Below are 70,132 nucleotides of genomic sequence, written 5' to 3'. Positions count from 1 at the left end.
AGTAAATTGTTTCGTTATTTTATTGATTATTACAAATCAATATTCAAAACGACCCGATTCATTTTCCCGAAAATTTGAGAATATAATAATTTTATTCTTAGTATTACACTACATCTATCCCAACTAATATACGTGTCCTTGCAAAAATGTTGATGACGTCATCGCAATTTTGTTTTAAATTCCCACTACAAAAATGTACTGAGAAAAAAAACACAATAGGCATGCAGTCGTCAAGTTTCCGACAGCGAGGGAAGTACTGTCTAAACTCTTTAGACCAATTTTTTGTTTTGTTTTTGCAAGCATTCCTTATCAGTAGTTTTTTAGTGTATTTTGTATAAAGGGATAAGTATTTTGCACTGATAATGTTTTCATCACAGGTAACTATTAGATAAGAATACTAATATACCTGCGAATATTTGTATTGATGCTTCGATTGTTCTAAAAATAGATAATGGATGGAAAGTTATTTAGGAAGGTTGAAAACTAAATTCCAGATAAAATTTTTTAACACGTGTCAGTAATTATGTTATCGATTATGAGGATCTTCTGGATTTCGAGACGTTTTACATTTTGACAGATCGATTATTTTATTATACCAAATTACATCAAATTCTTTCATCATTAACAAAAATTGGGGCAAGGAATTTAATGAAGATCAGATTTTTTCAAGTGGCATTCTACTTGTAATATCTGATAACAAACAATAAGATAAAATATACACGATCTTATACTTTGCTAGTTCATTATGGAATCCTTAACAATTATTTCCATTTTATTTTACTTGTCTACCGTCTTTGTTGGAAAAAGTTTTTCCACTGGGGTGCAAACATGTTATTACTGTTGGTGGAAATGTGAAGAGCCTTTGGAAATACGGGACTGTGCCAACGACTTCCAAGATTTCAGATGTTATGCATCTCATGCGATAACTCCAAGTAAAGCATCGTTAATTTATGACACGTTTAAATAATATTTTTTTTACAGATGGAACGTACCAAGAGTTTAAAGGGTGTGTTCTGAGTGATGATGAGTACTGGCACACCCGTTGTGACACACTAAATTATCAGCCGGACAGCGGATGTTACATGTGTGACGATGATTTATGTAACTGGTATTAAGATAATAAATATGTATGCATTTCTGTGAACTAAGTATTATTAATTATTAACAAAAAATTAACGCAATGAACGTAATTAAAGATCAGATTTTCCAAGTGGTATCCTACTTGTAGCATCTGATAACAAAAAATAAGATAAAATAGCCACGAGCCTATACTTTGTTAGTTCATTATGAAATTCTTGACAATAATTATTTCTATTTTAATTTCCTGGTCTACCGTCTTTGTTGGAAAAAGTTTTTCCACTGGTGTGCAAACATGTTATTACTGTTGGTGGCAATGTGAAGAGCCTTTGGAAATACGGGACAGTGTCAACGATTTCCAAGATTTCCGATGCTATGCATCTCATGGACCACTTCCAAGTAAAATATCTTTGATTTTTTATACTTGAAATAATATTTCAATTTTTTTAGATGGAACGTACCAAGAGTTTAAAGGGTGTGTTCTGAGCAGTAGGCGGGAATTTATCTTACGGATACAATTCCCCAGTTGAAGCAAGGTGTGTTTTACGGCGAGTAGCGGGGACGCTTTGATCTGGTCCACAAGGTCGTAGCCAGTGCGTCGCTTAGGAGTGTTTACAGCTTGTTAAAAAACTACTTCTATATTACTATATTACTTCAAAAAATAATACTCGATGTCCTTTTTAATTTTTCAAACACAGGACCACAGATTTGTGAACTTGAAATGTTATATTATGTTGATATAATCCAAAAGAAAAATACATTTGTAATCAAACTATCGCCGTGACAGCACTGGATCTAGCGTATGAAACACAATTCCGCCCGTTGGTTCTGAGTGATGATGAGTACTGGCACACCCGTTGTGACACCCTAAATTATCAACCAGATAGCGGATGTTACATGTGTGACGACGATTTATGTAACTCATATTAAGATAAATACAGTATCTTCAATATGTATTTCTCTGAATTATCATTAGGTTTAAGTACCATTACTACAAAAAATTTCTCAGTATTCCGACAATTGTTTGTTCACTTAAAATGAAAGCACTCATCGTTAACTGTTTTATATTTTGCGCAATATTGTGTTTCCAAGGTAAGAGATTTTCAACCTCGAACAAAATATATACAATTACCTACTAGGAATATCGGATGGGGGTAATACTATAGAATGTTACTATTGCATAAATGACTGCGAACCTCCACTAAATACACTTAACTGTGAAGCATTAGATAACAACGTCAGTTGCTATTCATCTATATCTACCAACGAAGGTAACATCACATCCATTTTGTTCCAATTTAATAATTTGTCGAGTTAGATGGTACCACTGAACACTTGAAAGGTTGCTCAATTGACGAAGATACAGATTTTCAAGACTTTTGCAATACTACGAACGTCGAAGGTGGTTCATGTTACACTTGCCAAGAGGATTTATGTAATGCAGCTAATTAAAAGTTGATTATTTACAATAAAGATTGTTTTTGCGTTCTTTTCTTGATATCTCCTTGTCGTCACACCTGTCAAGTCAGTTAACACTTATCTAGATCAAAAAACAACAGATGGGAGTATATAAAACACTATTGTTTGAGCAAAATTCCATTCAATATGAAGTTCATTTTGGAAAGTTTAACGCTGCTGCTTTTGTTTACAGTCTACCATCAAGGTAAATAACATCTGTTTTTTTTTTAATTTAAGGATTTTTTCCCAGTTGATGGTGCTGTATCTGAGTGCTATAAATGTACTGTAAGTTGCGAGTTTCCAACCATAGATGAATGCCCCACTTTTGTTGGTGAATTTAGGTGCTATTCAGCAGCAATTCTTCAACCACCGGGTATTTAAATATTATTCGGTAACGTTAATTTTAATGTTCGTACTTCGTTTTAGATGGACGACTAGAGTACTCCAAAGGTTGCGTTCTTGCTGATGACACAAACATGATAACGGAATGTAATATAATTAATAATACAGAGGGTGATTCGTGCTATTTCTGCGATACAAATCTTTGTAATGACCACGATTAGTGGGTTCCATTATTTTTAATATTAATATTGCCAAATAAACATTTTTTGCATCAGTTTTACTTGCAGTTTAATTCCAATTAATAAAATAAAAAAGACTTTAAACTTTGATCTTCCGCAAGTGACTACGACTTGCACTAATATCTACAATGAGTTGCTCCGTGATTATGTTCTTTAGATAATTCAATTTTTATGGTCATGAGTCATGACAATATTATTATTAAGTATTAAGCATGTTTATGGTGAGTTTTACAATTAAAAATTACGCACAATAGGTACTTGTAATAGTTCACACTTATCTTTAAATTTTGAAGTGCTGTCACTAGATAAATTTTTAGCATTGACGATGACATCATAAAATGCATAATAAGTCTAAAATTTTGAGTGACAGTGTGTATTGAATAGATTGTTTTCATGTTCTTCTGATAGTTCAGCTTCAGCTTACTTTGGTGATACATAAGAATTCACAAATGTGGACCATATTTTTCCGAATGCATCTAAACAGTTTTAAATAAGTTATTAATATGAGATAAAATATGGTAAAATTTGCATCAAAATACATGGGGAGCACCTCCAGTAGACTAAAAGCATTGTATTTTTGAAATTGTGACCAAGACGATCGAACCGTCCTCACTTTTCAGCGTTAGGTTGTGTTGCGAGATTCACGAGCCTGTTACATAATGAATTGCATCATCCACTACACCTCGCGGACTGCCAAGCCAGCGATCTACTCATTCCATGGAAGAGTAGGTACCCCACTCGCATTGGGATTAAAAACTAACTAAACTATACCTCCTGTGATGATATTAATTTAACTGATGATAATTTTCAAGGTCCTTTCTATAAATAAAATCGTGATAGAAAAGAAGCCGGAATAAATCAATATCCTGCCATTTGTTTTTAAAACAAAATAACACGTGTTGACGAATTCGCCAAAGTTTCACAACATCTTAGAATAGAAAATCTTGATTAACTGGTCTTACACCAATTACTATCGTTGGAGGAGAACCGTGGCGTCGAAGGCGATTCATTTTCTTGTTTAAACAATTTGTTGAAAAGCATTAGAAGAGTTAGATAAATAGGAAAATTACGTTAAGGAATATAATCTTTTAAATCAATATAAAATTAATCCTAATCCATTAAAGCTGTTTGATTTTATAAGTACACATAACTAGTCCTATAAAATTAATCTGAGTACGTGGTTTACCGACCTATGGTTCCCGTTAGTTAAAAGAAAAATATAATAATAACAAATGATCTTTTATGCTTTATACAATATGGAATTTCAGTATCCCACTGAATTTACGGATATTAAGAAAGATTTAAAGAAAATTTTAGAAAACTATAAAATAGAATACCAAATAATAAGTTATGATAAGATTAGGTAAAAATGAATTATCATATTATAAAAAAATAAGAAGAAAAGATATTATAAATGTTTCGCCAAATAATTTAAATAAAACAATATGGATTTTATTGAGTATTCGTAATTTTTCTTTTTTTCGATCAATGATTTTTGCATGCGCCAATTGGCTTGGTCCAAAAACGAAAAGCTATATTGGGTGTCTAAAAACAAGAGATTGTCGTAAAGTTTTTGCTTACTTTAAAGGTGTCTTTGTTTGATTTTGGGTAAATTTGAACTATTTTTTCGTGTGCCCAATTTCGGCAGTCTATGGATATTTGAGTATTTTTGGGGTGCATAAAAATTGATGTTTCTTTTTGAAGGATTTTGGGCGTTTTTGGTTGTTTTCATTGGTCTTTCTTTTGAGCGTTTTTCAATGGTTTTTTATTTGGTCCAGAAATAAAAAACCATTTTCGAATGTTTAAAAATAACGGATTTTGTAAGGCTTTTTTTAGATTCTTTTAATATAATTATGTTGGATTTTGGATTATTTTCAAAAGTTTTTCCAGGTTCTCATTTTTTGGTGGTCTATTGATTTTCGAGTATTTTTTGGTCGCATTAAAAATTATGATTTTTGAAGGATTTTATGTCTTTTTCGATCGTTAACTTTTGGGAAAACATAAATTTTTAGGATCCTGCCTTGTTTTGGCGCCAAATATACCTCTTTGATTGTTGTTTTTCCTTTTTTTTTTGCATGGTCCAGAAAAACAAAGCCGGATTCTGAAAGTTTTTCAGAGTGCGCTTGAGATAATTTTGCATGGTTTTTGGGTGATTTTCAACGGTTTTTTCGTGTGCCTAATTTTTGGTGGTCTACAGATATTTGGTATTTTTGGGGTGGATAAAAATTGGTGCTTTTTTAAAGCTTTTAGGTATTTTTCGGTTGTTTACTTTTGGGAGAACAGCTAAATTTTTAGTTCTGCCTTGTTTTTTGAAGACGCCAAATGTCCTGGTCCAGAAATAAAAAGCCATTTTGGGGTGCTTAAAAACAAGGCATTTTGTAAGTTTTTTATATCTTTTTCGGATGTTTACTTTTGAGAAAACACTAAATTTGTAGGACTTTTTCATGTGCTCAATTTTTAGTGGTCTACAGATATTTGGGTACTTTTGGAGTTAATAAAAATTAATGCTTTTTAAAGTGTTTTAGGCTTTTTTCGGTTGTTGACTTTTGGAAAAACAGCTGAATTTGTAAGATTCAACCTTGATTTTTAAGACGCCAAATCTCCTGGTCCAGAAGTAAAAAGCCATTTTGGGGTGTGTAAAAACAAGGTGTTTTGTATGTTTTTTAGGGCGTTCTTGTGGTAATTTTGCATTATTTTGGGAGATTTTAACGGTTTTTTCGTATCCCCAATTTTTGATTTTTGGTGTCACATATTTCGGTACTTTTGGGGTGGATAAAAGTTAATGCTTTTTGACAGGTTTTAGGCCTTTTTTGGTTGTTTGCTTTTGGGCTACTAAGATTAGTTGTCTAATAAAGACTGGACATACGACTGATAGAAAAACAGACAGATAGACAGGCGAAAATGAGAGACTTATTTTTTCGTACTATAAGTGTCATAAAACATCAAGAAATCATAAAAGGAGTCAATCACCAAAACTAGGCTACCTACCTCCTACTTGTTTTCAATTTGTTATCAACATTTATAATGGATTTCTTGTAAATTTCCTCCCTGGAACTTCCGTTTGACGGAATAGCCCTGGAAAATGTTTCAAACGGCTGCTGCCCGATGTTGAAATCACATGAAGCAGCTTTAATACAACAGTGTACAAGTCAAACAGCCTTGGAATCTGTCACATTCATAATCATCCACAACTGTGCAACAATAACGAAACCTTTCCAGTTTTAGCGCATCAAAATGCGAAACTTTTTATATGTAATAGACTAATAGTGTTGGTTACGATTTATACTGGTGGTAAGATTAACAGTAGGACGATTTTCCATTTACTATTTTATTCTGCTAGCATTGGCTGTACAAAAGTGTCACTATAGTCAACAATATATTGTGATGGCAAGTCTTGCAAAAGTGACAGTGTTCAACTCTGTCGTGAGGTACTACCAAATGTGAAGTATTACCTCTGTGAGCACCGAAGAAATAAAACTACCGGTAAATATAACAACTACCTATTGTTGATGATGCTACTGTTAGTTGATATTGTTTACATTTTCTTAAAAAGTTTTGTAGTGCCTCTCTCAGTCTACTATCAAGTTTAGCTGCTTTAGCTGCAGATGAAAGATGAACCTGTCTCGTTAAAATAGTAAAACACCTGCATTACAATAACAGTTCTAATAAGGATATTAATATATTTATCTATGACATCTATAACACTTTGCAATCAATTGCAGTTGTTCCAACTTGTGGACCAAAATCCTATTATTCATTATGTAATAACATTAATGATAGTAGTTTTGACATTTTGATATTATCAGTACATTATTTGTATTGATTTTTGTTTGTGTTCGATGTCAACACGATATACTTGCGTAACATCAGTGTTTAATGTTTACGAAAGATTCACAATGCACAAAATATGTAAATATGATAAGAAGATAAAAATTAGCCATTATGCGTCTTCATGCGTATTGTAAAAAACTGGTCTAATTATTATTTAAACAAAACTTCCTTTATCCCTTAACCACACTAACCGGCAAAAAAAACCGGCCACCCTGAAAAATTTCGCAAAATCACTTTAAAAATTGTTAATTTAACTAGTGATCGTTATTTTATTAAAGAATCATTCACTATTGACACATGATGTACAAATTAGCAAAAAAAGAAGACAAATAAAGGCAGAATTAAATTTAATTTAACAAAATAACAGAAACAGACCAAGTACGATATTTTCTTAATTAAAACAGTAAAGGAGGCTGTTGTTGTAAATAGTGTTTTTCATCATTTGATTATAAGTTTGACAGTTAATAAACGTTTTCAAGCGAAAACAATGTCGTTAACTCTTACAGACGTCTCTCAAATTGTCACTCTGTTTCTGTTATTTTAAAGTTTGATTTTGCGAAATTTTTCAGGGTTGCGGATTTTTTTTTGCCAGTTAGTGTATAATAATCAAACAAATCCAGTTTCTTAGATAAATTATATCTAAAATGTTGTTATACAATTTTTTACTATGCGAAATTTTGAGATGGCGTTATCGAATTGTTGATCAGCGTTTCATGATCTACAGGTATTCCTAAGTCTATATAAAATTTCGCAACAATCAGTGTAGTAGTTTCAGATAATATATGTCTAATAAAATCGGGAATAAACTCCAGACGACAGGCAGACGGAAGCGGGAGACTAATTTTTTCATATTTTAGGTGTCTTAAAACTTTAGGAAAACATGAAATTACCCATTTACTGGATATACTGTATTACAATACTTCCCTAGCTTACGTTTGGGGAATGAAAAGTACCGTTTTATCAAAAATACAGGTTTTTGGCAAATATCTACCACCGATTAAATATCTAAAAATTAGATTTGCAATATTTAAATAATAGAATAGAATAATACTGAGCATGAGCTCAAGACAAGTGGCCAATGTCTTATTTAATTCAGTGTAAAACTGGGTTTTAAAGTGGTTTACACTTTTTGACCAATCCTTCAAAGATTTCTTTGCAACCGAAAATTTAACTACGACAAAAAATTTAAAGAAAGCCGTTATCATGGATGTAATGTAAATACACTGGATGCATAAGAGGTTCGATTCTTATTTCATTCATGGATTCAAAGAGGTGAATTTAATATTTTATACATCTGAAAATTTAAATTCTGCCTAACAAATACTGTATTATCCTATTAGGCTTCAAAATTTCAATTATAGAAGTACAGTATAATTTAATATAATACTGTTTGATTTGGCCATATGTTTGTGTCATCCCCAGATCAGTACAAGAAATTGCAATATAATATGCACACAAATATTTATAATTATAATATCTAAATGAAAACACAAGATAAGCAACGCCAATGAGTAATAATGGCAGTTGGTAAATGACGTCATAACATAATAATGTGTAACTAAATGAGAACATTTATAATCAACAAGAATACAATATAAAATAATATTGTCTATACAGTGCAAGTTGGTTAGGATTGACTAGGAAGTGGTGTATTGCTGGTTGCCGTCCAGCTTAACGCATAAAGCATAAGGATGTCATAAGCATTAATGCATAAGAATTTGTGTTTAGTGCTCTATTCGTTCACAATGAGCATAGTGCTTAGGACATCCTTATGCTTTATACCCATTGTGAATGAGCACTTATGCTCATTGTGAACGAATACAACCATAGAGCACTAAACATAAATTCTTATGCATTAATGCTTATGACATCCTTATGCTTTATGCCCATTGTGAATGATCACTAATTGAGAGGCTTGGTGATGAGGGTGTGTTCTAAAACAATTAGCATGTTTTTGGTTAGGTTTTCAAAAATGTTGTTCTCTTATTTTCTGAATTTGTTTATTTCTGTCACTGGTGGAGTTTTTAAATTATTGACTATAACATCGAAAGTAATTTTTTTAGAAGTCTACTATGTCAGAACATCTGGTTATTTTGTTTTGAGACTACTTCGTTCCAGGCTACAACTCTGCCTCTCTATATACACATAAAGTAGTCCAAGAGCTATAAGGTTATATGACCATCATAAAAGTAGTTGACAGCAAATAAATACCCCCTTTGTGTGGTTCGCATTAAGCTTACCGGTTGGCAATAAATCGTCTTCTAAACATTTCTTGCTTAAATTTAGATATTTAGTGAAAGCCGCGCCTGAACGAAACGAGAACAGCCGGTCGAGCTGTAGTGGGACCCTAAAATCTTGTCTATTGTAAACAACGTAACTTCAATATAATGGGATAATTTTGTGATGGCCATATAACCTTATAGCTGTTGGACTACTATGCATGCTTATACTGGGCGTCTGGAAAATGGCGGATTAACTCTTCGCTACGCTCTTAACAATCAAGTGGAAAGTGGGAAAAGTAGTAAAAAAATTCCTTCTCACATTTTGCTAGAGTTGTAATGATTTTAAAAGTGGCTCTTTTGTTCCCTTTAACATCTAAACAACACATTTATTATCACAATAACTAGTAATAAAACTTTTAGTTACTATTTCTGTCGCCCATGATCATGTTTTATTATCATTACCATTTCATTTAGAATGTACAAAGATATGGTTGTATTGTTTTTGTAATAATTTCATAAAATTCCATTTTACAACAGTGTTTGCCTATATAGAGCGAAGGTACTGTGGTGACCGAATTTAAATCAAAATTTTCGCGCTGAAATTAATTCACAGCGGAGCGAAATCACATTTGAATAATTTGAATTTGAGAAAAAAAGAGAATTCAAGTCATAAATCGTTAAACATAGGCAACCATTTGCACGATAACGCTTGCTGGATAGTTGGACAGTTAGTAGCGCTAGGAGGATTTTATTTAGAGGGTTGGTTGGTAGACAGAGGGCAGCATGCTGAAAGCGTGAGTCATTATCTTTCGGGTCGGTGTAGTGGATGCATGGTGAAAGGACGCTGTAAGTAGCTAGGTTTAAATTATCTGCTTTGGTAGTTAATAAAAGGGAGGAAGCCTTTGTTTAACGACAATCAATCGTAACCGACGGCGCCCAGTTTCCCCAATCCGCGCGGCTAATTCTTGCGGCCTTTTAATAAAAAAAACATGCGATCTTTCAAGGCGGAACACGTGCTGTAAATTTGTTTTATTGTTTGTTAATTCACCAATCAAGTTAGTTTTTCTCAATCGTCAGCTAGTGCAAACACCATTTAACAATCAGGGGTATTTAAATAAACAATTTACTAGATTTCATGAAATTCATTTAGTCAGAATAATAATTCTTTGTTTAACAAATTATAAATGAGTTTCTGGATGCATATGCGTAAGTGTTACATTATAACACTCCATAATTCTTCACACAAGATTGCTAATAGTTCATTTATGGCAGTTAAAATAATTCATACCGCGAACTGGCGGGGGGTTAAAATAATGTCTTCTCTTAGGCGGTTATCACCGTTATTATCATCGTTATCATGATCACACCACTGGGGCATGTCCTCGCAACGCCAAAGATTGATTACATCACCGAGACGCTTTTTCCTCGCAACGATTATTGAATATTTTTGTGTTTATTATGTGTTTTGTTGTGGTAACCAGTTCGCGGTATTCTAAACTGTCAAAGTAAACTGATTTTTCTTTTTAAAGTAACGAATCACTTAGATCATGATATAATTTAACCTAATGTAAACTCTTTGTTTGAATCGTTGATAAAGTGTGGCAATTATTAATCTCTTGTAAATCTTGTTAACTTTGCAATTTTTCACCTCATACAATATAATTTTCCTTTGTTGTATAAGTTTCATTGGACGTAAATTTCACGCTCTCAAGGTTAGTTAATAGAGAAATCTATTAAATGACTTTGCACGCTCTGTAGTTTTAACCTCACATAATATTTTTATTTGCACAAGTTTATTTTACTCCAGATCTTTTGTTTTTATAAATCTTTGCTAGTTTTGTTTTGTAAATATTTTGTTGATGAATGTTTCCATCGTATAAATTATTTGATGTCCAATTTTATTCTCACATAAGGATTATTTGTTTGGTTAAGGTTAAATAACACAGAAAACATGGCAGAAGCGAAGTGCGGTTCCTAGTCGAGCTGGCGAGATTCATCGCGTCACCTGCACAAGTCCGCAGGTTTGTATAGATTCAGGGGCGGTCGCCGATATTGTAACGCTCTCGGCTTCGTGCTAGCTTAGATTGAACTGCGGGTCTGCTATCGTAATGGCCTAGTTTCGGACGGCATGTTGGTCATGGATATGTGCTGTGTGGGTAGGCTTTGCGATAGATAGAATCATCGTCGAGGTGGGAGAACAGCCCCGACCGATAGCCCCAAACTCCGCTTGTGTTAGAACGCCCCAGGGGTATTTTTGTTGTGCTCCTGTTAACTGCCGCCATACGTCCGTAATAACTTGTATATTTGCATCCAGTTACTTTAATTTAGATTTTGCTTTGTTTCTATTAAATTTGTGATCTTTAAATATTTGCATTGACTCAAAACATAAACGTAGGGTTTTTGTACTTGTTTGGTTCTCATATGTATATATCTGTCAATTCACGAGTGTATTTTCTTTCATATTTTTAAGGTGTTTCATTTGAATTGTAATATGTCGGTGAATATACGATATGGGCTTTTTGGGACTGAGGAGTGAATACTCGCAGCTTCTTTCCTCCTGAGAGTGGTACCATTTTAGCCCCTCGCAAAAATTTGATCTATTATTTCTTGCGCTCTCGACTCATACGCAGTGTATGCTCACTTGTATGAAAGAACGTCTTCATGCCACTTTGAAAAAAAAAAAAACGTAGGTTTCCATTTTGCTAGACGATCACAGCGAGCCAAGGCCAAACTTTGAATTTTTGAATGTTTCGCGGGCCTTTTCAAATTTTTGCAAGGTCAATTTAAGGCGGGAAGTTTGGGTTATCACAGTACAAATCAGCAAAAATCGAGTAAGCAGTTAAAATTCTCTATTACTGATGTCTTTGGCAGTATTTTGAATCTGAAAGTATCATGCAATCCTTGCCCATATGGTATTCCAAGCCTGTTCATAAAGAAGTGCATATTTACGTTGTCACTTTCCATATGTAACTTATTCAAGTTTCATTGATTGAATTATCGTGGGGTGTGTATTAATCAAATGACATTACCAAAAAGTTTTACACAGGAAACGATTATCTGGTTGAGATCGTTTTTATGTGATAGATGGCAACAAGTTTGGTTAGGCAATTTTCTATCTGAGCCTCTTCAAGTAACGTCAGGAGTGCCAAAATCAGTTTTATCTTAGCAGGTACTAGCCTTTCAGGCGCCCGGTATATAATACACAGAGAAAAAGCAAAATTATATCACAAAAAATATGTATAATTCAAGACATTCTTCTCGGTTTATTTTAAAATCTGACGTTTTTGATTTAATTTTGGGCTAAAAAAAATGTGGAAGTGGATGCTGCAGACATCAGTAATAAATTACTTTATACTTAAATCACAGTAGGAATGAAAAATATATCGAACATTGTCGAAAGTATGTAACCAATATTACACCAACTTAATGTAAAACGACTTATTTGAAATATGCATTATCATAAAATAAATTACAAAAATGTATATAAACAACCACGGACGCGTCGAGTATGGACACCAAACCAGAGCTAAAAAAGTTTATACAGCGTGTTATTGAAAAGTACATACAAAATAAAATCGGCAATTGGTCTCGAAGTATGAGTGCTAAAAGTTAAAAAAAGTTCAGGTGAGAGTGTTCTCCTTTTAGAGATAAAAATTATTAAAATTTATGTCCAAATTCGTTGTACGCCTGTGATAAAAAGATAATCTCTCGTTTCTATAGCAACATTTATTCTTGACAAAAGTTTTATTGTTACAATAACACCCTGTATTTTAACTAGAAAATAACTAAATATCTTATGCCATGCGGAACAAAATACAATGTCCTTAGAAAATCCTTGTTGTATTAAATCGGGTGTGTATTTCTGACGTAACATTGGCTGCATACTTCCATAGATTAAAACAAAAATAAAATAAAATACACGTCCTATTTTATTTTTTTTACTTTTGATTTCAGGTCTTATTAAAAAAGGGTGTGTACCAAACAGTGCCTCCACTACATCAGAATGCGATTTTGTAAATTTGGGACCAAAATCTTATTGTCGTTACTGTGATCGAGAATTATGTAATGTAACCACTTTGTCATCTGAACCCGTACTGATAATTTATGTTATTTCTTATTTATTTGTGAAGCATGTATAAATTTGATTACTCTTACTGGTATTCGTTACTTTCTGAAGGTTCCTCTCCAAATTCCGTTGTAAAGGTTTGTGTTTCGTCAAACAGTTTCTTGTTCTGTTAAATAGTTTACTCACATCACATGCCTGAGAAATAATGATTAGTGTTGTAAACCCTAATCATAACCGGTTAAGTTCCAATCAATGAAAGAGGGTGGTATCAGTACGAATTTGTCCAAATATGAGGGGACTTTCCAGTTTTAAAGCTTTCCGCTCAACATACCGGTGCCTACATTGACACCTCCTGAAATTTGATAAACTTGTCTTTGTCTATTTAAGGTCGAGATTCTGGAAGGACTAGAAATGTATATTCTAGCGGCTACACAACTAGTTCTATTCTGCTTTTCAAGCAACAATTTAGTTAGTTTTTCGTTTGTTCCAATAAAATACACAATCAAAGTAGTGACAACTGTGCTTTCACGAGAATTGGAGATGAATTAGAATCTACGTTATAAATATCTACATATAAGTATCATATTTGGTCTACAAAGACTGACATATAAATAAAATTGTGAAAATGTAAAAGATCATCTTAAGCAGATAACCCTACTAGTGGATGATAACCTAGACACATACGCGTAATTTCTTCCCAATTTCCCATACACTTATTTATCATCAAAATGAAACGTCTTTGCAGCGTAGTGCTCCTCCTTATAGCTTTTCGTTGTGGTAAGTTAAAAGTAAACTTTTTTCTTGTAATTTATCTTTCCATGTGTTCCAGTATTAACGGTCCACTGGTGTTATGTTTGCGACGGTAGTTCATGCCATGATTCACCGTTGAGTAACATTCGTCAAGACTGTCGAAAAGTACATAACAACAAACATCAACGTTACTTGTGTGAATCTAGACACAACAAAGATCAAAGTAAGCTTTATTTGGGACACTTGGCAAGGTTGCTTTACTAAATTTTACATTTTTAGATACTACTGTGAAAAGATGTATTGTAAATAATCCCACTACTATTACGGAATGCGACGAATTGAATCTTCACAGAGAAACATCCTGCTTTTATTGCGACCGAGAATTGTGTAACACTGGTGCAAAGACGATTGAAGGTTATTTGACAGAACTGAAGAGTTTCCGTGAAAGAACTGAAAATTAGTAGTACGAAGGTTTTAGACTCGTTTATACAGCGTCAAATAAAAGATTATTTCTTAAATTAATTATTTGTGATTCTTAATTTTCCTGTTCTCTAACCTGATTTAGTTCCGTTTCATTGTTGAATATTTTGTGGTTGATAATGGAATTTATTTCATTTTTCTGTGGACTGGTTCTGTATTTTAAATTTCCCGCTAAATAAAAAGAAATCAGATATATAACCCTAAAATCAAAAAACTAATAGCCCAGGTTATAGCCCCTAGAAAATACAAAATCTTGCACTAGATTTGATGTTTACCATTTATTATTTATCTTGGACAAATACTTATCATTATTATCACTTAAAACTTAAGCTAAGTTGTACACCAGTTTGCAAATTTTAAATTTAATACTCTAAAAACATAAGTAATTATGACGCTGTTAGTAAGATGACAAGTGAAAAGACTATTAGCACAACTACGTACATTATATATTTAGCTATATTAAAACTATTAATACAAGAATTTCAGCTAACTTTTATTCCTATTACAATCATGTAAGTAATATCAGAGAAGAGAATTATACGATTTTTTGTGACTTTAAACAAATTTTATCAGTAAATAAGCTATAATGGAAGCAATAACTATAGAACCTGACGACCCTGGTGCCGAGTTGCAAAGTTCTCTGTCGCAATGGTAGCATGCGACGGTTCCATTTAGATGAAGTTCATCACATACTTTTATGTCAGCAGCATTGTTTTTCATGCAACTCCTCGATAAAACACCTACATTAGTAAATATTAGCAACAGTGGAAATAGTTAAGTTAGTAATACTAATAACATATTTTACCTGCTGTTTTATCTTCCATCGACTGGCAAAGATAGTGTTCAGTGTCACCTTCCTTTTTACAGCTAGTTTGATTTTGTAAGGATTTACAGTCCTCGAGGCTTGAACATATATAACAAGTGTGGACGGCAAAAGCTAAGTAAAACAAAAGTTGTATATAGAATATAAAACGAATTAATACTTACTGGTCGAAAAAGAAATGAAGAGAATCGCAAGAAAAGTGAGATACCCCATTTTGTACATTTTAAAAGAATGAACGACTGTAAGCATGTGATTTCTTGTTATCTTATCGATCACGTCCACCTAGATTTAATACAGTTTTCATAATCTCGACAGAATGTGTACATACATTTTGACACAAATAATATATAATAATTTTAAATATAATACAAATTGTTGATAAATTAATTTGAGGATTAAAGCCAACCCGGAAAAAATACTGGGTTGAAATTTTTTACAAAAATACGTAACAAATGATAAAAAGAGATAACAGAAACTCCAAATAATTTAAAATGTTATCATTGTTCTATCATGAGCCTAACGTATTTCAGTTTTATATTACTCATAAGCATTCATTATGGTAAGTTTCTTGCGTTATATATTTTATTTAACTATTGCAACTCTTGTATTTAGCCAACAGTGAACGCAGTTGTTACTACGCATGCAATTGCGATGAGTGTGATGCCACCTTAACGACACAACAGTGTCTAAATGATGACGATTATTGTTACTCAGCGAAAGAAGAATCAGGTAAAAGTCGATTCACAACGAAGTGCATGTTATAAAATTGAAAAATTGTAGGAAATTTGAGTAAAGGATGCGTTAGCAGCGAACTAGGAGAAAGCTTTTGTAAAGAACTTAATAGTACTCAGTGTTGGTTGTGTGTTGGAGATTTTTGTAACTCTCTTGGTAGTCGGGCAACATCTTCGATATTTTTGTTGGCAACACTGTATATTTTCCTTAGGTATATGCTGTAATTATGATACCTCGTATACATGAATTATGGTAATAGATTTTAACTATTTACAGTTTAAGTTAATTTTTACCAATTATTTAACAACTAGTAAAAAACAAAACGTATGAGTAAACTGACAAGCTATTGAAGTATTTGGGGCCGTAATAATTAAAGCTTTTATGTATTCTGAGATAATTGAAGCATATATCATTACCACTTCAAGTGTATTTAATTTTTTTGTATATATTAGACACTGGTAGACAAATAATGCCGGTACCGTGAGTACGTTTAGTTCAGGAAAAATTGTCTTGTCGCTTGATAGTTCAAGTTTAGTATTACCCTGACCGCCTTTCTTTGTAATTTAAAAATTCTACAAAGATGCGCTGTGTGTCTCCATGGCGTAAGCATAATGACTTTCGAAAAGGCTGAAATCAACTAATTTAGTTATATTTATTGGCACTTGTCTCCAGCTGATCTTGCACAATAAATATATTGTTTTACTGCAAACAGCATCAGCGTGCGCGTCCCAGGATAACTTTGCATCTATTATTACTCCAAGAAATTTTATATTTTCAAGATTATCTGCAGCTATTGATTTTGTTGAGAAGATCATTGAGGCCGTTTTGTCTTTGTTTAAGAAGAGACCATTTTTCATCTAGTAACAAATAATTTTTAATTAGCGCTTTATAATAGTTACGGCAACCTTAAGCGTTTGCAGGATTTCATAACAGTCGTTTTTGTATTTTCTAAGATCAATTTTCAAGTTTTCTTGTAAAATTTTTATTTTTTTGTAACAATTTAGATGTCTGCTACAGAAAATGAGGTAATTACACAAGAATACTATATATATTTTATAAAATAGAATTCAAGAAACAAAGCTGCTAGAAATTTGGAGAATACATTGAAAAAACGTATAAAGTGACAACACAACATTTCGGTTGAGAATATGGAGATTGAAAGGAGCTAAAAGACAAGAAATAAGGGCAACTAAAAATAGACTAAACCAATTAGTGCCGGACCGGAACAGAAAATAGTCTAGAAACATATACTAGAAGTATGTGGAGAGGATAAAGAATAAAGGAGCTCCAGAGATGTTAAAATAAGAGAAATATATATATATATAATAATATGACAATATCAATTTAAAAGAAAAGAAAATAACGATTTGCGACAACTCTACAGCAGAAAATTTCACACTATTAAGTTATAAAATATATAGGTACCAACAAAGATTGAGAAAGTATATTGAACACAAAATAACTATAAGAGCGCAGACCAAACAGATAAACAAATAACAATATATACATAATAAGAAGACTATTAGAATACAAAACAGAAGGGAGAAGATTTATGCTTTACTCTTATTGACTTAAAAACTGAGTTTGAAACGGTAGATCTGCGGATAAGATGGAATTCCTGAAAGAAATTGATGTTTCAAAGATCCTTATTAAAATTAATAAACAGAGGCATAAAGCAAGGAAACAGTTTAAGTCTATTATTGTCCATAATAGTAATAATCAGAATAGTGAAAAGGAATTAAAAAAGGCCACCTGGACACAGCAATAGGATATAAAAACCTAGACCCATTTAATGGCCAACACTGAAAGAAGATGTAAAAGTTAGGTACTTGTTGGACTAGAAAAACAGAGTATATGAAAATGGAAATAAACATTGTGGTGACCAAATTTAAATAAATTTTCGCGCTGAAATTAATTAACAGCGGCGCGGAATCACATTTGAATAATTTGAGTTTAAAAGAAAAAAAAATTCAATCACAAAAAGGAAATCGTTAAACATAGGCAACCAAATATGCACGTAGCGCTTAGGGGTAGTTTTGCATGATTATTGAGTTAGATGACGGCTTGGTATCGCTAGGGAGTTTTTAGTTACGGGGTCAGAGGGTTGGTAGAGAAGCTGCATGGCGGAGGGTCATTCTGAATGTGCTTGTGTGAGTGTAAACACGTTGGTTTGGTAGTTAATAAAATGGGAGCCGGCCTTTGTTTAACGACAATCAATCGTAACTTTCATAATGACACAGTTGTCCCCAACCCGCGCGGTTAATTCTTGCCGCCTTTTAGTCGGAAAAATGCAGACTTCCCGTCAACGCAAAACACGTGCTGTAAATTTGTTTCATTGTTTGTAAATTCACCAATCAAGTTAGTTTTTCTTAATCGTCAGCTAGTGCAAACACAATTTAACAATCAGGATTATTTAAATAAACCACTTGCTAGAAGATTTCATGAAATTCACTTAGTCAGGAAAACAGCTTGTTGTTTAATTAGGAATAAGTGTCTGAATGCATATACGTAAGTGTTACATTATAACACTTCTCAATTCTTCACACAAGATTGCTAATAGTTCATTTACGGCAGTTAAACAAGTTCATGCGAACCGGCGGGGGTTATGATATTTTCTTCCCTTAGGTGATTATCATCGTTATCATAATTAATTCATCGGGGCATGCCTCACAACGCCACAGATTGATTAATTCATCAAGGCATGCCATCACAACGCTACAGATTGATAGAAGTCCGTCCTCGCGACGCTAGAGATTAATAACATCACCGAGATGCTTTTTCCTCGCAAAGATTTTAAAATTTACATCACCGAGACGCTTTTTCCCTCGGAGCGATGATTGGATATTTTTGTGTTTGTTTATTATGTGTTTTGTTGGGATAACCAGTTCGCGGTATTTTAAACTCTCAAAGTAAATTGTTTTATTTTTCAAGTAACCAATCACTTAGACCATGATATAATTTGACTTAATGTAAACGCTTTGTTTGAACCGTTGATAAAGTGTGGCAAATCTTAATCTCATGTAAATTTTGTTAACTCTGCAATTTTCCACCTCATACAATATTTCTCAATCTGACAGTTTTAACTTCAGTAGTTTTATTTGTTGTATAATTTTAATTGAACGTAAATTTTGGTCTAGGACAATTCGGCGCGGCCGACTTGGCGTGAGACACTTTGGCGCGGGCCATCTTGGCGCGAATGAACTCGCACCAAAAAAAAATAGATATAAATATACAAAAATTGCACCCGTTGTTAGCATAACCTACTTACTATAGTCTCCAACGTGTGGAGGGGTAATGTCGACTTTTTAATGGACACACAGGCGCTTCGCGCCCTGCACCCCATTGTAAACATAGTCCTAAACGTGGAACTTCTTGCTCCGTGGATCATTTATTTATTGGAATTTGTGCGAATGTAACTGTGTATTTGGTTGCCTATATTTAGCATAAATAACAGGGTGCCAACCACAGTACGAACAATAAATATTTTTTATATTATATACCAACGTACTCGCGCCAAGATGGCTTGCGCCAAAGTGTCCCTGAGCCAAGTTGGCTTTGCGCCAAATCGGCCGCGCCAAGTCGGCCAACTCAAATAGTCCCATTCTGTCAATTTCATGTTTTACAGTTTTAACCTCACATAATATTTCTATTTGTACAAGTTCATTTCACACCAGATCTCTTGTTTCATAAATCCTTGCTAAGTTTTGTTTTGTAAATATTTTGTTGATTAATGTTTCTATCATATAAATTATTTGATGTCCAATTTTAATCTCACACAAGAATTATTTATTGTTCAAAATTTCACAAGATTATATGGCGAATTTAAATGTTGTTTATTGCTTATTGAAACTTTAACACTTGTTCAGTTGTTGTAAATATCAAAGATTAAATATTTAAAAATGGAATTGAGGTTAAATGACACAGAAAACGTGGCAGAAGCGAAGTTCGGTTCCTAGTCGAGCTGGCGAGATTTATCGTGTCACCTGTACAAGCCCACAGGTTTGGATAGATTCAAGGCGGCCGCCGGTTTGTAGTGCTCTCGACTTGGACCAATAGTCGAGATCCACTTGCGGGTCTGGCGACCGTAATGGCTTAGTTCCGCAGGGCACGTTCGTAATGGAGATATGCGTGTGGGGTAGGCTTTGTGATAGATAGAATCACCGTCGTGGGGGGAGAACAGCCCCAGACCGGTATCCCCAAACTCCGCTTGTGCTACAACGCCCCAGGGGTACTTTTGTTGTGCTCCTGTTAAATGCCGTAACTTTAAAAATCAGCCGCCACACGCCCGTAATAACTTGTGTAATTGCATCCAGTTACTTAATTCAGGTTTTGCTTTGTTTTTATGAAATTTGTGATACTCAAATATTTACATTGATTCCAAACATCTGTATAGAATTTTCCGTTTGTTCGTTTTTCATATGTGTATGTCTGTCAATTTGGGAGTGTTTTTTTTCGTATATCTTAAGGTGTTTAAAATGTAATATTTCGATGAATAAAACCCTAAAGGATTTTTGGGAATGATGTCCGATGACGCCTTAACCTTGCGGAATCACTTTCGCTTTTCGTTTCTTTTCTTCCTAAGGAAGGGCGCCATTTCGACCCTTCCCTAATTTTGTCTATTATTTCTTGCGCTCTCAACTCACATGCAGTATATGCTCACTTGTATGAAAGAACGTCTTCCCGCCATTTTTCAAAAACAAAAAAAAACACAACGTAGGTTCCTATTTGTTTGACGATCACAGCCAAGGCCAAACTTTGAATTTTTAAATTTTTCGCGGGTCTTTCAAACTTTTTAAAGGCGGGAAGTTTGGATTATCACAACATTAATAAAACAAAGATGGCAACAATAAATGAAAGAAATAAGGATCAATTAGAGTGCCTTTATATGAATTGTTATAAAGACTAAAGACACACTTGCGGACTGGAAGTGACATTCATAGAGAAAGAGGCAAATATAACATTTCTTTTCTAACATTGCGAGAGAGAAACCCTATTGTCAAATCTTCCATTTGACCTATCAACGTTAGTCTGGGGCGGTACCATAAAACTAAAAGAAAAAACAATACAATTAGTAAATATTTAACGAACAAGTTTGTTAATCAAGGCGATTAATAATCGAGGTATTTTAACGCGCTCATTCCTCGCACGTTAATGGTCTAGATTACACTATGCAACACTAAAAAATTCACAGAAAGTTCAGATAGTGTTTGAGGTTGGGTATACTCCATATACTAAAGAAAAAAATGTTTTATAGTCATATCACATCACAAAACATAGATAACGGGTGTTTTGTTTTTCTTACTTAATGGGACACTTGATTGCATTTAATCGTAAAAATATCGCTTTTATGTATCCACCCATGTTTGGAGACTTCTGTTGGTGTCTTCAGAGGGATACTGCGAGATTTGGCTACAATAGGAATGCCAATCGTTCGAAAAAAAGACCTTTTTCAATGAAAAATGAAGTATTATTTTATTCATTTTGTATGATTTCAAAAAATTCAATAAACACTTTTCATTTTGAAACCTGATGTGATAGGTTGGGTAGCTATACTCCATATACTAAAGAAAAAAATGTTTTATCCTCATATCACATCACAAAATATAGATAACGGGTGTTTTGTTTTTCTTACTTTTTGGGACACTTGATTGCATTTAATCGTAAAAATATCGCTTTTATGTATTCACCCATGCTTGCAGACTTCTGTTGGTGTCTTCAGAGGGATACTGCGAGATCTGGCTACAATAGGAATGTCAATCGTTCGAAAAAAAGACCTTTTTCAAAGAAAAATGAAGTTTTGTTTTATTAATTTTGCATGATTTCAAAAAATTCAATAAACGCTTTTCATTTTGAAACCTGATGTGATACGATTCTTTCAAGTATAATCCTCAATTGAGTTTGAGGTAAGAAATTTTAACTACATACTGTGCATTCTGTGAATTTTATTTTTTTTTAATTTGTTGCACAGTGTTATTAATCGCCAATGAACAGTCGATTACTTACAATTCTTTTCCGGTGATCGTAATTTAAAAAAAAATACTGAAATTTCAAAATATGAGTTATGCAACCAAACATACAGTAAACATTTTTATGAATAAACATTAGTTGGATACTTGGATATGTCCTAATCATGACGGATGCATAAAGTGGATCGAAACATAGAATACTTTGGTCACAAGCATGCTATTGAGCCTTTTTGGGAAATTTCGGAGAAGGATGCAAGTAATACGGATTCAGGATACCTTACAACCAGCTTTCCAGTGCAGCAACCAAAAGACTCATCGTAGGTTTTTTGGTAAAGCATTTTGCTTCTTCCTGGAAGTAAATTTAGTGACCCCACATTTGCGTTTTCTACTTCCGGAAGAGTTAAAGAATCCATTTTTATGCAATTTCCCATTTTGAATCTTGATTTGGGAAATTTTTGACACTCAGAAATATGACATTTCATGCAAGGACGTGTATATCTGGTTGCCTAAAATCATGTATTAGTAGCCCTTATTATAGCCCCTAGAAAATACCATGGCCGACTAGTATAAAGATTATGGCCTGTCCAAAGGAATGCCAAAGCATGGCCGACTAGTATAAAGATTATGGCCTGTCCAAGAGGTACGATACGTGTTGCCATCTATTAATAATTACACTTAATAATTTAGCAAAATTTTAATTTGACTTGACATTATGGGACTTCAAAACGTGTAATGGTGGTTTGTTTCGGTATGAATGCCTTTGTGCCTTTCAAAAGGTGTTAATAATTCTTTTGTCGTTTTTGAATTATTAATAGATGGCAGCACGTAATGTACCTTTGACATTCCTTTGGACAGGCCATAATCTTTATACTAGTCGGCCATGGCCAAAGGTACCATACGTGCTGCCATCTATTAATAATTCAAAAGCGACAAAAGAATTATTAACACTTTTTGAAAGGCACAAAGGCATTCATACCGAAACAAACCACCATTACACGTTTTGAAGTCCCATAATGTCAAGTCAAATTAAAATTTGGCTAAATTATTAAGTGTAATTATTAATAGATGGCAGCACGTATCGTACCTCTTGGACAGGCCATAATCTTTATACTAGTCGGCCATGGAAAATACATAGTATCGTCACCGTGGAGCAAGCCTGGCGGAAACTTAGCAAAAATATAAATTATTGGCAACATTTGACAGACCGCGAAATTTAAAACGGTTTTATGTTGGATTTAAAGAGTTTGTAGTTTATATACAAAATTTGGATTGTTAATTTGAATAAAATTCAAAAAAATGTGTTGATTATATAAATATTAATTAAATATAATCAATAAAATTGTTATTTAATAATTATTAGTTATATTAATTGACTTTAGACAAGAATAACTTGCACGCTAAGACCACGTGACCATAACGATTTACGTGCTGTCAACCCTCTGCTGACAAAAGTTGGTTCCAAACTAGGAGAATTTTTTGCGTTACCAACTGCATTTGCTCCACTCGTACAACAATGGATGACGGTACCACAGAATATCATACAGTAATGACAGCTCGTCAAATATTGGAACAACGTGTCCTTACCCAACCGTTTTGATTAGGCGGGATTTTTGAAACGAAGTGGAATATTGGTTGCCTAAATTACAAATACAGCTCGTCCGTAAAACTATGTAAAAGGAACGGATATAAAGATCGGATGAATATTACTAAACTGAAACCAATTTTTGGAGTGTGGTATGAAGACTACGAAGAAAATACCACTTTGAACAATAAAAAAGAATTGCGCTTATATTTATTTTATTCATTAATAAAAGTCACTTTACCGAGTTAATTTCAACATAAACGTATCAACTACCTTCAATTTTCGCCAAGTGTGAACCGTTTGAAGAGTCAGAAAGTGAACGCTGTTGTTTTCATCTTCCTTGGGAAAAGTACTTTGATGTTTTTGGTTGAATTTTTCTTGTTAGTTAAATTAGTGAAGTGATTCTGAGAACCTTTTCATAGTAACATGGACTACAGTAGTAGACCACCTCGTGATTGCAGGCACAATGAAAAAACCTGCTTCAGGGGCTTCTTTAAATTTCCCTTGGAATCTGTAAGATAAGAAATATAAAGAAGTATATTATTCTATAATCAATAAAAAATTATTTGGTATGCAATTTTTACAACACAGTGAAAATTCCAATAGTTGTAATGATTTAGGATCTATTTTACTAGCAATTGAATCTAAAGAAAGTAACCAGTGTCAAATTATTAATACAGTTTTAAGCTGAACAGCTTTTGCACATAAATCTGTGGAAGTAAGTATGACAAACTACAGACATCTGGACATGGGGGAACAAAATTCTTTAAGTTATGTCTGTGGATACTTAATGAAGAAATGCTTGATGAAATATACCTGTGAAACATGTAGTTATTTTGCCGTTGCACGTAATGTCATCATATATGATAAACTTCTCTGTCACTTCAACGCCTTTGATAATGTATGATTGTATTGGATGCAACTGTTGTACAATTCTGTTAAAAAGCAGCAGTACACACACGTTACGACCTTGCAGTTAAAAATTTGCGATCGTGATGACAACATGTCTGACGAAATGACGAAAATGTACTTTTATAGCTGCTCTCATGGTTTGAATAACATACACTGTCGAGTCATGTCCACACATGATCAAATTTCCATCCAATACAACACGATTGCTGCTGCAGACAGACTTGTTCACCAACCGTCCACATCCAACCGAATTGCTTGATCGCGTACACAGACGTTCAAAAACACTCCAATTTCGTCATATCCAACACAATTGTTCTGCGGCGTTGAAACGTGAGTGGCGCGCTTAAGATGCTACATGAAGCATTCACCTTTTATGTTGCAGCCCTAGAAAAACGATTTGCTTCACTATTTTCTACCAACTCAATTTTACCTTCATGTGGCCGATATATAAAAGCATCCCTCGTAACTGTGTCCATACCAGCATACCGCACCCCTGTGCCCTGTGTACAGTTTCCACAAGATTATTTATTTTATTTATTTGTTCGAACGCGCATTTTCTATTCAGTAAAAATAATAAATCACCGTCACAATATTAAATACCAAACAACTAAAATGTCAAATTTGACGCACAATGTTGACATGGTGGTAAATTTTATTTAGTAACAAGGTTTGCCACTACAGTTTCTAGCCAAAATTCAAGGTCATGTCCTTACCCAACGGTCGATTATTGTTGTTCTAGTCCGTTACGTGTATTTCTTATGGGCGTTTCAAAAGCTGTCCTTACTGAATGATATGCTGTGACGGTACTATGTATTTCTAGAGGCTATAGCCCTTATTAATGAACGATTTTCGTACATAAATCATGCATTAATCGCCTCATTAATAAACGATTACCGGAAAAAATATTTAATCATTATTTTATAACATCAAAAATATCAAAATTATTTAACAACTTGTAGCTGCTATTAACTAGTTTGTAAACCAAAGATGTTACTTCTCAAGGTTCTGCTTGTGTTTTTGAAGGTTTCCGGGCTCCATGGGCCTAAAAATGTCAAGGAAATCATTAAACTTTAGCTGGAAGCTGGAACTCTTATTTTTGTCGAACTTTATGAGTTATGAAAATATTTCGACTTATTTAACGATTCTGATCACCATAACGCACTCACGATACACAGAATAGACTTATTTTGCGCAAAGGAGACGGTTGACTATATTTCCCACATCCTGGCATTGCAGATTGAAGAAATTCGTTAAAAAACTTCAGAAATGTTACTTTTGAATCGTTTTCTTGTGTTTTCTAACATTTCCGGCACCCAATACCAAGGTATTTAGTTTGATTTTAAGTGATAAATCAATCAGTTAATAATGTTAAGATTTTTTCGTTTCTTCTGTTAATAGACTGGTTCTGCATTTTAAATTTCCCGCCATATGATAAGACATATCTAAATTTGACTCGACAATACAAATTCGGCCCAAAAAAATAGGTCGTAAATCAAAACGAAGCACAATTTAGGTTAAGGAGGGTATACACATAACTGCAATCTTTTGCAGAAGTATGCTTGTCAAGCTTACAGTTACGTGTGTATCCTCCTTTATGTCAAAAGTCTAGAATGTCACAACACAAGTTGTATGTTATATGAGACGACCTACGTAATTTGGTGACGTAATGGGCAGCAAAACCTAGATCAGAAATTTAAAAAATCACCCGATACTAGCAATGTTTACTACTGGTAAGTTATTCCAAAAGAACATCTTTCTCGAGTTCTTATTTCCGTATGTCTTGCCCTCTAAATTACTCATTATTAAAGATGCGAAATATTTTATTAGACGTTTTATTACATGCTGTTCATTTTCAAAAGATATACTTTTCATTATTTGATAAGTTTTGAACACAATTTATGAATTCCAACGTCTGCCATTTAAGTTGGATAAATACCTACTATTTAAAGTAGAAAGTCGAGCTTACATCTATTTTACAAATTTTAAATTTAATATTCGCAAAAATACAAGTAATTAATTATAGAACGCTGTTAATAGATAATAAATGAAAAGACTATTTGAACAAACACATTACCAACCATTACTATTACCAACCTAATCTACAATTCCAGTTAAATTTTATTCTGTTACCGCTTTATTAACTAATATCAGACATGAGAATTAAACGATTATTTGCTATTTTAAACAAATTTTACCAGTAAATAAGCTATAGTAGAAGCAATAATTTTAGAACCTGATGATACTGGTGCCGAGTTGCAAAGTTCTCTGTCGCAATGATGGCATATGTTTGTTTTATTCGTATTTATATGAAGTTCGTCACAGTTTTTTATATTAGCAGCATTATTTATAATGCAACCTCTCCATGAAACATCTACATTAGAAAATATTAGTTATAGTGGAAATATCTAAGTTGCTAATAATATTTTACTTGCTGCATTTAGCTGCCACTTGCAAAGATAACGTTCAGTGGAAGTCTCATTTTTACATTTTTCTGTAGAAGTTAAGTTTTGACATTCGTCGACGCTTGTACAATTATAACAAGTATGGACGGCAAAAGCTAAAACAAAAGTTGTAGAGAAAGAATAAAGCTAATTAACACACTTACTGGCAGAAAAAGAAATAAAAAGAACCACAAGGAAAGTGAGATATACCATTTTGTACATTTTGGAAGAACGAGTGAGTGTAAGCATGTGAATTGTTGTTATCTTATCAGATATTATTTACTTAAGTTCACACAATAAAATTTTTATAAATCTGACAGAAGGCCATATACATTTTAACATAAATAATATACAAACATATTTATCTAATTATGTGAACTGAAAATTGATAAAATGCAACCAACAATACATTTACTTTTTTAAACTTCTTAAAAATTAAGTCCTGAAAATATTGCCCATTATTTGTTCCACAACAAGCTATTCAGTTCTATTTTAGAGGGAATATATTAATAATAATCATAATAATAATAATAGGTATATATTTGCCAAACAGCATAAGCCACAAGTAGGCAAAAGAAAAAAATACAAAATACATATATAAAAAACAATAAACAAATAAGTGTACAGATGCGCACAAAAATATATAGAAAACATATAAAAATTGAAAGCACAATAAAAACATAATAGAAACATCCAACAAGTAGTAAATATTTACAAGTAGTTGAACAAATTAAAAGTGTCTAATATAAACTAATTAGATAAAGATCAACTATTTTTTGCTAAACTCGAGAACAGCTTTACCTAGAATACATTTTAAGGAATCGAAGTTAAGGTCACAATCTTTCGCAAATATATTAAAGTTGGAGCAAGCAACCGTGATAGGCGATCTCTTTAGGGCATTACTTCTATTAAAGGTGCAATAAAACGTGCGACTACTTCTATTCGATAAACGAGGCACATAAAAATTAAGATAATCTAAAAGCAGGGGACAGTCAATATAAAAATTATTTAACTTATATACAAAATTAATGGATGATAGGACCCTCCTTGTTTCAAGTGACAATACTCCAAAGATAGACAAAAGGATGGAATGCTCAAAGTGTCTATGAGACACTTTGAGCATTCCATGTTGAAGAAATGTTGAAGACAAAATAGATGAGAATAGAACTAAACAGAAAACAAACAACATAGTATACATAATAAGAAGGCAATCAACACGCAAAGTGCATTTTATTAACTCCCAACGCAAGAAGAGGGGTGTTGTAACTTTGAAGCCTATAACTGTTTGTCTGTCTGTGGCACTGTAACTTCCGAAAAGATGAACCGATTTCAAGGCGTTGGTTTTTTGTTAACAGTTGGTTTAATCGGTATGGTTTTTAGCTATGTTTGATGATTATCACTTTTCAGTCATTGCAAGATAATATCAGTTCATAACACAGTTGGTGGTGTAGGAATAGCTCGGTTCGCACGAAGGTGAGTATAACGCGTCGACCGTCGCAACAAAGCTTAACCAATTTCTGTTTTTTAAGAACTAATTTTGTTGTGTCGAGTTTTTAACACTTGTTCTCTAAAAACCTAAGGACGAAAAATATTAAATGCGTCCAAAAATGGACAGTAAATGACATTTCTATGACGTCATTGGGGCTAGATATTTGACGAAAAATATTATTTCAACTTTTTCGTGAATATGACGCAATTGATGACCGTGAAAATGATGACACTATGCTGTCCGACCAACATTCACAATACAAAAACTTCACCCTAACATTTTTTAAGCAGGAAAAATCAAATTCTTTATCTTCTCATAACATATTTTGTATTTTTCTTATTTATCTATTTATAACAATCAATTTTAATAATAGGCATTCCTTATAAAACGTTATATGTATAGATTTTGGAGGTTATAATTCCATGAATCACCGTTTCCAAACTCAGAGAACTAATCAGTTGGAGAGACGAATTTTGACAAAGGCCATGCTTTGTTTCACCAAGTTTAACTCGAGCTTTTTTGGATATGGTGAGCACAAATTGTTGTGCCCATTTTAGGGTTTATTTTACAGACGAAATTAAAGGAAATAAGGTAACAATAAAAATTGATTCTCATGTCGCTATTTTTTTAGAAGAATATTGTAAATTGTAAATGGAATTAGCTTCTTTGTTTGTTATGTTGTGTCAAATTACGATAAATTATGCAGAATGTTAACTCTTTCACACTATTGGACTTTGCTGGTTGAGGAACAACTGTAATACCGTTCTCTGTATAGAGTAAATTCAACTCAAGTATACAGGGATACCTAAAACAATTTAGGAAACAATTTTTGCAGAGGTAAAAAATTGGATAGAATTTTTTTAATCGGTTACTAACTATACAGGTCTAGAAAAATGTTAAATATTCTTATTTACAATCATTTTACGTCCAAACATGTATTAAAAAAAATGCTGATATGAAAATAAATGCGGTAGAATATAACTTTTCCGCTCCAGACGAGCCAGATTCAGGGCCATTACAAAGGTCAGTATCACAAATAGTGCAATTCCCACCCGTTTGGTTGATGCGGTCGCATGTGCTTTGAAAGCTGCTATCAATTTCTGCACATCTTCTCTCAGTAGTTTGTTGTCCATCAGCTAAAAAATATGCTCCTAATAAGTAATTCTCTGTAATTTCCAAATACGACGTATCTTACCATCAAGATATTCCATTGCAATACATTTGCTTTGAGCGTTTTCACCAAGCAGTTCTTTACAATTTTGTATTTCCACAGAGTCACAAGTGCCTTCACAGTAGTAGCATTTATCTGCGAAAATTTCTTCGTTGTCTTCGTCTTTGTTACCATTGCAGAGATTAGTATCGCAAATAGTACAGTTACCACCTTGTTGGTTAATAATGTCACAGATGCTTTGGACAGTGCTGTTGATTTCTGCACATCCTCTTATAGTAGTTAGTTGTCCATCGTCTAAAAGTTCAACAATTTTCTACAATTTCCAAATGTTATGTATATTACTACCAATATATTCCATTGCAATACATTTGCTTTGAGCGTTTTCGCCAAGCAGTTCTTTACAATTTTGTACTTCCAAAGAGTCGCAAGTGCCTTCGCAGTAGTAGCATTCATCTACGAAATTTTCTTCGTCATCGTTCTTACCATTACAGAGATTTGTGTCACAAATGGTACAGTTGCCACCCTGTTGGTTAACAATGTCACACACGCTTTGAACAGTGTTGTTGATTTCTGCGCATCCTCTTGCAACAATTAGTTGTCCATCACCTAAAAAGTAGAATAATTTTCTGTAATTTCCAAATGTGACGTTTCTTACCGTCAACATGTTCTATTACAACACATTTGCTTTGCGCGTTTTCCCCAAGCAGTTCTTTACAATTTTGTACTTCCAGAGAGTCACAACTGCCTAAACAATAGTAGCATTCATCTACGAATTTTTCTTCATCTTCTTTGTCACCATTGCATAAGTCGGTATCACAGATTGAACACTTTATTTCGGGATACAAATTTGTTAAGCTACATGTCTGTCTAATGACGGTATCGTCAACGACACAACCCTTCGATATAACTGTTTCATCCTCCCTCTCGACTTGGTATGTCAGACAAGCTGCCTTTACGGGTTTACCTTCTATTTCTGTCAATATTTTGCAGTCGTGTTGTTCTGGTGGTGTGGCACATTCGTCAATGCAGACGTAGCACTTACTAACTCCTGTATCCTCTGCATTGATAGTAACATCGGTGTTACAAAAATCACCATCACAAGTGTAACATGATGTTACTTCGCCACTACTATCATCACATAGCGTTTCTAAAGTCATTTCCGTGCAGCCTCTAGTTTGAATGGTACTATTGTCAGCAACTTTAACAGTTTTAGAAAAACACTTATTAATTCCATAGCAGTTTGTAGTCGTAGGAAATGAACAATCGTCCTGACAGGTGTAGCATTTCCTCGAATCAACTTTGGATACAATTTCGTAAATCACATTTGACGAACAATTGTATGTTTTAAAACTATTAAAAACAAGAAAAACGAAGAAAAATAATTCTGACTTCATAGTGGTGAAGACTTGTCAAAACTAATTAAACGTTTACATTGAAGCATCATTTTAGTAGCTTTATCTTTTGGAATTTTCTTGTATCAAGTAATAAAATAGATAATTCGTGTATTATGTCTTATTAAATATCTTATTGTTTTTGATCTATTTATTGACAATAACTCTACGCAAAAGTGTAATGTGATGCCATTTTGTTCTAGAAAACTATTATTTCTATATACCAATAGTGTTCAAAATGATATAAATCTTGTCGTGTGTCGATGAGATATGTTTATTCTCTTTCTGCTTCACAGTATCCTAATCTAATCACTTTGAAAAATAAACTGATACCGAATGTAAAAAAGTAGAAAATCTTTATGAAAACGAAACGTGGATTTTTTTGTCCTTTAGAGAAATAACTTAAAGAATACTCCGTTAGTAAGTGCTAGGTATTCTGGATATTTAATACACAGTTGCTTACACTTATACCGGTGTCAACTGTTTGTTTTTCCGAAGACAAAGAATTAATAAGATCAGAAGTTACACAAATCTTCATATTACTGATCAGATTAGCTATTAATGATTATGTAGGATTATATTGATCCTTACAAGTGGAGAATTTGAATAAAAAATAGAACTATTAAATCTGTGTGATTAAAACTAATTCCACTCTAATTGACATCTTTTGTTGTAATTGTATTGTGAAATACTGAAAATATATAGTTATAAATTGTTTCAAACACTAAGCTTTATTTATGTAAACAGTATCACCATGAGAAACCTTTTGTATGTACAAATATTATTTTCTATTTCAATTACTGCTACAATATTTCCACAATAAAATTAATAACAAAAACATTTAAAGATGTACTTATTTATTTTTTGAACCGTCAATTAAATTTTTCCATTTATTTAATAATTTAAATATAACCATATATTATTACTTTTTTCTGTTTTATCAACATTTGTTTTTGTTTTTAGTTTTTTGATCATCTTATCTTTTTTTAATTTATTTGATGAAAATAGAGAAGGCATACAAAAAACATTTTTGGATCGTATTGTAGGTGATTCAAATTTGCATATACACTTATACAGTGTGGACCTGAAGCAAGAAACTCAAAAAATAAATTTCAAAAATCTAATTAAACAAGATAGAATTATTTTTCATTTTTGATATCTTCCTTTCAAGCCAGATTCATTCTGCTAATTTCATTTTAGGAAATGACAGGATGCCATTTTTTGTGATTACAATTTGTGTATTAATTGTGTAAATATATAAATTTTGGAGGGTTGTGAAATGTTCTATAATTTCTAGATTCTACATCTAATAAATAATAACAAATATCATGGTGATTCAAACAATTTCACACGAAAAATGAAAAGATAGGATGGTGTTAATCATATATATCTTGAAGCTTATCTTGTTTCTTTTCAATACATATAAACTTCATATCTGCTACCACCACGTGCGCTGATTATAACACTCCTTAATCGGATATTTTTTAATCATACTCATTACTCAATATGTGAGTGTATTTAGTATCAATTTTATTGCTTCCTTTTTGGTTTCCGCATATTTTGAATTCATATTTGTCAAGCTTTTTCCAGAGAAAAAAACAAACACTCATGAAAATTTCTGTTTCATTTAATTCATTAACTGATGAGTGATAAGCGAGGGAATAAAATCGAAGCAACGCTGAATAATATATGAATCTCAAAATTACATCCAGTTTGCCAAAATAAGTCAACATTTATTATTATTACCCTTGATCAATGTCTAAAGTGATAGTAATAATCCAGCATGTGTTGATAAATAGTCTTGTTAGAATAATTGCTAGGAAAAGATTATTCCGTACCACATTTTATTAACTAAATATATACTTACATAAGTTGATAACTATAAAATGATATTTATTGCATTTTAAAGGTTCTAAATGAATGGAATTAAAAAAATACTCTTTTGGCAGTTTAAACAACGGTTACTCTAAATACAAAAAAAAAGTTTAGCACGGATCCCCAAACCTAACGAGAATAGAAAAAAAACCAGTTTGATCTTAAAGTCAAGTTACGTTGGCTATCATCATTAAAATAAAAGTGACTACAAAGATATACAAAATAGGCTTTACGGTTCCACCTGAGTTGCAAAGGTCTTCATTGCAAAAGTAGCACGTTACGTATTCATATCCATTAAATTTTTCACAAAAATTTTCGGCCTGTTCGGAACTCATACATTGTTTTCGTGCTAACCTATCTACAAGGTAACACAAATAAGTGTTTCAGTTAAAACAATTCAAAACTTACCCGAGTCAGCTTGAACGGAAATACATTTTGTTTCTGTGTTTTCCCCATACCTAGTACTACAGGTCTCTACACCCCATCCAAGATCACATCGGTCGAAACACATGTAACATCGCTGAGCACTATAAACTAATTTTTGTCTCGTTATTAAAAAACAATGCTTAAAGCTATTTAATTTTATTCACTAACCTTCCTGAAAAGAAAAAAATAAAATAACGAAATATATGAACATAACAAAAATCTATTTTGCGATGCCTGTGGTGTAAACCTCTAGAAAAAAAGATAAGATAAAGCAGACGTCGTGATAAAGCTAGTTATTTGTATGACAATGCCATAAATTAAGTTTTTACGAGCCGATAGGCGATGCAAAAGACTTTTTGCACCGATTTTTATATGAATAAAATTGTCATTGAATTATATTGAATTTGATAGTACATAATCATGAAGATGAATGATTATAAACGGCCCTAGTAGCCTCCGGTCCTGGAAACGCGAGTTCGAATTCCGCTTGGTGCTGGACATTTTTACTTTCCGGGCGTAATCGAAGGAAGTATTGTAATAGGATTCATCTGTCGAGTGGTTACTTTCATGTTTTCTCGACGTTTCATGACCACAAGAGAACGGAAAATGCGGTCTTCCGTTTCCGTCTGCTTGTCGTCTGTCGTCTATCTGTCTGTCGTTTGTGAGGATTTTTATTAGACAAATCTCCGAAACTACTGGACCGATTTTCCAACCTTACCGAGTGTTTTTTTTACTGTGACTTATATTATGTATATTGTTGATTTATGCTTTATTCAGGAAACATGCAGCGACAATTTTTTGGTTTCTGATAATATCGATTCCTGGAAATGTCGTTTTCTGTTTCCACGTATTTTAAGTTGTTGATGAATTGCGAAATCACATTATCGGATGTTACCGCATGTCAAACAATTCGAAGCACTCACGATAATTATTTTAGCGGATTATTTTGCAGCCCATATTCAACAAGTATTAACATTTTATTTTAAATTATTGTGTAGATGGTAAAATATTAAACAAAATGTAGCTAATCACCTCAAAATTGTCTTAGTAAAATTCCATCCAAAATATGTGAAATATTATGAGCCTAGACTTGTGATTTATGATTGCATTCATATTTTTTTAGAATTATTTATACAAGATAACTCACATGAATGACGCAGTGTGCTCCGAAATCTAACTCAAAATGTGGGAGATATCGAGCGATTATAGCGAAATAAACTGAGGAGAAGAGAAGGCAGAAAAAATCGAAAGAAAGAACAACATTGTAATTAAAGGTGGGAAAATACAAGGAAACGAAACATCAAATGAGCAATACGTAGAGCAGCTTATAAAAGAAAAGATAGGAGGCCAGGCAAATATACAAGCGACTAGAGTAGTTAACGAGAAAAATAACATATTAATAGCTAAAGTTGAAACCTGGGATAGGAAACGAACCATTATGAAGCAAAAAAGCAAAATTAAAAGGAACAGAGCTATTCATAGATGACGATTATACGAAGAAAGAAAGCGAGATACAAAAAAAAGATAAGGGTGATAGCGGCCAGAGAAAAAGCGAAGGAGAGGGACACTAAAGTCGGATACAAAAAGCTGATACGCGCAGGGGAAGTTTGGCAATGGAACGGCAATCTCGATGCACTTGTAAAGAAACCTCTCCGACCTAAAGAGAACTCAAAAAACGAATATCCCAGAAAGTAACAAATAAACACCAGAAAAGGATGACGACTCATGCAAAGCATACGGAAAACGAATTAAGGAATAAAGACAAGAAAAACCAAAAGCCTAACATTGCATCATGGAATGTCCAAGGAACGTTCCAAGAAGGGGCACTAAGACAGCTTATATTAGAACTACAAAGGTATGAATAGCTATAGCAGCGATATGAGAGACTAAACAAAAAGGTAACAGCATAACAGAAATAGGGAATTACATATTCTTCAATAGTGAAAACGAGAATAGAATGTTAGGAACATGATTCCTCGTAAGAAAGAACTTTGAAGGAGTAGTAGCCACGGTCAAATCGATCTCCGAAAAATCGTGCGACTGCGAAGCAGGAAGTAGATATAGAGAAATTAGCATGATAAATATTCACGCACCCACGCAAGAAAAAAACCTAGGAACAAAAATGAGTACTATGAAGAATTAGAGAAAGAATACCAGAAAATACCAAAATATGACATCAAAATTGTTATAGGACACGCGAACGCCAAAATAGGTAAAGAACAGAGATATCGACATGTAATCGAGAAAGAAAGTAAACATGAAGAAACAAACGAAAATGGAGAAACGTTAATAGAATCCGCACAGGAAAACAGCATGACGGTAAGCACAGTTTTTGCACGCAAAGAAATACATAAAGGCACTTGCACATCTCCAGATGGCAATACGATCAACTAAATAGATCATGTATTAATAGACAAAAGAAATGCACCAACATAAGAAGCTATAGAGGGGCCGAATCAAGTACAGACCACATTCTAGTAGTAGGACCATTTTATTTAGATTATAGCCGGAAGGAGGTGAATCTCTGAAAAAGCATTTTATTTTAGAAGTTTATTGTTAGTGATACTGAGTGTCTTTGCCTGTTAGTGAGTGTGCTGGGGCCGGTTTTGATTTTTGTGCATACAGTAAAGAATCTTCAAAATGCCTAAGGTAAAATCATCCATGAAAGATAAAATCAAATTATGGTTAGGGAATAATTTGGACACGAATTTTCAATTTCCTTCTTCAACCAAAGACAACGAGTTATTCTGCAAAGTGTGTGGAAAAGTTGTAAGTAAACATTTAAAATACTGAAGCTTGAATTATGTTCACATTTTTGTTTCCTAGTTTAAGTGCAAAAAAAATCACACTTTGAACAACACTGCAGTGGCGATGCACATAAAAAGAACGAGAATAAATCCAGTAAACAGACTTTATTAAACATTAGTTCCGACAATGATTTTACGCAATTTTGCGCCGATTTATGTAAGGCATTGACTGCAGCAAATACTCCATGGAATAAAGTTAGTTGTCCTGAGTTTAAAAATTTTATGCATAAATATACAGGAAGGCATTTACCCTCAGAAAGCACTCTGAGAAAAAATTATTTACCAAAAGATTACAATATGGTGAGCACTAGAATTTTTATTTAAAAACTTTTTAACGTAAATTTTATAATTTACAGGTAATTACACAAATTAGCAATTCTATTGGCAATAATGATATATGGATTAGCGTCGATGAAATGACGGACAGATTAGGAAGATACATAGCCTATTTAGTAATTGGAAAGTTATCTTCTGAAGAAGCTGGCCGTCCATTTCTACTAGCTTTGAAGCAGCTTGATAAAACTAATAGCAACACAATCTCGACATTTATAAACGAATCATTGGGTGTGCTATTGATAATTTTAAGCATTGAAATTATTATAATTTATTTAATTGTTATTTTGTAGGTTTATTGTGGCCAAAAGGAACTGAACACAAAAAAGTTAAATGGTTTGTATCAGATGGTGCTTCATACATGATCAAAACTGGTACTAATTTGAAGGTGTTTTATGAAAATATAACTCACTTAACATGTACGACACATGGGTTACATTTAGACTGAATTATCCAGATGTCAATGGGATAATTAGCAATGTTAAGAGAATCTTTTTAAAAGCACCAGTAAGAGTAGAGTTTTATAAAAACAGTTTGCCAAATACACCTCTCCCACCTGTATTAACCAGGTGGGGCACTTGGATTCAAGCAGCATTATTTTATGCAGAACACTTTGATGTTTTAAAACAAGTCAGTAAATATATAATGTTTTTTTTTACTATCATTCTTATATTGAATATTTTTAGGTTGTAATGACATTTGAAACCACACAAAGCATTAAAAAAGCTCAAGAATTCCTGAATAAAGCAAACATTAAAAATGAACTATTGTACATTAAAACTCACTTTAAAATTATTGCTGATGCAATAGAACAATTAGAAGCTATAGGTTTAAAATTAAACCAAAGTATGGAAATTGTGGAAAAAGTGTTCCAAAAATTATGTTCTGTATTAAAAAAGAATCCAGGATACCATTTTATATGTTCAGTAAATAACGTAATTTGCGGTAATGGAAATGCTACCAACAATGCATACGTAAATGAAAACGTAGATTGGTCAATATTTAATTTTGCACCCATCACTTCTTGTGATGTGGAACGCACGTTTTCAAAACTTAAAAGTGTTTTAAGCGATCAAAGGTGTAAATTTACAATCGAAAATTTAGAGAAATACATAGTTTGCTCTTGTAACTCATTTTAAATATCTGAATTAATATTTTATTTTTTGTTAAATGCGACTTGCTTTAATTTGATCACCATTTTTTGCGATAAGTTAGAATTGGTGGACGTAACTATAGATTTATTTAATCATTTTTTTGTTTGTTACACAAAATATTTGTTTCTATAACGTTTTGTTTAATGTTTTTTTTAAATATATATTTTTTTGATGTATGCTTTTTCGTTGAGCAGATATTTTTTCCTCCAGGTTTTTAACCTAAACTAAGATTTTTTTAACCTAATTCGTCAATTTTGGGACCTAAAATCTCTCCTTTTGTTCATTTTTTAACGACCTAAAATCCGAACCCTACTTATCAGAGAAGCAAAACGGATGGGATAAACGAAGAGAAGACAAAACTAATGTAAATGACTAACAAAGAAGACTCACAAAAAACATTGAACATAACCGCGGAAGATGGTGGGAAGAAAAAGAAAGGACGACTAAAAATGTGATGGCTGGAAGACGTGAAAAAGGATCTATGGGAAATGGGTATCAAAGATTGGAAAAGCAAAGCAGCTGACGGCACCCAATGGAGAGCCATCGTCAGAAAAACTCAGGGCCTTCAAGGCCTGCAGGGCTAATACCAATATCTATAACTCACAAAATTAATGATTGAGGCAACCTATTTTATTCATTACTCACCCTATTTTCCCGAAAATTTGAGTACTGTTACGATTTTTTTTTGGAGTCGAGGGTGAAAGGGGCTTAGACGAAGTCTCGCTCGATGGTTTTAATCGGTCGTAGCGAACGCCTGTCACCGATCTCGACCTCTTTTTTTATTGCGGATTGTCGCCGGCAGCTCCGCCAAATTTTGAGTTTTTTTTGCCTCTACGAAGTAGTACTGGCGGGGACGGAGACGGCCAAGCGAGAGGTGGGGGTGCAAAGTGAGAGAGAGTGAGAGTTGGTGCCGTGAAGAGGTGATTTGAGTTTGGCGAGGTTTGACCTGATGGTTTCCTTTCTTTTTTGAGAGTACTCAGTTCCATAGATTGATAGTGAGGCGTATCCCTTGTATAAGGTAAATTTCGTGCCTTTTGCCGCATGTAGGCTTATTGCTCCACCTGTAGGGTCCACGCCAGGGGCGAAGTTTCGGAGCCGTACAGAGGCGACGTAGAGGGCAGCGAAACGAGGGAAATTTGCTGGGCGTAGCGCCAGCTAGGAGACCCGGAGTTTTTGGATGATCGCGACGTCGAAGACGCGGACCTGGTGAGTTGAACATCGGGGGATCCAGGCCGCGGCAGGACTTGGTCAGCGCGTCGCCGTCGTCCTGTGGGAAGACTCCTGTTTTTTTGAGCTACGAGTAAAAGAACACGCCTTATCGCGATCGGAAATTTTCTTATCGTTTGTCGCCAGACCCAACCGTTTTTTTTGCGTCTCTCTCTTTCACTCTTTACATGCTTTTCAACGTTTTTTCAAATTTTCACGTACCCGCATAAATTTGATGGCGCCCAATTTTTTTATTTGTGAAATAGTCAGCATTTCCTGTAACTAGCTAGTAGACCGTTGTTGCGTAGTAGTTCGTCAGTTCATTTGTTGTGGTAATTCGTTACTGACATTAGTTGTAGTTTTGTTACCTTTTACTAACCTAGATAATATTTTTTTTTGTACTAAAAGCCCTAAATATTTTAATTATTATACAGCTCGCCAAAATAATTAGCCTTTCATTCTGAATTAAAATCTCGGATCCACCTACCGGCTCTCCCGGAAGTGAGCACGGGCAAGTGTATCTTCCCTCGCTTTTATAGCAGAGACGACGTTTTAAGGTAACACAATTGGCGCTCAAACGTGGGGCGTTCTTAAAATTATTTTGGCTAGCTGGTGCGTTTTCGCGAATTGAAAGAGAGAGCAAACTATTGTTTGGCGATGGAAGCATTAGGAATTATTGTAGATTATCTGTCAGACTACGAGGTAGAATATGAGTTGCTTATTAGGCGTGTTAGGACTAGTAGGCCCGTGAAGGAAAAGCGGCGACTCTTAGAGCACGAGTTCCTCAAAGAAAAAAGTACTCCTCTTAATATCTGTGTGGAGAGTTTAGATTTTGAAACTGATCGGGGCGAAATTGAGACCACTTTGGAGTCAGTAACGACATTGATTTTGGAATTTGAGTCAGGATCCATCACCGACTCTCTTTGTCGGCGGATTGCGTCGCGATTGAACCATGTTCGTGGTCGTATTATGCGGATGCCTACTTCGGAGACAGACCTAGATACTACAAGGGGGGTGCGAGACGAGTTGTATGCGACATGTTTGACTTTGGAGGCGGATTTGCGAGATCGCATCGTCACTTCGCCCGGTTACAGTCCTTTATCTCTGCTTTGGGTTCCTAGCTCTCCTGGTTCTTCAAAGGAAAGCACATCGAAGGTAGTTCCGGTCTGCAAATGGGGCCTTACTTTTTCAGGGGAAGCTTCCGATGATTTGTGTGCGTTTCTTGAACGAGTTAAAGAATTAGCGGTTGCCAGGAACGTGTCTTCCCGTGATTTATTTCGTGATGCTGTAGATCTCTTTTCTGGTAATGCTCTTATATGGTACCGCTCTGTGCGTGATCGACTTTCGGACTGGAATTCCTTAGAAAAATCTCTCAAGAAAGACTTTCTACCTAGCGACTATGACGATGTGTTGTGGGCCCAGATTAGACAGCGGTTTCAGAGAAACGATGAACAGGTCGTTATTTATTTCGCGTTAATGGAATCCTACTTCGGTAGGTTGTCTGAGACCCCTCCTGAGGAAGTGAAAGTTCGGTGGCTACGACGTTTGATCCGGCCCGAGTACGTCACTCCGTTGGCGCTACACGATGTCGGGACGGTACAACAACTTCGTGACCTGTGTAAGAAGCTGGAATCATCCTCTCTTTCCCACCCCGTGTCGAGACAGATATCGAAAACCCCAATTTCTTCTGTAAGACCAGGGTTATCACTGGTGGATGCAGTAGGTCCTTCAGCGTCGCCTGAGAGTACGTCGTCAACTAGAGAGGAGTTAGATAAACCGAAGAATGAGGGCAAACATCGTTTCCGGAAAGCAGGTAGGCCTGCGAAAGTCAGTTCCCAGACTGAAGAACGAGTGAGGTGTTATAATTGCGGGGAACTTAATCATTTCCATGCGTATTGCACCCAGGAGCGTACGCGTTTTTGTTACAAGTGCGGGACTAAAGGTGTTATCACTGCGGACTGCACTAATTGTCAGCCAAAAAACTAGGTAGGGGCGCCGTTCCGGCTGGTCGTAACCACGCACCCCTTATCAAGACCAGCGAATCACCTCGACAGTGGACCCGTTGGCTCGATTTTGTCAGAGCTTTTTGTAGGTCGCCGACAATGACTCAACTTAATACGGTCTGCCTGGACAACAAGGACGATCATCGACCACGTATCGGGGTACGTCTCGGCCAGACAGCGTTGACCGCCCTTCTAGACTCGGGAGCTACTAAGTCTGTCATCGGTGCGAGATGTTCCTTCTTGTTAGACCACCCTCGCGTAGTAAAGCGCCAATCTAGGTATCGGTTTGTTCGCACTGCCGACAGACAACCACATGTTGTTGACTGTGAGTTGTCACTGGATGTTTTGTTTGATTCCGTCACCAGAAGTTTATCGGCTTTGTACGTTCCTTCCCTAGCGGTAGGATTGATCCTAGGGAATGATTTTTGTGATGAATTCGCGGTAAAAATAGATTATCTCACCCACACATGTAGTGCCCAGGTAAAATCGTTACCCCAAATATGCGCTCTTGGACCTGACACGGGGGTAGTAGATACCACTCATGAGGCCCGCATGATGAAGGTTATCACAATGTTTGGAGAAATTGGCGGCCCCGAATTAGGAAGAACAGATAAGCTGTCGTTGTCCATCGATACAGGCAACTCACCACCTTTTAAACAGTACCAATACCCTCTGTCACCCTATCTTCAAGGCATTTTGAACAAAGAGATTGACGAGATGATTAATCTTGGCGTCATTGAGCCGTCCCAGAGCCCATGGTGTTCGCCAGTGCTGCTAGTTAAGAAGAAGTCCGGGGAATATCGCTTTTGCTTTGACGGTCGGAAACTAAACAGCGTGACGAAGCACGACTCGTATCCGCTTCCCAGGATAGACCGGATCTTGAATCTTCTACGCGATGCGCGGTGGATCACTACTTTAGATTTGAAGAAGGCCTTCTGGCAGATTCCATTAGATGAAGCCTCAAAAGAGAAGACGGCTTTTGCGGTACACGGTCGAGGTCTTTTCCAATTTTGTGTTATGCCCTTTGGACTACGAAACTCCGCCCAGACCCAGCAGCGTTTGATGGATGCATTGTTTGGTCCACAGTTTGAACCAAACATCTTCGTTTACCTGGATGATCTCATTTTGGTCACCTCCACCTTTGAAGAACATTGTCGCCTGTTAGGGGAAATAAGAGGACGACTTAGAGAAGCCAAATTAACGATCAACGTTGAAAAAAGTAAATTTTTCCAAACCTCCCTCCGCTATCTTGGGTATGTCATTGACGCGGAAGGCCTGCGTACCGACCCCGAGAAGGTTTCCGCCATGTCCTCATATCCCCGTCCGAGGAATGCTACGGAGATCAAACGCTTCATGGGACTCTGTAGTTGGTATCGCCGCTTCATCCCCAATTTTTCGTCGCTGGTGTCTCCGATGAACGACCTGTTAAAAGGGAGGAAGAAGAAACAAGAAGTGTTGTGGGACGACCGAGCGGAGAAAGCTTTTACCGCCGTCAAGGAAGCTCTAATTGCAGCCCCAGTTTTGTCGCCTCCAGATTTTTCTCGGCCTTTTACAGTACAATGTGATGCTTCGGATACGGGTCTAGGTGGTGTGCTGACACAGGTAATAAACGGTGAGGAGAAGGTAATCTGCTTTGCGAGCCGATCGCTATCTAAAGCGGAGAGGAATTACTCGGTTACGGAGCGCGAGTGTTTAGCCGTCATTTTTAGCATAGAGAAGTTCCGGCCATATGTGGAGGGGTCGGAATTCACTGTCGTTACTGATCACCACTCGCTGCTATACTTATTTCGCATGAAAAACCCAACAGGTCGCCTCGCCAGATGGATCCTCAGATTACAACAATTCTCGTTTGAGATCGCACATCGTAAGGGACAATTTCATATCGTCCCCGACGCCCTGTCACGTAGTACACAGCCCCAGGAGGGAGGTCGATACCAAGAACCCGACGTCGCCCTTATCGACCTCGAACCGTGTGAGCGTGACCAGTGGTATCGTCGCATGCTACAGAGAGTAGTCGATCACGGCGACGTTTACTCGAACTGGGACGTCATCGATGGTAAACTGAGGAAGTTTATTCCGAGCAAAGCACCTTTGGAAGCCAACGAGAGGCAGTGGAAATTGGTGGTGCCGAAGTCTCGAAGAAGCGAAGTAATGAGGTCCTGTCATGACCCGCCAACGGCAGCACATTTTGGGGTCTACAAGACTCTTCAGAGAGCTCGAAGTGAGTATTATTGGCCCGGTATGCGCCGAGATGTGGGCAGGTATGTGAAAGGTTGCGGCCCGTGCGCGGCCCAGAAGATTCCCCGAGCTGCCCCGTTTGGTCTCCATGGCCGAGAAAAGATAGCGCGTTTTCCTTGGCAAATTATAGCCCTGGATTTCAAAGGTCCTTTCCCCCGTAGTCGTTCTGGCCATAAATACATTTTAGTGGTAGGTGATTGGTTTTCCAAATATACTCTTCTTCTGCCGATTAAGAGAGCCACTGCCCGTCCCGTCTTAAAGTTTCTAGAAGAAAAGGTTTTTCTCGTCTTCGGAGTACCGCAATGCATCATTGTGGACAATGGGAAACAATTCATTGGAAACGCTTTCAAGAATTTTGCGAAGTCCTACAACGTCCAGAAAATCTGGTATAACGCCAAATACCATCCACAGGCCAATTTTGTAGAGAAAACCAACGACACAGTGGGAACGGCTCTGCGTATGTATGTGAAAGAACATGATAATTGGGATCTAGAGATACCGAAGATCCAGTGTGCAATCAACACCTCTTGCCACGAAAGCACACGCTACACCCCGTCATTTTTGAATTTTGGAAGGCACGTTCCTTTGTCTGGAGACTATTATGGAGCCCTGTCGGCAGACGAAGGCGACGAAATCGATTTCACCGTGGCGGACCGTCGCGATTACGCGGATAACTTGGATCAGCTGAAGAACGTCTTCCAGGAAGTCCGAAGAAACCTCCACAGGGCCCATGTGAGACAGTCACTACGTTATAGTACTTCTCGGAAGGACATAACCTATGACGTGGGTGATAGGGTCTGGAGGAGAAACAAAGTGTTGTCGTCTGCAGGACAGCGTTTTATGGCGAAACTTGCGCCCAAGTACGTCTTAGCTACGGTTACGGCGAAGGTTTCCAATTTAGTGTATCGTGTGCGAAATGAGGACGGCTCGGATGCCGGAAATTGGCACGTGAAAGATCTGAAGCCTTTCTATGACCGTACCGATACAGAAGATGGATCTTCCTCTGAAGACGAGGAACGAGTTTCTACCTCCGGAAGCAGCGATTAGTACACGAGCACATGCAGCATTTTGTCTCGAACGTACGACTCCTTACAACTCGTTGTCGGTACTCTTGGTCCTGTTTATTAGTAATCAGAAAATCTCGAGAGTTGTTGATTGGGTTTGGCTTTGACAGTAAGTAATTTTAGAAGCCATTAATCTGTTCGCTTTTTACCCCAGGTAGGGATGCGCAGTAAAAGAAAAGCCGTCGTCTTTTCTTTCCTTTTCGGAGAGGGGCCGTGTTACGATTTTTTTTTGGAGTCGAGGGTGAAAGGGGCTTAGACGAAGTCTCGCTCGATGGTTTTAATCGGTCGTAGCGAACGCCTGTCACCGATCTCGACCTCTTTTTTTATTGCGGATTGTCGCCGGCAGCTCCGCCAAATTTTGAGTTTTTTTTGCCTCTACGAAGTAGTACTGGCGGGGACGGAGACGGCCAAGCGAGAGGTGGGGGTGCAAAGTGAGAGAGAGTGAGAGTTGGTGCCGTGAAGAGGTGATTTGAGTTTGGCGAGGTTTGACCTGATGGTTTCCTTTCTTTTTTGAGAGTACTCAGTTCCATAGATTGATAGTGAGGCGTATCCCTTGTATAAGGTAAATTTCGTGCCTTTTGCCGCATGTAGGCTTATTGCTCCACCTGTAGGGTCCACGCCAGGGGCGAAGTTTCGGAGCCGTACAGAGGCGACGTAAAGGGCAGCGAAACGAGGGAAATTTGCTGGGCGTAGCGCCAGCTAGGAGACCCGGAGTTTTTGGATGATCGCGACGTCGAAGACGCGGACCTGGTGAGTTGAACATCGGGGGATCCAGGCCGCGGCAGGACTTGGTCAGCGCGTCGCCGTCGTCCTGTGGGAAGACTCCTGTTTTTTTGAGCTACGAGTAAAAGAACACGCCTTATCGCGATCGGAAATTTTCTTATCGTTTGTCGCCAGACCCAACCGTTTTTTTTGCGTCTCTCTCTTTCACTCTTTACATGCTTTTCAACGTTTTTTCAAATTTTCACGTACCCGCATAAATTTGATGGCGCCCAATTTTTTTATTTGTGAAATAGTCAGCATTTCCTGTAACTAGCTAGTAGACCGTTGTTGCGTAGTAGTTCGTCAGTTCATTTGTTGTGGTAATTCGTTACTGACATTAGTTGTAGTTTTGTTACCTTTTACTAACCTAGATAATATTTTTTTTTGTACTAAAAGCCCTAAATATTTTAATTATTATACAGCTCGCCAAAATAATTAGCCTTTCATTCTGAATTAAAATCTCGGATCCACCTACCGGCTCTCCCGGAAGTGAGCACGGGCAAGTGTATCTTCCCTCGCTTTTATAGCAGAGACGACGTTTTAAGGTAACAGTACATATATAATGGTCAATTTCCGTCATGCTAATGCTACGCAAAATTGTCGAAAAGGGACCACAATCTTAGCTTACGCGTTACCGTGAAATAAATAACCTCTATACATATTCACAATATAGTTTTCGAAAGAATAAATCAGCATCTGTAGCAGTACCACAGATTGTTTTAAAAATTAATGAAGCTTTCGAAAAAAAAATGTTTTTTTTTTAAATAGTTCTAAAGCACTTGATTACATGTCACTTGATATTCCTAAAAAGAAGTTAATTTCATGTGACATTGACAAAACGTCACAAACTTAATAATGCTTATTTACTTCTCATTTTCTCTGTTACCTCCGGGATACCACATGGAACTGTGTTCGGTCCCATTATCTTCCTGTTGTATGTCAGTGATATTTAGAATGCGGTCAGTGATCGAGAGACTGTACTCTATGCCGATGATAAAACTGTGTTAAAATATGATTATTGTTATTTGGAGTTCTTAAATGATACTACCATGAGATCGAAAAAGAAATTAGTCAAAGTTGGCCATGCACGAAAAGCAGTTTGTCTTAGTTTAAAGTAATTTTTTATTACACGTCACGTTGACAAAAGTAATTTGCAATGAAATTAAAGCTTTTTTGTTGGAACATTATTATGTCAGAAATGGGACAAAAGTGGAAAACGGTGATTTTGATTCATTTTTATGTGTTTTAAAAGTAGTGCCAATTTGACATTTAATAAAAAAGTTTAAAATACCACAAACTGCTTGTCGTGCATGACCAACTTGAACTAATTTCTCTTTCGATCTCGCGGTATTTATATTACTATGTAAATGACGTGTGTGAACACACATATTTATGTGGCTAACACAAAAGTACCATTATTATTGCTATTATTGTTATTATGGTACAGTACTGTTAGTAGTGTTACTGTTATTATAGGTACTACACTGCACTTATTCAAACTGATATAAATGTCCTTGCTAAAATATTGATGACATCATTACAAATTTGTTGTTGTTGTAATGGAAAAAGTCACTCGAAACATTCACATAGCATGTTTCTTTAGCTGTACTCCAACAGTCCAATATATCCAAATTTTACCATTAGGGGTTATAAAAAGAGTCTGTATTTGTTGGCTTCTATACACTTTCGAGGCGAGCCGAGTTCTATCTAAATAACTTTAAATCAATTTTTATTACTATACTGCACCTATCCAGATTAATGCAGGTGTTCTTGCAAAAACTTTGACGTCATCATAAAGTTTTGTAACGGAAAAACTCACTTGAAACATAAATAAATAAATTCTCTTATTTGTTAGTATTTCATTAGGGGGAAACCCATGTATTCTGAAAAATCAGTCTCAACAATTTTGTGTTAAATTTATGGCGACTACACCGTCAATTCTCGTCTTTTTAGCGATTGTCAGTTTTATTGTAAGAATGTGAGTATCAAATTGTTATCTAAATTTTTATTACACTAATTAAATGACAGCTAATACTTTCATATTTTTATTACTTTACAAAAATAAAGCAAAAATGAAAGAGGTTGTCGTAGCACTAACAATTCTGGTGTTTCTTATTCAAGGTAAAAAAACAATTTAAAAATCGAATTGTCGTTATTTTTAACAGTTTTAGGTCTTGACGTGGAAGAGTGTTACGTTTGTTTAGAAAAATGTGATGTTCCTTTACAAAAGCAGAAATGTCAAGAAAATCAGAAAGTGAAATGTTATAGCATCGAAATCGTATCCAGTTAATAAAAAATGCTTGTTTACATAACACAAATTCTATAAACACCAGAACTGTCAAACTGTCTTTAACTACATATCACGTTAAAAACGTTTTAACGTTGTATTTATTTTTTATAACAAGTTTTTCAACGAAGCACATCCAACAAATTTCTAAAAATATTCTACCAGAGTTTTGGCGTTTTTGGAATTTTCTGTGGCGCATGATCATTTAATGTTGATTATTGTAGGCGATATGACGTGGGTTGAGAAAGGATGCCTTCCTGCACATGTTGCTGATACAGAGTGTTTTAAAGCTAATAAAAATTTTGGAACAACCTGTAGAATTTGTGATCAAAACTTGTGCAATGGTAACAAACACAATATTTTTGATGTAACATACAAATTATTAATTTCTGTATCAATTCTAATGTATTATGTCTAAGATCAATACACTATCTTATTTAAAACAGACCTTATACAATCTATGAAGAAACTGGTATCTAGGATTGACAACGCATTTCATAATTTTTTTTTTTTTAAACCAGACGAAACAAAATTCTACCCTACATATTTAAGTATAACGACAATGATAACAAAGTATCAAATGTTTACAAATTACTGCAAGATACGTGCAAGACACAACACATTTAAAATAACAACACCTATTGACAAGGAGAGTTCTGCAGCACCGTTACCATCATCGTTATTGGGATCTTCGTCGGTGTAAAGCAGGTTATCACTGTTGCATTTATCACTTGAACAAGAATCACACTTAACAATTCCATACTGTCGATACTGATCAGTTAAATACGTGCAAACTTCATTTCTCGATTCAACACATCCCCTGTAAGTTCCTAGAACACTACTCGTTAATATTTTCTTAATTTGAAGCAAACTAATTTACCATTTTCTGTAAGTAGTGTGAAGCATTCAAACTCTAAAGGTAACACAGTAGATATAGTTTGCTGCTCTTCCGCTTGGGTTTCACAATCTGTAGTTTTGATGTTGTTCTGGATCGGTGAAAGGCAATTACCGTAGTCTTCGGGACTGCAGTCATAACAAAATTTGCTTGAAAAAACTACAATAACGTCCTTTATTACATGTTGAAAAATAAAACATCATATTGGTACTTACCACACGAGAAACAAGAAAAAATCACAAAGAGTAGGAGCATAATGTTGACACAAGTGTCCACCCAGATAAGGATTATATAACTATGGGATAATACACAGAATTTGTGCACAATTAATGAGACGAGTTTCTTGAAATTTTAGAATTTCACTTATTGAATAAATTGTAAATAAATTTACGCAAATTTGTAAAGAAGTTTGAAGCAACTTCCACTTTTACATAAACTGTAGTACAATTCGTGTCAACTAAGTACTTTATCTGTTTCAGTAGAGATAAACGATTTCAAGGAAAACTTCAATTTCGTATTGATAACATTATTATCTCTGTTAGGTATTACTTCCCGACTCTAATTTTAGGAAATATTCTGACAGAGCCCGTTAATTTCATGTTCTATCACCATTTTTTAGCTTCCACGAAAACTAAGTAAATCCTATTGAAATGTTTGTATCTTTGTAATTTATTAATATGGCCCTATTTTGAATTTAGTGCATGCACGTGTTTAAAAAAAATTAAATAAAATTCTCCAACAAAATTTTGCTGTTTAACCTGCTTTGTTGACGACGATTTCCAGATTTTAAAATCTTAAAAGTTTATACTGTATCATGCTACTATATTTGTGTGTTGTATTTTTAATAACATGTTTACGGTTTATTTAAATAGTGTATTAAAAAACATGTTTTATAAGTTCCATTATTATCACACGAGTTCAAGTTTGTAAACGAGCTGTTTGCGGCGAGTTTTTACAAAAAATGACTGCACCCTCTAAAACAAGTTTTTTAATATTATTTTTCTACTAAGGAAATTTAACATCCTTATTTTAAAAAATCATCAAAATAAATTTAGTTACACAGTTGACAGCTTTAGTTGGCATCCATGCAAGTTACTGTCGAATGTTGCACACCGACTTCCAACAAATGCCAAGTTTGACGTTAAATTGAAAAAACAAAATTTGTGCCCCCCGAATGCCTTGACATCTTCCAGATGTTTTAAAGTTATGTAAAGCATAATAAATGTTTAGTCAAAATATCCAAAATAGTTATCCACAAAATTGATTACGTCAGCTCAAAATTTTGCTGAATAAATCCCAACTAAAATGCGCAAAATATGACGAGTTTTTACTTGTGACTTATCAATCCATTAATATTTTTTGGATTTGCTTACACAAAGTGACTCAAAACAATTATTATTGAATGCGTGAATTTATTTTATTGGTTTGATCAGGAACTGCAAAACCGAATGCTTTGAAATCTTGGAGACGTTTTAAAGTTATCATTAGCATGGTAAATTTTTGATCAAAATGGTTTTGCTCATCGCCCCTAAAAATGATGACGTCACCTTAAAATATTGCTGAATAAATCCTATCTTAAATGTGCAAGATATGATGAGTGGATACTTGTGATTTATCACTGCATTAATTTTTTTAGGTTCGGTTATACAGGGTGTCTCAAAAAATTAATGACTGAGTCAATGTATTTTATTGATTAAATCAAGAATTACAAAACTGAATACTTGGAAATATTGCAGACGTTTTGAAGTTGTTGTAAGGATGGTAAATTTTTAATCAAAATGTATTTGTTTATCATCCCCAAAAATTGATGACGTCATCTCAAAATTTTGCCGGATAAATCCTACCTAAAATGTGCAAGCATATTTAATTTGGTTATTACAAAAATACGATTTCTTCTTCGACTAACCGTTTGTTGACACGTTTCAATAATTTACGACTTGCATCCAAGCAGCCACCTGCACAAAGAGTTGCCGTCTGATTTTTGTTTGCAGTATCGTTTCTCATTCTTATTTTGCTTTTTTTTATCGTTCAATAATATATAAGTAAACCGCACACTTTTGAAATTACTACATTTGCATTCACATGTTTTCGATTTGCTTATACAGGGTGATGCAAAAGAAATAATTAATGACTCAATTTATTTTATTGATTAAATTAAGAATTTGCAAAACCGAATGCCTTGAAATCTTGCAGACGTTTTGAAGTTATTGCAGGTATGGTAGATTTTTAACCAAAATATATCTCTTTATCCCCCAAAAAACTGATGACGTCATGTCAAAATTTTGCCGAATAATTCCTATCTAAATTGTACAAAATATGATGATTTAATCAAGAACGGCTCACTGTATTTTTCCCAAAATTTTTTGGGGGGGGGGGATATAATACGTTATTAATAGTATTACTGCATCAACCTAAGTTGAAATACGTGTTCTTGCAAAAATGATGATTGACGTCATCACAAAATTTTGTAAAGTAAAAACTGGCTTCTCATAAAAATATCGGGTGTCCCAAGTAACAATTTCGGGCGCAATAACTCAGGTATTTTTGAACGTCATCAGGATATTTACCAGTTTATTTATAATTGATCATAACTAAGTATATCAAGTTAACTTTGCAACTATGAAATATAGTAGGCTCTACTCTTTTCTATTTTGTATTACAAATGTCATTGTACTCTTAAAGCATGGCTTACAAAATCGAATTACGAAAAGCAATATATGAGTTGGTTGGCCAAATGCCAAACGTGAAATTGTAACCATTTTTGAAAATTAAAATATTTCAAAAACAACTATTTATCGGACTATAAAAGAATGCGAGGAAGGAATACCAGTGTTAATTTGCAAAAAAGTGGTCGACCACGAATATTTAATAGGAGAAGGCAGCCGTTAAAGATAAGATAGGAAAGTATACAAAAAGATTAAGTCGACAATTCAGCACGGACCCCTGTTTGTAATACAGGGTGTTATTGAAAGGTACGTACAACAAAATTGACAGTTCTTCGTAAAGTCTAAGAAGTCTGAAAATCTTATTTTGTGTTATCAAAATTATAAGGGGAAAATTAACCCTTCCTTATCCAACCTTTTTAGACGCTACTGAAAGATAAATAGGTAAAATTAATTTATTTCAGTAAATCCTAGCAACTGTAACAATAAAACTTTTGTTAAGACTAAATGTCGCTATAGAAACGAGAAGTAATTTTTTTATCAACGAATTTGGACATAAATTTAAATAATTTTTATCTTTAAAAGGAAAACACTTTTACCTGAACTTTTTTTAACTTTTAGCACCCATACTTCGATACCAATTGCCGATTTTATTTTGTACGTACCTTTCAATAACACGCTGTATAATGTAATCATAGTCATAAGAAAATATGCACGTTACTTCTTCTGTTTGAAAATTCAGTTAAATTTTGTTTTAAGTTTTTGTTACAGTGTTAATTTTTTCCCAAAACTTTTGTTACATACGTTATTGTATTACTCTACGTGACGCTTACAGACATCTCAATCAAAATTCGTTTCAAAATAATACAAATCGACCCCTGTTCACCGTTTGTCGCCCGACAAGTTTCTATCGAGAATCCGTAATTTATGGTTTTATGGGATAATTTTTACGTAGTAAAATTTTATTATTAAATAAAAATATTATTCTGGCTATACAACTTCTTTTTGTGCAAAAATTTATCTAAGAGAATTTACTGATTTTTTATAAACGTTAGATAGTGAAATAAATGATATCATAGCCAACGAGAGGTGACTTTCCTTAAAAAAAAAAATTGGTCTAAAGAGTTTAGACAGTACTTCCCTCGCTGTCGGAAACTTGACGACTGCATGCCTATTGTGTTTTTTTTCTCATTACATTTTTGTAGTGGGAATTTAAAAAAAAATTGTGATGACGTCATCAACATTTTTGCAAGGACACGTATATCAGTTGGGATAGATGTAGTGTAATACTAAGAATAAAATTATTATATTCTCAAATTTTCGGGAAAATGAATTGGGTCGTTTTGAATATTAATTTGTAATAATCGATAAAATAACGAAACAATTTACTCACGTGTACGTATCAGAGGCAACTGAAAATCGTGTGTGTATAAACATTCTTAATTTAAGATGACAGGCGTAACAGCATACGTGAGAGTCAAACAGAGAAACTGTAAACAAAACGACCATCGGTTTTATTGCTTCGACTTCCGCTTATTATATAAAACATTGGGTTTTATTTTAATTCTTGACGGTGAAATTCACAATTGGTTGATTATAAACATGTCTATTTCACATTCGCGGAACCAAGTGAGCACATAAAACAAATGCAGGTCTGTAATGTTACAGTCGATGTAAATAAGCGTGCTACCCTTATGTTTCAACCGAGTTTTTCCTTTAACAAATTTTGTGTCTACCAAATTGGGTTGGTTGGGGTGTAATACTAATAAGTGTTGCCTTTAATTTAATCAATAAAATAAATTGACTTCATTAATTTTTTTGAACCACCTCTTAAGAAAATCTAAAAAATATGAATGGAATGATAAAAAACAAGTACAAACTCATCATATTTTTTGCATTTTAGATAGGATTTATTCAGCAAAATTTAAGGGTGACGTCATCAATTTTTTTAGGAGGGATGAACAAATACATTTTGAACAAAAGTTTACCATGCTTATAATAACTTTAAAATATTCCCAAGATTTCAAAGCATTCGGTTTTGTAATTCCTGATTAAATCGATAAAATAAAATAAATTCACGCCTTCATTAATTTTTTTGAGTCACCCTGCATATGCAAATCCAAAAATATGAATGGAATGATAAATCACAAGTACAGACTCATCATATTTTGTACATTTTAGATACGATTTATTCGGCAAACTTTTGAGCTGACGTCATCAGTTTTTTGTAGAAGATAACCAAATATATTTTGACTAAAAATTTATTATGCTCTTTATAACCTTAAAACATCTGCAAGATTTCAAAGCATTCGGTTTTGTAGTTCCTGATTAAATCAATAAAATAAATTTACGCATTCATTAATTTTTTTGAGTCACCCTGTATATGCAAATCGAAAAAATTTGAATGGAATGATAAATCACAAGAAGAGACTCACCATATTTTGTACATTTTAGATAGGATTTATTCAGCAAAATTTTGTGGTGACGTCATAAATTTTTTAGGGGGGACGACCAAATACATTTTGATCAAAAATTTACCATGCTTATGATAATTTTAAAATATTTTCAAGATTTCGAAGCATTCGGTTTTGTAGTTCCTGAGTAAATCAGTAAAATAAATTTACGCTTTAATTTATTTTCTTGAATCACCCTGTATATGCAAATCCAAAAAATATGAATGGAGTGATAGATCACAAGTACAGACTGATCATATTTTGTACATTTTAGATATGATTTATTCGGCAAATTTTCGAGCTGACGTCATCAAGTTTTTGGAGGGGATAAGCAAATATATTTTGACTAAACATTTATTATGCTCTTTATAACCTTAAAACATCTGCAAGATGTCAGAGCATTCGGTTTTGGAGTTCCTGATTAAATCAATAAAATATATTTACGCATTCATTAATTTTTTTGAGTCACTCTGTATATGCAAATCCAAAAAATATGAATGGAGTGATAAATGACAAGTACAGGCTCATCATATTTTGTACATTTTAGATATGATTTATTCGGCAAACTTTTGAGCTGACGTCATCAGTTTTTTGTAGAAGATAACCAAATATATTTTGACTAAAAATTTATTATGCTCTTTATAACCTTAAAACATCTGCAAGATTTCAAAGCATTCGGTTTTGTAGTTCCTGATTAAATCAATAAAATAAATTTACGCATTCATTAATTTTTTTGAGTCACCCTGTATATGCAAATCGAAAAAATTTGAATGGAATGATAAATCACAAGAAGAGACTCACCATATTTTGTACATTTTAGATAGGATTTATTCAGCAAAATTTTGTGGTGACGTCATAAATTTTTTAGGGGGGACGACCAAATACATTTTGATCAAAAATTTACCATGCTTATGATAATTTTAAAATATTTTCAAGATTTCGAAGCATTCGGTTTTGTAGTTCCTGAGTAAATCAGTAAAATAAATGTACGCTTTAATTTATTTTCTTGAATCACCCTGTATATGCAAATCCAAAAAATATGAATGGAGTGATAGATCACAAGTACAGACTGATCATATTTTGTACATTTTAGATATGATTTATTCGGCAAATTTTCGAGCTGACGTCATCAAGTTTTTGGAGGGGATAAGCAAATATATTTTGACTAAACATTTATTATGCTCTTTATGACCTTAAAACATCTGCAAGATTTCAGAGCATTCGGTTTTGTAGTTCCTGATTAAGTCAATAAAATATATTTATGCATTCATTAATTTTTTTGAGTCACCCTGTATATGCAAATCCAAAAAATATGAATGGAGTGATAGATCACAAGTACAGACTCATCATATTTTGTACATTTTAGATATGATTTATTCCACAAACTTTTGAGCTGACGTCATCAAGTTTTTGGAGGGGATAAGCAAATATTTTTTGACTAAAGATTTATGATGCTCTTTATAGCCTTAAAACATCTGCAACATTCCAAAGCATTCTGGTTAGCAGATTAAAAATTAAATTTCAAAATGTTGTTTCATAATTTTGATTTTTTTTCCAAAAATCTGGACGTTTCGGGTGAAAAGTCGATTCAGAGTTGTAAACTACATGTGTAGGACTATGTTATTTTACACAATTGAAAACCCATTTACTATGTACAATTTTGAAGTGACGTCATCGCATTAGTGGTGGGGATGGTTAGACAAATTTTGGTTAGCGTTTTACCATCTATATGATATTCTTAATATAAGTACAAAATTTCACAACAATCGGTCGATTACTTTCGGAGATCATCTGTCTAATAAAAATCCGGGACGGCAGACGGACAGACGGACGGACAGACGGACGGACAGACGGACGGACAGACGGACAGACGGACAGACAGACGGAAATGGGAGACCTATTTCTTCGTCTTCTAGGGGTCATGAAAGATAGAGAAAACGTAAAAGTAGAGAGTCGGCCGACGGACTCGATTACAATACTTCCTTTGCTTACGCTCGGGAAGTAAAAATAATAAATTCTTGCTTGTAATTAGATTTTGTCAAATATTAATATTTTAACAAGTAGCTAACAATTTTCACTTATTTTTTGAATTTTACCTAGCAACAATTCCAAAAAATAAAAATTATGGCGACGACAAATATAACATAGCAAAAAGTATTTCGATGGCTGTATATCTTGTACACTTACTTTGAACAAGATAAGATAATTTAAACATAATGATAAGTGTGTATTTCTGAAGGTAACATCTGTTTCTGAAAGTGTTGGTCTGTTTTGGAAAATTTCGAAGTGATTTGACAATATGAGAATTTGGCATGTCATGTTTTAATTCTACCACAAATGAAAAATGAAATTCAAAGATAAGGTAAAAACATTGTTTGTGTATAGTTGTGTACATCTACTAGCAAAATTTATTTCAAAAGAAATTCCATTTGTAATGATGTTTTTGTCTTTGAACTGAAGAATATGTGAATTTTCTTCTTTGGGTGTCTATTCTCGAAAGTGTATAATTTAAAAAACTTTTACAGAGCCGTCAGCTAGGAGTCTTGTTTCTAATAACTTTTTTATGTCTTCTTGTGAATGGTAAATACGTGAATTTTTATTTTTATTAATAACTAACCAAAAGTGAAGTTTTTAGCTCTCAGATGTGTTATTTCTGTTTATCAAAATGTGATTCGCCGATTGAGATAGAAAAATGTAATACAAGATATGGCAAACAAGCCGACACAAAATGCATTGCAGCTGAAACGACAATTTGTAAATAGGTAAGTTCTTATATTAACAAATTCTTAAAAAAAAAATCTTAGCTGGTGGTTTGTTGGTGAGGAAACAATGTATTCTGACAAATCAATCTCAGCAATTTTGTGACAAGTTTGCAGACTTAGAAGATGTTAATTGCTATATTTGTGATGAAGACTTGTGCAACTCTTCAAAGGAGACGTCATCGTCAGTTGTCATGATTTTAACAATTGTTATTGCTTTTGTTCTAAATAAATAAAATATAAAAATGGATATCTAAATTTTTACTAAAATGACTAAATTTTGATGGCACCTACTGAGAAAAGAAAAATGTATATCTGTGTAAACAATCCTTATGCTGAATTTTCAGGGCACAAAAAGATTCAAAAGATTCATAACGCGAATTTTAGAATTATATTCTGTTCAATTCCTGATGTTAATTTTTACAAAAATTCTATACAATAACAAAAATGTGAAAAAAATTAATTCAATAATTAATTAATGTTTAAATATGTTAGAATTAGTTAAGTGCAATCCAAAAATTGGGAAAAACAATCTCCTTTTTCTAAATTTCTTTTTATTATATAAGTGTTTCCATTACAAGTTAGTGCAGCAAAAGCTTATAAAACGTCACTTAAATATATTTATAACTCACTACCAAGTGGCTAAAATTGATTCAAAAAAATACATGCCAAAAATACCATATTTAAGAGGAATACGCTTATGGATACGGAATGTCCTGTAACACCATTACCATCATTATTATTTGTATTTTCAGTAGCTTTAATTGCTAGGTTTCCAGTATTGCAATTGTCATTTAAACAGGACATGCAATTGAGAATATTCGTTTGATTATACTTATAAGTCTTCAGATGACTACAAACATCTGAACTCGGATCAGCACATCCTCTCTGAGTTCCTAAAAATCACACAATAACTTTCTTTGCTTACTCACATGCAATAACTTGCCATTTGCTGTAAGGACAGTGAAGCACTGATACTCTGAAGATTGTTGTGTAGATGTAATTACTTGTTGTAATTTCTCTGCACAATTTACAGTCGTGATATTGTTCTGATCTGGGGACAAACACTTGCCACTGTCTTCAGGTTTACATTCATAACAAGTCTTACTTGAAAAAACTAAAATAATGGTCTTCATTATGCATTCTTACAAAAAGCAGTAAAATTATGTAGTGGTACTCACCACATGCAAAAGAGCTCAAAATGATGAAAATTAGAAAATTCATGCTTGTTGAAGGTTTGAAAGGGGCGAACAAACTGATATGTTTATGTGGAATACCTATGTAGTGATAAAGAGGTGGGTACATGAAGCACACCCGGATATATTTTTTGCTAAATATGAATACATTAGTATATGTCTATACGACTTATCAGTGTATGACGATCAAATGCCAGCCCTTTGTCTTATCTGTACCTACGCATAATTAGGGTCCCGTATTGATCCACAACAAATTGTTTGTTACATAATGTTTGTTAAAAACACTTATCTTGAGCCAAAAATAAAATATTAGGCGCGGGTTCGAGTATTAGAACTGAGTTCTGAAAACGTTCTAAAGTTGATTTTTCTTGAGAATGCACAACAAAAATATTAAAAACAGTAAAGTAATATATGCTTGTATATCCGTCTTAAGTATAATTTTAAGGGCTGTATTATCTTGTTATAAATAAGTAAGTTGTAATGTACGAATATTTAACAAATTCAAATAAGCGAATCAAGAAAAAATTTTAAGATCCATTTTGAAATTTCAAAAAATGTTTGTAATATTTTCAAGATCCTTCAATAACCAAAGTTTTTTCAAGATTTTGTAAGATTTCTCAAAAATGTTCAGGATTTGTGAAGTTCAAAATCCTTTCTGAAAATTTCAAGATTTAAAACTTTTTTCCAGTTTCGATATTTTTCTTTAAAAAGCCACGATCTTCAAAAGATTTTTTGAAAAATTTTGTTCAAAGCTTTCTTAAAACCATTTCTAGATCCATATTTACGTTCTTCAAAATTTTCTTCAAAAACTTTAAGATGGTTGAGATGTATTGGTTTAAGATTTCCAAGATCTCTATAGAAATTTCAAATATTTGTTGTCAACATTCTTGAAATTGTCTAGGATTTTTTCAATTTTTTAATTTGGAGGACTTTTTGTAGACTCATTTCAAAAATTTTGAAAATTTGTGTAGATAATTTTGAAGAATTTTTAATTATTTTAAAACATGTTCGAATGTTTTTTTAAGAAGTACAGAGTCATCAAAATTGATTGAGAGAGTTGGTAAACCTGAACTTGAATAATTTGGTTTATTAAGTTGTATAAAAATATTAGCTGTCAGATTTGAAGTTTCAAGTTTCAAATTTCAAAACTCAGTGGCGTCTTTTTTCGATTTTTTTTTTGGTAAAAAATATTAGTTGTCAGATTTGAAGTTTCGAATTTTAGATCCACTCATTTCTGGAATTTGTTCTCAAAGATGCAAGTAGCAATAAGGTATAGGGTGCGCATCGACCAAGGCGATTCGTACAAACGTTAAAACCCTTCGCAACTTTGCAAGAAGGTAACTTTCCTATTAGCAACTGATTCAGGTGAGTTCGACAATCAACCCCCAGTTCTCTTGTCACGCCACTGAATTCATTGCCATATAACCTTAAACAAATCTGTCATAAGGTTGACAAACTTCACGACAAAAGCAGGGAGTACCAACTTTCTCAATCAATTTTGATGACTCTGTATATAAAAATATGTTTACTTTTATTTTTAAGGTGTTTTTCTAGTCCCTTTTTGATATATACAAAAAATTTCAATATTTTCAGAATTTTTCAATAAATAATTAAAGTTTTTTTAAGAAGTAACAATTTTTTTTAATTCTTAAAGTTTTTTCAATTTTTTGTTAAGATTTTCAAAATTCCTTCTGAGAATTCCAAGATTTTTTCAAGATTGTCAATATCCTTTGAAGATTAAAAATTCAAGATTTGTTAAAAGAAGAAAAAAAAGTTTTCCGGAATCCATATTTAAATTTTCCAAGTGTTTTCAAAATCTTGAACATTGTTTTTGAAACTTTAAAGATTTTTCTTGAAATTTTCAGGATTTGACTTTTTTAATTTTAAAGAGCCTTTTTAAGATTCACTTTATAGATTTTTTCCAAAAAAATTTTTAGAAGATCTTATTTGAAGATTTAAATATCTTTCATAAAATTTTTCAAGAACTTTCTAAAAAAAATGGTCGAAAGTCGTTTCGACAGAACTTCCCTCGCTTCTGAAATACAATTATAATTTTTTGAGTCACCCTGTATATGCAAATTAAAAAAATATTAATGGAATGATAAATTACAAGTACAGACTCATCATATTTTGTACATTTTAGATAGGATTTATTCGCCAAACTTTTGAGCTGACGTCATCGATTTTTTGGAGGAGATAAGCAAATATATTTTGACTAAAAATTTATTTGTTCTTTATCACCTTAAAACATCTGCAACATTTGAACGCATTCGATTTTGTAGATTCCAAATTAAATGTCAAAATGTTGTTTCCTAATTTGAATTTTTCTGTACAAAATATGATGAGTCTGTACTTGTAATTTATCACTCCATTCATATTTTTTTGATTTGCATATACAGGATGACTCAAAAATTTAATGAATGCGTAAATTTATTTTATTGATTTACTCAGGAACTACAAAACCGAATGCTTTGAAATCTTGAAGGTGTTTCAAAGTTATCATAAGCATGGTAAGTTTTTGATCAAAATGTATTTGCTCATCCCCTCTAAAAAATTTATGACGTCACCACAAAATTTTGCTAAATAAATCCTATCTAAAATGTACAAAATATGATGACTCTTTTCTTGTGATTTATCATTCCATTCATAGTTCTTGGATTTGCATATACAGGGTGACCCAAAAAAATTAATGAATGGGTAAATGTATTTTATTGATTTAATCAGGAATTGAAATCTTGCAAATGTTTTAAGGTTATAAAGAGCATAATAAATTTTTAGTCAAAATATATTTGGTTATCTTCTACAAAAAACTGATGACGTCAGCTCAAAAGTTTGCCGAATAAATCCTATCTAGAATACACAAAATATGATGAGTCTGTACTTGTAATTTATCATTCCATTCATATTTTTTGAATTTGCATATACCGGGTGACTCAAAAAAAAATGAAATCTACTGCGAAAAAAAAACATAATAGATATGCAGTCGTCACGTTTCCGACAGCGAGGGAAGTACTGTCTAAACTCTTTAGACCAATTTTTTCATTTAAAGATGTTTTTGGATTCATCTTGAAATAAAAAAACAATATTTTGGAAATTTTTTTTCAATTATCATTTTTTAAGATGTAAGATTTTCAAAATTTTTTGAAGACATTTTTAAAATTTTGCAAGACCCCGTCTGAAATTTTCAAAATTCTGCAAGAATATCAAGATAATTTTTACAAATTTAACGATGTTGAAAATTTCGACATTTTTTTTTAATCCGACATTTTTTAAAAGATTTTTGTGAGCTCTTTGAGCATTTTGAAAATTCATTTTTAAATTATCAACGTTTTTCAAGATTTTTTCAAAATCTTCAAGATTGTTCTAAGAGATATTCAAAATCACTCATGGCATTTCCAGGATTACAGTTTTTTAATTTTGAAGAACCTTTTCTAAGATTCACTTTAAAAATCCCTTACAAAGAATGAATTGTTTGAGGAACTTTTTTAATGATTTAAAATCTTTTCCAAAATTTTATCATAATCTTTATTAATTTGTTTATAAAGACGTTTCTCAGTATACTTCTTGACCTAAAAAAATCAAATTATTTCAAAATACTTCATCAATAATGGACTTTTTTAAGATTTTTTTAAATTTTTTACGATTTTTCCAAGATGGTTAAGATCCTTCTTAAAATTTTAAAAGCTTTTCCAAAATTTGTAAATTTGTTTTTAAAATTTAAAGATTTTTTTCGAACTTTTTTTAACATTTTTAAGATCTATATTTAAAGTTTCAAAATTGTTCACAAATTTGTGAAACTTTTTAGGTGGCTTGTTGAAATTTCCATAGCATTTATTTGGTGAAGTCTGAACGAACAAGACCGTCACCTCTACCATGACCGACGGATTCAGATCTTGAAATTCGAAGACCTCCCTTGAAAAGTAAGATTTTTTGAGCAGTCAGTTCAAAAAAATAGAGACAAACCATTTTTTGTATTTCTGAATGTCAGTGTCAAGGAAATATAGAGAAGCTCTGATACTTCTAGTCCTTATAAGTCGTTGTATCCAAATTTGATTAAAAGACCTTCTAGGTAGATAAATAGCGTCTACTTTGAGTGTTAAAAATTTGAGAAAATACGTGTATATTTTGCACTGAATTGAAAATTGAGCTAAAGGAGTCCATACAATTGAAAGCACTCAAAGACCTTATTGTGATAAACTCAAGAGATTTAAACGTTTCTGCAGATATTACCAATCTGTGAGGAACGTTAAGTTTGGAATAAAACGTTATACTTATTATTCCCAGACTTCTAAAGGAATCCACTCTTGATACGATATTCAAGTTAATAGTGTAACTGAAACTAAGTTTAGAAGTTTTATTTGTCTGATACATAATGTAGTATTTGTCAAAATTAATGGGTAACATATCTTTAGCCAAATACTTCTAGATAGTAAGACCGACACCTAAAAATAAAAATAAAAATAAATATATCACCTGATTCTTTTATTTTGGTTTTAGAACTTATTGGAAAAGTAACAGTCACGACACAATTCAGCAATATACGGCACAAAGTGTGACGATGACGGTGAGGAACATAACACATCTCGAAACTGTAGTTCCAATTACACCACCCTTGGTATTTGTAGTATCACCGAGAAAAGATTTTCCTTGTGGAGTTATTTTTGTTGAAGTTATTCCTTCCAAATCCAAATTTGCAACATTGCACGCGTTATTGCTACACGTTTTGCAATCAATCATTTTACCGTTAATTTCTCTTTTTTCCACTGTCATTCTCAAAGCTGTGCAAAATTGTGCACTTCCTTCGCTTGTAGAACAACCTCTGTAGTATCCAGTGTGCTCTGTAACTCCTACGAAGCTTTTAAATTTTGATTTATACATATTGAAAAACATTACCTGCGTCAAAGTACAGATAAAAACAAAAAAGAGGTTCTGTGGAATTGAGACTCATATCTTTTATCGTTTTAGTCATTGGCATTTCGTCTGTATTGTTGGTGGTTGTAACATTTCCCGTGCAAATGGTGGTCGCGATATTGTTTTTATCTGGTGATTCACAACTTCCGGGGGATTTTGGGTCACACTGGTAACATGTTAAATTGGCCGAATTTGCTAAAATATACATAACTGTTATGATTAAAAAAAAACAATTACATACATACCTGAGTAAAAAATACACACGAAAAGAACGATTTGGGACAACATTGTGGCTAAAACCAAAAACCGATTGAACGTTAAACCTGAAAGAAGAGTTATCTCTTTAAGTAAATAAGTTTGGCGGCTATATTTGTTGAAGTTTGGGAAAAACAGTAGATACGCGGTACCCTTACGTGTGTGACTAGTTTAAACCGATATTAAATTTTTTTCTTTAGGAAAAATATTTTATGTATTCTACCCACATACTTTTTGTACAAAGGATATGCTGCCTCTTCAGACACTCTGGAAGTGTAACTAATAAACCAACAATAGTCACAACAAATAAATACCAGAACCACTGACTGAATGCATTATTTTGTAAAATGACGCAGTCGATGTGGGCTTTTCGCGCACTATCTTCAACCACAATACCATGTCTTTTGTCGGTGCTATAGTGAGTGGTTAAATAAATTTCAAAGTGAGGTAGGCCGCGGTTGTGATACCAAAAACACATTTGTATCGTTAAATAGCTATTTATACAATAAGAGGCAAAAATGCTACATTTTACTACGCGACGTGAAATTGCCCATCGAGGCGTTAGCCGTCAAGTAATAAAAGACACTTTTGCCTCGCATAACATACAAGATTTTTTGTAATTTAGTGTTCATTCGTAGATATTTTTTCAAAAAAATTTGATTTAACTGTCAATCGTAATAAGGATCGTAGATTGCAGTGTTCCGTTGATACGGAAATCAAAGCGTTGCTATTTACATATTTCTGCAAAAACGCAAAAAACAAATTATTATCCGTTCACGATCTTTATATAGTAGGGTTGGCCATAAAAATCTAGTGAGTTTGTTGGTATTCCATGCAGAAGAATAAAAATTCCCTGAACTTTTTTCGTTAGATTATGTTTTATTAAATTAAAGGTTAAAAAATATGCCAGAAATATAAACATTGTTGCCGATACTTTCAGTTTTCAGTAGCAATGACCAAGTTAACGGTATTTATTTCTTAGAAAGCATGAAACTTTACGCTATTTAAAATAGTTATTCGGCTTTTTGTAAGTGTTTATTTCATATGTAAGGAACAAACACTAAAATTTCACTTAAACATTGTTTTTATATGAATGGGGGTTGTACATACGACTATTGTCGTATGCCACATTTAGCATCTCATCTTTAATTCTCAATCATCAGTTCGTTCTGCTCGCCCACTCTTCTTAGGAATGAAATTTCGATTTTTGTGAACAGCCCATTTCCATATCTTCCAACTTCTTTTGACACTTTTCTAAGATTACTAAAAGGGTTGGTAAAAAAGACAACAACCTTGCTCTAGTGCTTTGATGGGTTTAGCTCTTCTGAAACATTTTTCCGGCTTTAAATTGAATGATTTATCTATATAGCTATTACTAATGCTTACGTAAGTGCTCTTTATTTGCTTTTACAAAGTACTTCCAAACGCTTATTAATAAGAACGTTACTATACGCCTTCTCCAGGTCCATGAAGAGTTACAAAAAAAAAAAATGCTTAAAATTTGGTGCAAAGTAACAACATGGATGATCTAACTAAAATTATACTTATTTTGTTGTACGTCAGGTAGTTTTTCACATACTACCTTGGTAAATTAAGAACGAAAGATGCGTAAAAATATCACCCCCCGACAAGCTACAATTTACTCCATTTCCATTATTTCGCTATGAAAATCTGTATCATCACCGTCAATTTCAAATTCAGATTCTGAATCAGATTCACCTAACGAAATAATGAAAGGAGGTATACGAAAGATTTCCCATATTTTTTTCCCAATCTGCCAAAATAAGTTTTTCACAATGTTTACAAAAATTTGCCACATGCTTGGAGTACATTTAGAAAGCGCATCAAGCCATAAATTGTCCACCCTATTTTTTAATGGAGGTTGAGAATTTATATGCTTTTTGTAATAGTTGTTAAAAAATCCCTACGCCATTTCAATTGGATTATATTGACAATGGTACAGAGGTAATCTAAGAACGTCATGGTCACTTTCTCTTAATGTCTCGTCTACCAAATTCTTTTTTTTTTCTATTGTTTCTGAAGGGTATAATTACATTCCACAACTGTTTCTTCGAAATTTTTTTGCCAAATTCAACACTATGTTTAAAGAGTCACTCCTGCATTTCGCATTTTTTACTAGAAAAAGTGGGTAGTTTATCCAACTGAACCGAATGATACGGTGCATTGTCTAAAACCACCACACATTTTTGGTTCAACTTTGCCAAAGCAGGAATGAACTGATTAACCACCCAATTTTGAAAAATTGTCCCGTCCATCGTTTTATGATAGTCTCTATCGTTATTTTTTTAATTTAAAAAATTGTTACAACCATCCATGGTGGTTGTAAATCCAAGAACCCCGTTGATCAACCCGCGTGGAGAATAGTAAACCTTGATCCTTCACTTTTAATTTTGGTGGGATTGCTTTTTAGATCAATATCGTGCACCCAGCGACGAATGGACGAACCATTTTGATCGATCCATGTTTCATCCAAATACACGAAATTCAAATTTTCACAAGAATTTAGAGACTGTAAATATGTTCTCAAAAAAGTAATTTTGGCTGCAACGATATGTTTTTGTTCACATAGAATTTTGCGACCATCTACTTCCCTGTGTTTATAACCCATTGACTTAAGAATTTTGTATGATGTGGTTCGCCCCCCTTCAAATTCCAACTGTTTCCTAGTATATGCCAAAGAGTATCTACAATGAAATATTCGTTTTTTTTTCATTAAGTTGCCAAATTTGTCGTTGCAGGTCTTTCCGAAGCATATAATTTGTAAATAAATCTGTTGGTTTTCGCTTGCCAGATAGTGATGTTTTTAAATTTTGGTGCCCTGTTGATAAAATTTTCGCCACAGTTGATGTTGCCACCTATGAGAAAAAAAAAAAATATATTTTTCAGCGTATTTTTACATTACAGAAAATATGTTCGAGATCCTCATAGTTACTTCTTCGAAAGAAAGATCGGGCCTGTCTTTTCGAAACTGCAAAAAACATCTTCTTATTGCAATTTTTTGTTGCAGTAAGACTATTTTAGGCATTTTCTTTTTAAATAATGTCGGAATGATCTCTGAATCTGTCACAATGAAAAATTATCTATGCTGACAAAATTAAAACATTTGTTTGCTTGATTAAAAAATTGCGTCTAATAATTCTGATCCAATAAATGAAGTAGAAAAGTGGCAATCCAGCTCAAAGCAAATATCAATCAGACTACCGACAGACAAAAAACTAAATCATCAGATCATTTTATCCAACTTAAAGAAAAAATATTAAAGCCTACTTTACTGTATAAAGATCGTGAATGGATAATACACGTTGCACTTTTTCGTTAATTTCATCAGTGTTTTTGTGTGTGACGCCGTATTAGTATCTGAAGAAACATGAGTGATTAAGAAGATGATGTGCCGTCTGAGATTGAAAACGTTGCCAAAGAAACAATTTCAAATTTATTAGCGTCAAAGTCGAAGGAATTGTGTGAAATGGCTTACGAACGCTATGAAGATTGGTGTCAGCTGAAGAATGTTAAAATTACGTCAGAAAAAGCAATTCTTGCGTATTTTTCCGAAAAAACAAAAAGTCAAAAAGCGTCTACAGTGTGGAGTCATTATTCAATGTTGCGATCAACGAGAGGAATAAAGCAAAATGTAGACATAAGTAAATTTATACATCTGATTGCTTTTTTAAAGCGAAACGCTGAAGGTTATCAACCGAAAAAATAAAAAATCTTTACAAGAAACCACATCAGCAGATTTTTAAGGGAAGCAGACGACAATCAATTAAGGTATTTTTGCAAAAATGTATCGAATTTGTTGTATAATTTCTGTAGGTTAGGTACCTTGATAGTTGGGGTGGCTGGTGGATGTCGAAAAGATGAATTAGTCCACATGCTGATTGAAGACCTATCCTATCCTCTAACGTTAGCGGATTATCATTTATCATCTACTATTAGTGGTGCAACATTTAAAAACTGTACTGTTAATATTTACAATAAATAAATTTACTTATCTTAGTTAATTGAACTTTTTCACAGATATTACTTTTTATATCTAGTGATAAAATAATGTCACTTTTTGTTACTAGTGATCAAAAGAGTAAAATTTCGTAACAGAAAATGCATATGAAATGTCGAGATTTGACAACTAAATTACAAAAATATTTTTTATTGATTCAAACAGGGGAACGTTCCTAAATTATTTAAATGTTTCTAAATTCAATCCAAGTGATTCATTATAAAAATTGATTTTGATGCCTCCATTAACTCGCAATAGTTGTCAGATATTGGTTTATATACATATTTATTTAGTTACACATTAAATCGGTTTAAAGTGTATCAGTAGCCCCTTTTCCTGGAATTAGATAAAGATCATAAAGCAACATTTCCTAATAAGGTTTTGTTTTTACGTTTCATATCTGTGTGTGGAGTAGGTACGTATTTCGACTAGTGGAGGAGGTTCAGTGACGCTATGGATATATTACAGAGTCTGCATTCAAATTATTAAAGTTCCATATTTCGCAACCCTGTATAATGTATAACAGAGTTGGGCTAGAAAATTTTAAAATTTGGTATGATGATATGACAAGATCACGACAAAAATTTGAAAACTGATACTTTTACAATACATTGTTTGGTACCTCCCTCGAAAAGTTATTTTGACGGTTTTTGATGGTGTAATTTCTCGAAATTCATAGTGCCATTTTAGCTTAGTCTTTTTTACCCAAGTTTCGAAGTTGGAGATTTTGGAGTTGCTATGATATTTTGGATTTGCTTACTGGATTTGAAGCAATTTATTTCTAATCAGCGAGTTTTTCCTGTTTCTTTATCTTTCCCTTATCTTTTTTTTATTATCTTGTGTTTAACCTTTCCGTGGTCTGTCTTGTGTGTCGATTTTATAAAAGCCACCGTAAAAGACCCTACTTTTTGATACAGTAGTGTTCGACTTTATTAATGGTGATTATTGTTCCTTAAATAATTTCTTATCATATTTTGATTGAACAATACACTTTAATGAATTGAAATTGGACGAAAAATTTCTCTTTTTTACGACATTCTTTTTGAGGGCCTTGATCACTGTGTTCCAAAGAAAACCATTAAAATCAATAAACTTTATCTTAGATGGTGTAACAAAAATCTTAGAAATCTGTGTCAACAAAACAAGTTAGTCCATCCCAAGTACAAGAAGTCTGGCAAACTTGAAGATTATCTTTGTTTTAAGATACTAAGATTGAATAGTAAAGATTTTAATCAAGGCCTTTTTGATTCTTACATTGCTAAGGTAGATGCTAGAATAGCATTTGGCCCAAAATATTTTTCGAAGTTTATTCGGGATAAAAACAAAGACTCTACAACACCTAATTAAATATATGTCTTTTGGGAATAAATCAGCCGACAATGAATTTGACATTTGAAATCTTTTTGCAGAATATTTTTCTTCGGTTTACGTAAACAGTCCTACGGTGTTGAGCAGAATAGTGTATAAGTCCTTGACAATGGCTTAAAGGTAACTATTTGCGACGTGTTTCAAGCCATCAGTAACCTTAAAACAACTTGCTTGCTAGGTCCGTTTAGAATCCCTAATATAGTTCTGAAAAACTGTATTAACACTTTAACTACCTAATTATTTTTGTTGTTCGAATCATGTATTTGTGAATCTAAGTTTCCAGATTTGTGGAGACATAGCTACGTAACTTCAATTTTAAAATCTGGTGTTAAAACTAAAGTGGAAAATTAGGAGTCTGCAATCAGTCGGTAATCCGAAAGATTCTGGATGAAATAGTCTCCGTACAACTAAGTATGTACAGTATGGTATCTTGGTTTGGGGTCACTCGTCCTCACTTCAAAGTGTGTTTAAACTACAACGAAGAGCTGTCAGAGTCATAGCTAACATTGGATATAGAGACGACTGCAGGCAGTATTTTAGGGAACTGAATATTATCACATTACCCTCTTTATTTAATTATAAATGTTTGGAATATATTGTCACTAATCTTACATCCTTCCCGTTACTCAATGAAAGTCATCAATATTATACAAGAACGGAGATGGTTGCATATAATACATTAAGGTTGACTAAAACTAGAGATGGAACGCATTATTTAGCTATTAAATATTATAATATTATTCCCACATTAATTAAAAAACTTCCACCGAAAATCTTTTTACATAAAATAAAAAAATATCTCGTAGAAAAAACTTTCTACAATTGTGATGAATTTTTAAGAAATAATTTTAGTGATTTAGTTGCAGAAGCTGTGTAATTTAATTTAATTTAATATTTAAGTAGATAATTTTATTTTATGTTTTATGTATTTATGTATTATATATATACATATAACAAATTAATTCTTTATTTTATTATAAGAGAAATGTAACGATGAATGTAATTTTATTTTGACGTGTGTAAATACTTGTATTCTAACACAAATATACTATCTATCTATCTATCTATCTATCTATCTATAAGTACAATGGATGTCTTCTTCCATTCTTTGTGCTCAACAACACGGTTTTGTCCCCCCTATTTCATTTGCTTATTTACTATTCTTTTATTAATGAATCCTTTCAAGAAAAGATACCGGTTGATTCGGCATAATGGAGTTTGCTAAGGCTTTGATAGAGTTCATCAGAGTGTTTTGACAGACACTATCAAGCATTCCTTTCTTTCGGACAGATATCAACAAATTAAGACTGGGAATTTTATTTCTCAAACTTTTGGCGTTACATCTGGAGTTCCGCATGGATCGCATTGCGGACCAATTCTGTTTTTATTTTCATTAATGATTTACAATATTGCATTAAGTATTCTAATTTCTTACTTTTTGTGTCTGAATAACCTATTTTTTGAATATTGATAAATGCTACTCTATGTTATTTTGTAACTTGAAAAATCCATTTATATACACATATAAAATAGAAAATGTTCCCTTAAAAATTGTAAATGAGATAAAAGATCTTGGCTTAATTTTCGATTCGAAAGTAACATTTAACAGTCACTACAATACATTTTTTCAATAAGCATGTGGGGTTTTGTATGGCGGCACTGCCACATACTCTCGACGTCTTCTTTAAGAATCCTTTTTTGTTCTGTAGTCAGATCTCAATTGGTGTATTGTTCGCCAGTTTGGCATCCATAATTCAATGCAGACATTGATTTGCTAGAGAGAGTTCAAAAACAATTTCTTCGTTGCATTGAATTTAAATCTCATTTGGTTCATCAGCAAGGAAATTATGATAATGTAAGAGTCTGATGAATCTGGAAAAGTTAGATTTGAAGAGGACTTTAGCACTTGGTTAATTTTTATACAAACTCTCTATCTCTGTTGTCCAAATTACGTATCTTTTTATGTTCCTAATTCTGATGTACCTAAGTAGTACTCGTAGATTTAAAATCTTTAGGGTTCCTTTGTCGAAAACTAATTTATCTTTAAATCATCCAAATACGAGATTTGGATTAGGAAATAAGTTTGCTTCGTCTGACTCATTTAATTTATTTGGGTCTTCAAAATCTTTATTTAGAAAAAGGTTCTTGTCTGTTATAGGTAATATTTAGTTAGGTACGTCACTTTATGTATAAATTGAATACTAGTTCTTTTAGTTTTTGTGCTTATTACTTCCCGAGCGTAAGCAAAGGAAGTATTGTAATCGAGTCGGTCGGCCGACTCACTACTTTTACGTTTTCTCGATCTTTCATGACCCCTAGAAGACGAAGAAATAGGTCTCCCATTTCCGTCTGTCTGTCCATCTGTCCGTCTGTCCGTCCGTCTGTCCGTCCGTCTGTCCGTCTGTCCGTCTGTCCGTCTGTCCGTCTGTCCGTCTGCCGTCCCGGATTTTTATTAGACAAATAAACTCCGAAAGTACTCGACCGATT

The 70,132-nt window shown here is 33.7% G+C and overlaps 7 protein-coding genes and 8 long non-coding RNA genes across 20 annotated transcripts; 8 read left to right on the top strand and 7 right to left on the bottom strand.

The window, feature by feature from the left end:
* Positions 1–707: 707 nt before the first annotated feature.
* LOC135132509 (uncharacterized) lies at positions 708–1,144 on the top strand. The gene is made up of 2 exons (XR_010281037.1): positions 708–932; positions 982–1,144. It is a non-coding gene; the product is annotated as an uncharacterized LOC135132509 (long non-coding RNA).
* A 930-nt stretch (positions 1,145–2,074) lies between these two features.
* LOC135132507 (uncharacterized) lies at positions 2,075–3,151 on the top strand. The gene is made up of 5 exons (XR_010281036.1): positions 2,075–2,169; positions 2,217–2,348; positions 2,396–2,740; positions 2,786–2,908; positions 2,962–3,151. It is a non-coding gene; the product is annotated as an uncharacterized LOC135132507 (long non-coding RNA).
* A 10,751-nt stretch (positions 3,152–13,902) lies between these two features.
* LOC135132647 (uncharacterized) lies at positions 13,903–14,507 on the top strand. Its single transcript, XM_064060794.1, has 3 exons — positions 13,903–14,012; positions 14,065–14,208; positions 14,265–14,507. The coding sequence occupies exons 1-3, from the start codon at positions 13,964–13,966 to the stop codon at positions 14,444–14,446; spliced, it is 375 nt and encodes a 124-aa protein (XP_063916864.1). The 5' UTR covers positions 13,903–13,963; the 3' UTR covers positions 14,447–14,507.
* Positions 14,508–14,889: 382 nt separating this feature from the next.
* On the bottom strand, positions 14,890–15,595 carry LOC135132313 (uncharacterized). The gene is made up of 3 exons (XR_010281004.1): positions 15,453–15,595; positions 15,271–15,402; positions 14,890–15,205 (listed from the first exon to the last, which is right to left on the bottom strand). It is a non-coding gene; the product is annotated as an uncharacterized LOC135132313 (long non-coding RNA).
* A 72-nt stretch (positions 15,596–15,667) lies between these two features.
* LOC135132312 (uncharacterized) lies at positions 15,668–16,293 on the top strand. Its single transcript, XM_064060365.1, has 3 exons — positions 15,668–15,847; positions 15,901–16,017; positions 16,069–16,293. The coding sequence occupies exons 1-3, from the start codon at positions 15,799–15,801 to the stop codon at positions 16,242–16,244; spliced, it is 342 nt and encodes a 113-aa protein (XP_063916435.1). The 5' UTR covers positions 15,668–15,798; the 3' UTR covers positions 16,245–16,293.
* A 4,640-nt stretch (positions 16,294–20,933) lies between these two features.
* LOC135132616 (uncharacterized) lies at positions 20,934–27,191 on the bottom strand. Of its 6 annotated transcripts, none has more exons than XR_010281067.1 (7): positions 27,086–27,191; positions 26,909–27,037; positions 24,911–26,851; positions 24,385–24,864; positions 23,842–24,079; positions 22,024–22,492; positions 20,934–21,067 (listed from the first exon to the last, which is right to left on the bottom strand). It is a non-coding gene; the product is annotated as an uncharacterized LOC135132616 (long non-coding RNA). The 6 variants fall into 6 exon arrangements; XR_010281068.1 differs by having other exon boundaries at positions 22,263–22,492; XR_010281069.1 differs by lacking the exons at positions 20,934–21,067; positions 22,024–22,492 and having other exon boundaries at positions 23,767–24,079; positions 24,911–24,980; positions 25,194–26,851.
* A 2,064-nt stretch (positions 27,192–29,255) lies between these two features.
* Positions 29,256–31,140, bottom strand: LOC135132426 (uncharacterized). The gene is made up of 4 exons (XM_064060516.1): positions 30,237–31,140; positions 29,927–30,187; positions 29,606–29,875; positions 29,256–29,546 (listed from the first exon to the last, which is right to left on the bottom strand). Exons 1-4 carry the CDS (start codon positions 30,973–30,975, stop codon positions 29,332–29,334), a joined length of 1,485 nt encoding a protein of 494 aa, XP_063916586.1. The 5' UTR covers positions 30,976–31,140; the 3' UTR covers positions 29,256–29,331.
* A 1,861-nt stretch (positions 31,141–33,001) lies between these two features.
* On the bottom strand, positions 33,002–33,530 carry LOC135132976 (uncharacterized). Its single transcript, XR_010281127.1, has 3 exons — positions 33,442–33,530; positions 33,256–33,381; positions 33,002–33,205 (listed from the first exon to the last, which is right to left on the bottom strand). It is a non-coding gene; the product is annotated as an uncharacterized LOC135132976 (long non-coding RNA).
* Positions 33,531–36,358: 2,828 nt separating this feature from the next.
* Positions 36,359–37,230, top strand: LOC135133332 (uncharacterized). The gene is made up of 4 exons (XM_064061712.1): positions 36,359–36,380; positions 36,437–36,644; positions 36,707–37,043; positions 37,100–37,230. Exons 1-3 carry the CDS (start codon positions 36,378–36,380, stop codon positions 36,859–36,861), a joined length of 366 nt encoding a protein of 121 aa, XP_063917782.1. The 5' UTR covers positions 36,359–36,377; the 3' UTR covers positions 36,862–37,043; positions 37,100–37,230.
* A 1,005-nt stretch (positions 37,231–38,235) lies between these two features.
* On the top strand, positions 38,236–40,770 carry LOC135132344 (uncharacterized). The gene is made up of 2 exons (XM_064060414.1): positions 38,236–38,585; positions 38,635–40,770. Exon 2 carries the CDS (start codon positions 39,431–39,433, stop codon positions 40,757–40,759), a length of 1,329 nt encoding a protein of 442 aa, XP_063916484.1. The 5' UTR covers positions 38,236–38,585; positions 38,635–39,430; the 3' UTR covers positions 40,760–40,770.
* Positions 40,771–46,899: 6,129 nt separating this feature from the next.
* LOC135132116 (uncharacterized) lies at positions 46,900–47,570 on the top strand. Its single transcript, XR_010280973.1, has 2 exons — positions 46,900–46,961; positions 47,006–47,570. It is a non-coding gene; the product is annotated as an uncharacterized LOC135132116 (long non-coding RNA).
* A 50-nt stretch (positions 47,571–47,620) lies between these two features.
* LOC135132115 (uncharacterized) lies at positions 47,621–48,483 on the bottom strand. Its single transcript, XM_064060072.1, has 3 exons — positions 48,238–48,483; positions 48,008–48,181; positions 47,621–47,957 (listed from the first exon to the last, which is right to left on the bottom strand). The coding sequence occupies exons 1-3, from the start codon at positions 48,275–48,277 to the stop codon at positions 47,719–47,721; spliced, it is 453 nt and encodes a 150-aa protein (XP_063916142.1). The 5' UTR covers positions 48,278–48,483; the 3' UTR covers positions 47,621–47,718.
* A 6,798-nt stretch (positions 48,484–55,281) lies between these two features.
* Positions 55,282–56,147, top strand: LOC135131568 (uncharacterized). Its single transcript, XR_010280922.1, has 4 exons — positions 55,282–55,500; positions 55,664–55,718; positions 55,767–55,892; positions 55,943–56,147. It is a non-coding gene; the product is annotated as an uncharacterized LOC135131568 (long non-coding RNA).
* A 287-nt stretch (positions 56,148–56,434) lies between these two features.
* On the bottom strand, positions 56,435–57,607 carry LOC135132792 (uncharacterized). The gene is made up of 3 exons (XR_010281091.1): positions 57,079–57,607; positions 56,844–57,014; positions 56,435–56,793 (listed from the first exon to the last, which is right to left on the bottom strand). It is a non-coding gene; the product is annotated as an uncharacterized LOC135132792 (long non-coding RNA).
* Positions 57,608–61,560: 3,953 nt separating this feature from the next.
* Positions 61,561–62,737, bottom strand: LOC135132167 (uncharacterized). The gene is made up of 4 exons (XM_064060148.1): positions 62,491–62,737; positions 62,250–62,327; positions 61,987–62,199; positions 61,561–61,940 (listed from the first exon to the last, which is right to left on the bottom strand). Exons 1-4 carry the CDS (start codon positions 62,735–62,737, stop codon positions 61,624–61,626), a joined length of 855 nt encoding a protein of 284 aa, XP_063916218.1. The 3' UTR covers positions 61,561–61,623.
* Positions 62,738–70,132: the final 7,395 nt, after the last annotated feature.

The sequence above is a fragment of the Zophobas morio genome, unplaced genomic scaffold (assembly GCF_036711695.1).
Source record: "Zophobas morio isolate AGI-343-1 ecotype UQ-CSIRO unplaced genomic scaffold, CSIRO_AGI_Zmor_V1 ptg000021l, whole genome shotgun sequence".
Lineage (NCBI taxonomy): Eukaryota > Metazoa > Arthropoda > Insecta > Coleoptera > Tenebrionidae > Zophobas > Zophobas morio.
The sequence above is the reverse complement of the archived record's forward strand: the minus strand, read 5'-3'. Positions and strand labels throughout refer to the sequence as shown.

Coding starts and splice junctions, on each gene's coding strand:
- LOC135132647 (XM_064060794.1), top strand. CDS start 13,964: ATGAAACGTCTTTGCAGCGTAGTGCTCCTCCTTATAGCTTTTCGTTGT. Junction 14,013..14,064: donor CCTTATAGCTTTTCGTTGTG/GTAAGTTAAAAG, acceptor CATGTGTTCCAG/TATTAACGGTCCACTGGTGT. Junction 14,209..14,264: donor TAGACACAACAAAGATCAAA/GTAAGCTTTATT, acceptor TTACATTTTTAG/ATACTACTGTGAAAAGATGT.
- LOC135132426 (XM_064060516.1), bottom strand. CDS start 30,975: ATGAAGTCAGAATTATTTTTCTTCGTTTTTCTTGTTTTTAATAGTTTT. Junction 30,188..30,236: donor TGTAATAGAACATGTTGACG/GTAAGAAACGTC, acceptor TCTACTTTTTAG/GTGATGGACAACTAATTGTT. Junction 29,876..29,926: donor TATTGCAATGGAATATATTG/GTAGTAATATAC, acceptor TTGAACTTTTAG/ACGATGGACAACTAACTACT.
- LOC135133332 (XM_064061712.1), top strand. Junction 36,645..36,706: donor ATTTATAAACGAATCATTGG/GTGTGCTATTGA, acceptor GTTATTTTGTAG/GTTTATTGTGGCCAAAAGGA.
- LOC135132344 (XM_064060414.1), top strand. CDS start 39,431: ATGGAAGCATTAGGAATTATTGTAGATTATCTGTCAGACTACGAGGTA.
- LOC135132115 (XM_064060072.1), bottom strand. CDS start 48,277: ATGCTCCTACTCTTTGTGATTTTTTCTTGTTTCTCGTGTG. Junction 48,182..48,237: donor TTTTTCTTGTTTCTCGTGTG/GTAAGTACCAAT, acceptor ACGTTATTGTAG/TTTTTTCAAGCAAATTTTGT. Junction 47,958..48,007: donor CACACTACTTACAGAAAATG/GTAAATTAGTTT, acceptor GTAGTGTTCTAG/GAACTTACAGGGGATGTGTT.
- LOC135132312 (XM_064060365.1), top strand. CDS start 15,799: ATGAGCCTAACGTATTTCAGTTTTATATTACTCATAAGCATTCATTAT. Junction 15,848..15,900: donor ACTCATAAGCATTCATTATG/GTAAGTTTCTTG, acceptor TCTTGTATTTAG/CCAACAGTGAACGCAGTTGT. Junction 16,018..16,068: donor CTCAGCGAAAGAAGAATCAG/GTAAAAGTCGAT, acceptor GAAAAATTGTAG/GAAATTTGAGTAAAGGATGC.
- LOC135132167 (XM_064060148.1), bottom strand. CDS start 62,737: ATGTGTTTTTGGTATCACAACCGCGGCCTACCTCACTTTGAAATTTAT. Junction 62,328..62,490: donor GCATATCCTTTGTACAAAAA/GTATGTGGGTAG, acceptor CTCTTCTTTCAG/GTTTAACGTTCAATCGGTTT. Junction 62,200..62,249: donor CGTGTGTATTTTTTACTCAG/GTATGTATGTAA, acceptor TGTATATTTTAG/CAAATTCGGCCAATTTAACA.